Source organism: Myodes glareolus, chromosome 12 (assembly GCF_982192425.1).
Source record: "Myodes glareolus chromosome 12, mMyoGla1.1, whole genome shotgun sequence".
In the NCBI taxonomy this organism is placed as follows: Eukaryota; Metazoa; Chordata; class Mammalia; order Rodentia; family Cricetidae; genus Myodes; species Myodes glareolus.
In genome coordinates this window covers 49,337,251-49,409,339 of record NC_142037.1, presented here as the reverse complement: position 1 = coordinate 49,409,339, position 72,089 = coordinate 49,337,251, and positions in this window count along the sequence as shown.

Here is a 72,089-nt window from a genome sequence, read left to right as displayed (position 1 = left end):
GATGTGAGCATGGCACTCTGAGGCAAGAAGCCCAAGGATATCACCAAGGCATCATGCAGTGGCATGTGTCTACATAGATCTCAGGCTTTATCACAGCCTGGGGCATCAACATGGACACTGATAGCAACATGGCTTCTAGTGGCATCACAGACCACAGTGGGTGGTTGAGGAGGTCCAACCCAGAAAATTAGCCTTCCTTCATCTCTGGTCTTCATCATCACCTAGAGCCATGGGGATAAGCCCTAGGCTGTTGTACACCTATTTGGCAATGACAGAATGTTGATCTCAGTCCTGTCTCTCACCTATCACCACCATCTGGTCTCCAGTTCTGCTTCTCTCCGTAACGCATACTCTATTCCATTTTTTCTATCTTTCCCACCTCTCCATCATGTATCACTGTAGTGGCTTCGGCTTCTACTTGGCTATCCTTCACCCCTCACCTCGAGTCCTCCCACCCATGCTGAGACAATGTTTTATATGTATTTGAAACTTTAGCAATGGCAAAATGATTGTAAATGTTCTATTAAATTAGAACTATTTCAAAATTATTTGTATATAAATGTCTTGTCTAAGATATCATAGCCAATAATTGAAGTGCTGGAATAAGTCAGCAGCCCTCATACCTTAAGCTATATTACCTCTTTTTGGTTATGGAAAACACATTGTTTTATTTCTTTTTTTCAGTCTTTAGAAATCTTATATAATACATATTTTACCATAACCTTTCTACTATCACAACTCCTTTTAGATCTTACCCTCAATTCAACTTCATGTTCTTCTGCTCTCTTTAAAAAACACTAAACCTGATCCCAAGACTCCTAGTAATAGCAAATAGGCAGCCTGAACTGGCCATCTTCTGTAATCAGATTGGTGATTTTTCCCAATTTTCATGAAAGATCCTTCATCCAGTGACCAATGGAAACAAATGCAGAGATTCACTGCTAAGCACTGGGCTGAGCTCAGAGAATCCTGTTGAAGAGAGGGAGGGAGGATTGTGTGAGCCAGGAGGGTCAAGGTTATCACAAGGGAATTCTCAGAAACAAATAACCAGGGCTCATGAGAGCTCACAGACTCTGGACTGACAGCTAAGGAATCTACATGGGATCAACTGAGGTCCTCTACATATGTGTGACAATTGTATATCAGGCTACACAATGGCCACATATATGTAGAGGGCCTCTTAATGGTGAAAGTATGACCTGTTCCTAATGCTTTAGCTGCCTTCCAGGAACCTATTCCTTAAACTAGGTTGCCTTGCCAACCCTTAACACAAAGAATACAAAGGAAGGAGCTTACTCCTACCTCAACTTCATATGCCATGTTTTGTTGACACCCATGGGAGGCCTGCCCCTTTCTGGACAGAAACCAGAGGAGGAGTGGATTGGGAGGAGACTGCATGTTGGTGAAGGAAATGGGAGGAGAAAAGAAAGGAATAACTTTGGTTGGGATATAAAATAAATGAATAAATGTAATTAATAATACAAAAAAACAAAGCCAATCAAACCAAACACACACATGGGCACATCACATACAGCAGAGGCAGAGGAGAGACCCCAAACAAACAAACAAAAACATGAAGTCCAATTTGTGCTGGCTAACTACTCCTAATCATGGGACTTGATCCAGAGTGTAACTGACATACCTGGTATCATTCCATTGAAGAAAACTGATGTTCCTCTTTTCACTCTTACTAGCTCCAAACATCATCATGTCCAGGGTTGGGGCTTTGGCCTACTTTCTCTTATCTCTTCTTTGATGAGCTTCTGCCTGGCTTGAACTTGTATTAGATTCAGCATTTATTATTTAGGATTTGTGTTTATTGATGCAGATAGGGAACTGAAGTCACCCATCAGTGAGTGATGATCAGTTAAGCTGGTCTTTTGAAGTTCTCATGGACTGGGTGTAACATGAACCAAGGGGACTTTCTTTGTTTGCCCAATCTATTTGGTGTTCTGTATGTTTCTTTTACCTTTATAGGTACCACTATTTTTAGATAAAAAACTTTTCTTTTATGACTTTTATTATATTTTCTGTTTTTTTTCTTATTCATCTAGTCCTATCATTTTTAGATTTGATCTTTTCATAGTGTCACAGATTTACTGGACATTTTTTTTTTGCCAGGATTTTCCCCTTGTATTTAACATTTTCTTTTATCCAGTTATCAATTTTTACAATCCTGTCTCAACACCTGAAATTCCATCTTCCATCTCATTTATTCTGTTGGAAAGACTTGCCTCTCAGGTTCCTGTACAAGTTCCAAATTTTCATTTCTAGATTTTTCTCAGTTTGTATTTTCTTTGATTCTGTTTTCACTTTCAGTTCTTGAACTATTTCATTCATTTTCTTTCACTGTTTTTTTATGTTTTCATAGATTTCTTTAAGAGATTTTCACATTCCTTCTTTAAGGACCTCTATCTTAGTCATGAAGACAAAGTGACAGTTGGTCTTTGTTGTATCCTTCAGCAATGTTACAATTCCCAGGTTCCACTGTGATAGATGCTGGTTCCTAATGCAGACATATTGTCCTGGCTATTATTGATTTTGCTTTTATTCTTGCATCTAGGCCTCTGGGTTTGGGAAGATTATAGTTTTACATGCTGCAGTCTGCTCTTATGTTTACTGTTTGTGTGTTTTGTGCCTAAGTTTTTGTTGTCCTCTCTGGTTTTTGAAGGAAATGACAGTCTTTTGATGGCTGTTGTAATGGTCTGCCCTGTCCCTTTAAGAGACAAGCCATGCCCACTCCCTTCCCCTTTCCACTGCTGAGACAGGCAGATCTTCCTTCCTGCCTGCAGCCTGATAACCTTCCTTTCTGTCCCTCTCCCAAAGAGGTAGCTGCTGCCATGGCTCCTCTCTTCCCCCCATCTCTGGTTTTCTTTCTCTCTCTCTCCCTCTTTGCCTCTCTGCTCTTCTCCCTTCTCAACTCTTCCCATCATAACCCACTAAATAAATATCCAACATCACTTTGCATAGCATAGCATGTCTATCCAACTCAGTCTGTTACCTGCCACGAGGCTCCCAGCCTAGGACCCACCATCGTGGCCTACATGCTACTCAGGGAACAGTGCCATTTTGTTTTTCCCATTACACCTGTCATTTCTTTTGTGATCTTGTTAGGTGAGGAGGCCTCTGCACTTCCTAGGAAAACATATTTCTAGGTATTAGGAGGTGATCATGTGGAATGTGAACAGGCTAAGGGAAGGATGCTGATCAAGTCCGCAGGAGAGAAGAGAGCAGAGTGTTTTATCAGGCTGTGCTTAATTCACAGGGATTCAGGCAGATGGTGAGAAGATGCCAAACAGGTGTTCTGTTACAGAGCCAGGTATAGGACTGGAAGGTAGGATATGGAGTAAGGGAGGGAAATTGAAGACCTTCAGCTTTGCTACTTGCAAGGCTGGCTTACTTGCTTCTCTGGCAAGCCTGAGGAGTAGGTTCCCAGCGAATTTCTGCTGGAGACTGGAGAGGAGCCAGGCTGAAATAACTGAATAAGTAAGGAAGAATTTTGGAGGAAATTTCTTGCCCTGAAGATGGAAATAAAGAGCAGAGGAGACCATAGTAGGTGACCTGCTGCAGAATGAACCTGGAGGAAAAGAGGAAGGGAAAAATATCTTCTGCAGTAAGGCCATCTATTTCCTGGCCAGAACAGTTTGCTGGTTTCCATGGAACTCTTTTGGGAATTTGGGCCTGGGATAAAGTGATCAGTAGAAGGATGGGTATTTGGAGGAGAAGATCTGTGTTATCCACTGAAGATGTGGGAATGAGAGAGCAAAGGAGAATGCAGCAGTTGTCTGGTACCAATCTTGGGATGAGAGCAGGAAGATGGATTTGAAAGAGAGGAGGAAAAGGTGAAATTCTGCAGTTCACCTCTGTGCTCCTCAACCTGACTCAGGTTACATATCTTACATTTCTTGAAAGTGGTCATATCAGACTTCTTTTTATTTGATAATTAGTCTTTTTCTTACATACAATGTGCTTTTCTTCTTGTTTGCTTCTTATTATGTTTGAATTATTCAAGAGCTGTTTAAAGTGGTCAGTAGTGATTGTTGCCATTCTTTTGGTGACAATGTGATCCATTTCACCTTAGCATCAAATTTCATATAAAACTTAGTTATCCTGACGCAGGCTTATTCCATATTTGTAACTGTTCGATATAAAAATGTCAGATTAGAAAACAGTAGGCAAATGTTATTACTTTAGTGAAAATTGAAACTTACTTCCTATGTTTATTGATGTTCCCTATAGTTTATTGATATTTCCTATGTTTCTTGATGTTCCCTATGTTTATTGATGTTCCCAATTTGTTTGATAAAATATGCATTCTACTTGTTATTAATTTTTCAGCAAAACAAAGTTCTAGAATAAAGTTCATTTCTAAATCCAAGTCTTATAAACAGTTACTAACATTATGAGAATATATTATTTTTAAAGCATAACTTTATTGATGTGTGAATAAAATGAAATGTTTAATTGTTTTAGTTAAAATAAAGGTGTTTAACCTGCTACCTTCAGGTTGAACATGGCCACTACTGTTTTGAAGCTCAGAAGTTATGAGCAGCCACAGGAACTCTAGAGATATCAGGTCTGTTAACATCCCTGCGTGAAGGGACGCAGAAGGCAAGAGGGTCACAAGATTGAAGACATTCAGAAGGTTCCTGGTGTTCAAAAGACTCACGAATCCTATAGCGTGGCCTTAGCAGTTAAGAGTATACACTCTGCTCTTCAAGTTCAATTCCCAGCTCCCATAAAGCAGCTCACAATCACCTGAAATTTCAGTTACCAAGAATTCAATGCCCTTTGACCTTCTTGGGCACCAGTACAGCACACATTGTATGTACATACATGAAAACAAAAAACTCATACATATAATAAAATACAATAAATTATAAAAAATAATTCATTAGTAGAAGCTCCCAAAGGTTATAAAGGAGGTAAATAATCAACAAAGTGAGAATTCCCAGGTGTAGCTTCATATATGCCATTTATGGTTCTTGAGTTGTTCATGATTCTGAAAGTAACTCCAATAAACTTCCTAGTTGGTTCACCTATGATTGAAAAGTGTAGTTCTAATTTTTGTCTTATACTGCTCTCTCTATCTAAGGTATACAGACATTTCTTTGAGTCTTCCCAGAAAAAGTCAAGCAATACAAATTAAACGATCAGAAGTTATTGTAAATGATTTCTGGAGATTAAAATATATACCACTGTATACTGAGAAAATTCACTCTTAAAATATTTTGAGAATCTCATTCTTGAACATTTATTTTTTGACCAGAAAAATAAAATAATGCTCTTTGTAGAGAAAAAATGACAATTACTTGTAAATCAATAAGAAACTTTAGCAAACTTCATGTAGTCATTGATCAAGTATTGACTGAAGCCTTGATATGTTCCAGGCACTCAACTAGCTGCAGGATGCAGGAGTAAATAAAATATGTGGTGAACATATACTGAGGTCTCTACATTCTAAAAATCCTGAGCAAAACATGTGATACTAATTGAATTTTGTTTTTTTCTTTTGACTTGGGAGCGATATTGTTTTTCACATTTCTACACTGGGACATTCTGCAGGCATGTCTGCAAAGGGTTTGTAAACAGTGTTCACAAACCTGTTAGTATAGACTGCACATTCTAAAGCACATCTTCCTTCCTTCTGGTGACCTTTCCAAAAGAGCTCTATGAGCAGAAATGTGATAATTTATGCTTTTAAACTTCCTTGTCAAAAATAACTCAGTTCTCTTGGGTGAAAAGGAAACCTCACCAGGCACAGCTTGTCTTTTAATCTTCATCAAGGGGGACTCTGAAACAACTTGAGTTTTTTTTAGTGCCAGCCTATCCATGTATTAATACAGTATTTCACACAGTTTCTTCACTAACTATCTTTGGGTCTTCTCATAAGAGCCCTATAACAGTCATAAATACTCCTCTAGAGAGCAAGATGGAATCTGAAAGGCCTGTAATAGCTATCATAAATGAATAATAAAATGTAGAAAAGACAAGCCACCATGAAAATGGCAAATGAATATGATGACGTGTGTACTATACATGAAGTAATTATTTAAGTGACATATTTACTGAAATTCTGCAAAGATTCTTGTGGAGTCTGCAAAATTTAGCAATGCCTGAATACATTGTAAAATTGGGTTCATGGAAAAAAAGTTTGTTCAGCACTATAAATCTTAGAAAGTTTTTCTTTATGTATCTTACAGAATTAGATCACATAAAACCATTTTCTCATTTTGACTCCTAAAGTTTCTTTAATTCCCTTTATTTTTCTCTGAGGATTCTAATTGTTTATATGTTCCATTTATGACTCTGTCTTTTTTCATTTTATGTTACTGTCTTTCTTGTCTGGCTACAGTGCACTTGAATGATGTAATATCAGACATAGAGATCTCTAAACCTTTACAGTCTTCTGGAGGCCTGAGATGGGAATTGAGAGGAGGGAAAATCCTTGCTGTATTGAAACTGAGTCAAGGAGAGTTGTTTCAGGATAAGAGAATCTCTCTTTCTTACACATGTTTTTCTTATAACCAGTAGATTATTAATGTCATTAACACCTAAGAAGTTATATGATCCAGAAGACTCACATCTATACTTTTAGGACAAATTCATCATCATGGCAGCAAATGAGCCTGATAAAGTGGTCACTGAAGGCAATGGAAGGCTCAGCAGCAATGAATGGAGTACCACTGGACGTTCTTCAGGCTGCCAGCCAAATACTAACATGGAGGTATTCCATTAACTATGAAAACTTGTACTTAGCTTACTTAGCATTTTCCCCAACTAGCTCTTACAACTTAAATTAACCCATTTATGTTAATGAACATTTTGCCATGTGGCTTGTTACCTCTCCTCTATATATCCTACTTCCTCCACAACTTACTAGGAAACTTCCCACCACCCATATTCTTCCCCTGAGGTCCTCTCTATACCTGGAAGTCCTGCCTATCTTCTCCAGCCTAGCTGTTGAACTTTCAGCTCTTTATTATACCAATCAGAAGAAGGAACCTTGCCAGAGACAAATCTTCACAGTGCAAAAATCATTACCTCACATTTCACTCATTTTGTCTAAAAAAAAGGGAAAGGCTTTAACTCTAAAATATTAAAATTATATACAATGAGAACACTTATCAGATAAGAATTATATTTACAGTGTCCAATTCATTTGTATTTGGCAAATTCAGAGAAAGTATTCTATTCTCTATTCTAATTTGGTGAGCTCAAAATTTTATACCTAAACCATTTGCTATCATAACTTGTATTAACAGCCTAAAATTATCCTTTTAGACCTTAACACACATTCCTAGACAAAAAAACCTTAAACCTCTCAAACTTTATAAACTTTACATCTTTCTTGTGAGTTTCTTTTTTGAATTTGATAACAAAGAAAACTGTAAAAGTATAACTGTCTAGTCTTCAACCCCATCTGAGACCTGAGAAGGAAAAATATTACTTGAGTAAACAGAAAGTGCAAAGCAAGAAACTTCCAAAACTATAAAGATAACAGAGACAACTGACTGACAGGACAATCATCCAAGGTTCCTCTGCAGTGTTGGAGCATCCATCTTCGGTCTAAAGGCCTAGAATATTTGACAGATTTTATGTGATGCAGAATTTTGAAAGACTGGTCTTCTCTTTCTTGGCAAAGTTCAGCAGTATGTATTAATATATAAAATTTCATACCAATGCAAATATTTGAGACTAGTAACTGTTTTATAGCAGATTATATAATTGACACTTTTGTCCTATCATTTCTAATTTTTTTCATTTATTTATAAAATATTTCCACTTCCTCCCCTCCTCCCAATACCTTCCCGCTCCCCCCACTTCCTGCCCTCCTCCCTCTCCAGTCTCAAGAGCAGTCAGGGCCTCCTGCCCCGCAGGAAGTCCAAGTTCCTCCGCCCTCCCTTCAGGTCCAGGAAGGTGAGCATCCAAACAGACTAGGATCCCAAAAAGCCAGTCCATGCAGACAAAACAAGACCCAGTGCCATTGTCAATGGCTTCTCACTCAGCCCCCATGTCAGCCACATTCAGAGAATCCGGCTTGATCACATGCTCCTTCAGTTTCAGTCCAGCTGGCCCTGGTGAGCTCCTACCAGACCAGTCCCCTTGTATCAGTGGGTGAACGCACCCCTCGCAGTCCTGACTTCCTCTTTCTTGTTCTCCCTACTTCCGCTCCTCATCTGGATCTTGGGGGCTCAGTCCAGTGCTCCAATATGGGTCTCTGTCTCTATCTTCATCCATCCTCTGATGAAGATCCCCTCCGATCCTGCCATCCTTGCCCGCGCTCTCCCTCCATCTGCTTCCCATCCGGACCCAGGGAGTCAAGTCCAGTGTTCCAATGTGTGTTTCTGTCTCTACCTCCATCCATCCAGGATGAAGGTTCTATGGTGGTATGCAAAACATTCATCCATATGGTCATGGGCTAAGACCAGTTCAGGCACCCTCTCCTCTGCTGCCCAGAGTACAATCTGGGGACCTCTCCCTGGACCTAGGAACCCCTCCAGAATGAAGTCTCTTGCAAACCCCCAAATGGCTCCCTTAGTTGAGATGCACACCTCCCTGCTCCCATATCCACCCTTAGTCCCTCCCCCTCATCCCACTCACCCAAGCCATCCCCAATTCACCCCCTTTCTCTTCTCTCCAACCATCTCCCCTTACTTCCACCTCCCCAAGCCCCGTGCACCAAGTTTGCCTGGCAATCTAGTCTAATTCCAGTATCCCGGAGGATAACTGCATGATTTTCCTCAGGTTCACCTTCTTATTTAGCTTCTCTAGGAACACGAATTATAGGCTCAAAGATCTTTAATTAAGGCTAGAATCCACTTATGAGTGAGTACATACCATATTCCTCTTTTTGGGTCTGGGTTACCTCACTCAGTAAAGCGTTATCTATTTCCATCCATTTGCATGCAAAATTCAAGATGTCATTGCTTTTTACCGCTGAGTAAAACTCTAATGTGTATATGTTCCACACCTTCTTTAACCATTCTTCTATTGAGGGGCACCTAGGTTGTTTCCAGGTTCTGGCTATTACAAATAGTGCAGCTATGAACATAGTTGAACAAATGCTTTTGTAGTATGATAGGGCATCTCTTGGGTATATTGCCAAGAGTGGAATTGCTGGGTCCTGAGGGATGTTGACTCCCAGTTTCCTAAGAAACCGCCACACTGATTTCCACAGTGGCTGCACAAGTTTGCATTCCCACCAACAATGGATGAGAGTTCCCCTCACTCCACATCCTCTCCAGCATAGGCTATCATTGGTGTTTTTCAGTTTAGCTATTCTGACAGGTGTAAAACGGTATCTCAAAGTTGTTTTGATTTGCATTTCCCTGATCTCTAAGGAGGTTGAGCATGACTTTAAGTGTCTTCTGGCCATTCGAAGTTCATCTGTTGTGAATTCTCTGTTCAGTTCAGTACCCCATTTTTTAATTGGGTTAATTAGAGTTTTAGCGTCTAGTTTCTTGAGTTGTTTGTATATTTTGGAGATCAGACCTTTGTCTGATGAGGGGTTGGTGAAGATCTTCTCCCAGTCAGAAGGCAGCCTTTTTGTCTTACTGACAGTGTCCTTTGCTTTACAGAAGCTTCCCATGTATTCACTGATTCTCTTATTGTCTGAGATACTGGGGTTCTACATAGGAAGTGGTCTCCTGTGCCTATGTCTTATAGACTACTTCCCACTTTCTCTTCTATCAGGTTCAAAGTGGTCGGATTAAAGTTGATGTCTTTAATCCATTTGGACCTGAGTTTTGTGCATGGTGATAGATATGGATCTACTTTCATTCTTCTACAGGTTGACATCCAGTTATGCCAGCACCATTTGTTAAAGATGCTTTCCTTCTTCCATTGTATACCTTTAGCTCCCTTGTCGAAAATCAGGTGTTCATAGGTTTGTGGGTTAATATCCAGGTCTTCTATTCGATTCCATAGGTCGACTTCTCTGTTCTTATGCTAATACCAAGCTGTTTTCAATACTGTAGCTCTGTAATAGAGTTTGAAGTCAGGGATGGTAATGTCTCCAGAAGTTCCTTTATTGTATAAGATTGTTTTGGCTATCCTGGGCTTTTTGTTTTGCCATATAAACTTGATTATTGTTCTCTCAAGGTCTGTGAAGAAGTTTGATGGGATTTTGATGGGGATTGCATTGAATCTATAGATTGCTTTTGGTAGAATTGCCATTTTTACTATGTTGATCCTCCCAATCAAAGAGCAAGGGAGATCTTTCCATTTTCTGGTATCCTCCTCAATTTCTTTCTTCAAAGACTGAAAGTTCTTGTCAAATAGGTCCTTCACTTCCTTGGTTAGAGTTACTCCAGATATTTTATGCTATTTGTGGCTATCGTGAAAGGTGATGTTTATCTGATTTCCCTCTCTTCTTCTTTATCCTTTGTGTATAGAAGGGCAACCGATTTTTTGGAGTTGATCTTTTATCCTGCCACATTACTAAAGGTGTTTATCAGCTGTAGGAGTTCTTTGGTAGAGTTCTTGGGGTTGCTTTTGTACACTATCATATCATCTGAAAATAACAAAATTTAACTTCCTCCTTTCCAATTTGAATCCCCTTGATACCCCTATGTTGTTTTATTGCTATTGCTAGAACTTCAAGCACTATATTGAATAGGTATGGAGAGAGTGGACAGCCTTGTCATTTTCCTGATTTTAGTGGAATAGCTTTGAGTTTCTCTCCATTCAATATGATGTTAGCTGTCGGCTTGCTGTAAATAGCTTTTATTATATTTAGGTATGATCCTTGTATCCCCAATCGCTCCAACACCTTTATCATAAAGTGGTGTTGAATTTTGTCAAATGCTTTTTCAGCAGCCAATGAAATGATCATATGGTTTTTTTCTTTCAGTTTATTTATATGATGGACTACTTTGATAGATTTGCGTATGTTGAACCAGTCCTGCATCTCTGGGATGAAGCCTACTTGATCATAATGGATAATTTTTCTAATGTGTTCTTGGATTCAGTTTGCCAGTATTTTATTGAGAATTTTCACGTCGATGTTCATGAGTGAGATTGGTCTGTAATTCTCTTTCTTGGTTGTGTCTTTGTGTGGTTTTGGTATCAGAGTAACTGTAGCTTCATATAAGGAGTTTGGAAATGACCCTTCTGTTTCTATGTTATGGAATACATTAAGGAGTATAGATATTAGCTATTCTGGAAGTTCTGGTAGAATTCTGCATTGAAACCATCTGGTCCTGGGCTTTTTTTGGTAGGGAGATTTTTGATAACAGCTTCTAATTCTTTGCAAATAACAGGTCTGTTTAGATTGTTCACCTGTTCTTGGTTCAATGTTGGTATATGGTACTTATCTAAAAAAAATGTCCATTTCTTTTACATTTTCCAATTTTGTGGCATACAGGCTTTTGTAGTAAGATCTAATGATTCTCTGAATTTCCTCTGTGTCTGTGGTTATGTCCCCTTTTTCATTTCTGATCTTATTAATTTGCATGTTCTCTCTCTGCCGTTTGAGTAGTGGATAGGGGTTTGTCAATCTTGTTGATTTTCTCCAAGAACCAGCTTTTTGATTCATTGATTCATTGGATTGTTTTCTGTGTTTCTATTTTGTTGATTTCAACCCTCAGTCTGATTATTTCCAGTCTTCTACTCCTCCTGGGTGAATCTGCTGTTTCTTTTTCTAGAGCTTTCAGGTGTGCTGTTAAGTCTACAATATGTGCTTTCTCTGTTTTCTTTAATTGGGCACTTAGTGCTATGAACTTTCCTCTTAGCACTGCTTTCATAGTGTCCCAGAGGTTTGAGTATGTTATGTCTTTATTTTCATTAAATTCAAGGAAGACTTTAATTTCTTTCTTTATTTCTTCCTTGACCCAGGGATATTTCAGTAGTTGACTGTTCAGCTTCCATGAGTTTGTTGGCTTCCTGGGGGTAGCATTGCTATTGAATTCTAACTTTAATCCATGGTGATCTGACAAGACACAGGTGGTTACTAATATTTTTTTGTATCTGTGGAAGTTTGCTTTGTTACCCAGTATGTGGTCAATTTTTGAGAAGATTCCATGAGCTGCAGAGAAGAAGGTATATTCTTTCCTATTTGGGTGGAATGTTATATAGATGTCTGTTAATTCTATTTGATTCATTACCTCCAATAATTCTCTTATTTCTCTGTTAGGTTTCTGTCTGATTGACCTGTCCATTGGTGAGAGAAGTGTTGAAGTCTCCTACTATTAGTGTGTGTGGTTTGATGACTGCCTTGAGTTCTAGAAGTGTTTCTTTTACATAAGTGGGTGCTTTTATATTAGGGGAATAGATATTCAGGATTGAGACTTCCTCCTGATGAATTGTTCCTGTTATGAGTATGAAATGTCCATCTCCATCCCTTCTGATTGATTTTAGTTTGAAGTCAATGTTGTTAGATATTAGAATGGCCACACCCGCTTGTTTCTTAGGTCCATTTGCTTGGAAAACCTTTTCCCAACCCTTTACTCCGAGTAGGTGTCTGTCTTTGTGGTTGAGGTGTGTTTCTTGTAAACAGCAGAATGTTGGATCCTGTTTTCGTATCCAATCTCTAAGTCTGTGCCTTTTTATAGGTGAATTGAGTCCATTAATATTAAGTGATAATAATGACCAGTGGTTGTTGACTCAGGATATTTTACTTTTTTTTTTTTAGGGTAGTAGAGTGTGTTTTTCCCTTCTTTGAGATGTGCTTGTGAAGGATTGCTAGTTGTCTGAGTTATTGTAGGCAGTATTGGGAATGTTGGATTCCTTGGGTTGTGATTTTCCTTCTAATACTTTCTGTAAGACTGGATTTGTGGCTACGTATTGTTTAAATTTGTTTTTATCCTGGAATATTTTGTTTTCTCCGTCAATAGTGAATGATAGCTTGGCTGGATATAGTAGTCTGGACTTGCATCCATAGTCTCTTATTTTCTGAAGTACCTCTATCCAGGACCTTCTGGCTTTCATGGTTTCCAAAGAGAAGTCTGGTGTAAGTCTGATAGGTTTACCTTTATAAGTTACTTGACCTTTTTCCTTTGCAGCTCTTAATATTCTTTCTTTAATCTGAATGCTTTGTGTTTTGATTATTATATGGCGAGGGGGTGGTTTTTTTTTTTTGATCCAGTCTATTTGGCGTTCTGTATACTTCTTGAACCTTCATAGGGATATCGTTCTTTAGGTTGGGGAAGTTTTCTTCTATAATTTTGTTGAATATATTTTATGGACTTTTGATCTGCAATTCTTCTCCTTCTTCTACCCCTATTATTCTTAGATTTGTTTTTTTTTATTGTGTCCCACATTTCCTGAATGCTTTGTGATGAGAATTTGTTGGACTTGCTGTTTTCTTGGGTCAGAGCGTTTATTTTCTCTATGCTGTCCTCAGAGTCTGAGAGTTGTTCTTCTATCTCTTGTATTCTGCTGGTTATGTTTGTTTCTGAAGTCTCTGTTCGTTTACCTAGATTTTCCATAGCCGGCCAGCCCTCAATTTGTGTTTTCTTCATTTCCTCCATTTAAGTTTTCAAATCTTGAACTGTTTCCTTTACTTGTTTGGTTGTTTTTTCTTGATTTCCCAGAATTTCATTTACGGATTTACTCATTTCTTCAAACTTTTTGTTTTAATTCTCTTCTATTTCTTTACTCATTTCTTCAATCTTTTTGTTATACTTATCTTCCATTTCTTTATAGCAGATTGTCACCTCCTGTTTAATTTCTTCTATTATTTTCATAAAGATCCGCTTAGAGTCGATTTCTTCTGTTTTTTCTGGAGTAGGGTGTTTAATTCTTCTAGTTTCGTGATCCCTGGATTCTGGAGATGTCATGTTGCCTTTCACGTTGTTGGAGGAATTCTTGCATTGGTGCCTGGCCATCTCTTCCTCTCTGGATGGAACTCCTCAGCACTCTCCGGACAGAACTCCTCAACACTCTCTGGATAGACCTCCTCAGCACTAAAACAGAGACAGCTGATACTCCAACGACACAGGAGACCAAAGGATGACAGTGGGGGCAGGGAAGTGTCCCATGGAACATCGAAGACCCTGCCGCAGAAGCTGAAGGGCGGGGGGGATATGCTCTCTTCTGGGACAGACTGCCCAGCACCCACTCACCTCTCTTGGCAGAACTCCTCAGCACTGAAACAGGGACAGCTGGTATTCCAAGGAGACAGGAGACAAAAGGGCAGTAGTGCAGGCAGGGAGGAATCTATTTCTATTTTTATTTTCAGAGGAAGATCCTTGAATCTAACCTCCCTTACATAGTTTCCTTTCTGACCATGCCAACCACAGCTTAGAACTAAATACACTAAATCATGGCAAATTTCTATTAATATACAAAAATCTACACCAATGTGAATATTTGAGACTAGTGGTTGCTTTTTAGCAGATTCAATAATCTACCCTTTTGTACTAACATCCCTTTTTTATTTTCAGACAAAGATCCCTGAATCTAACTTCCCTTGCATAGTTTTCTTCTGGACCACAGCCAATATTAGCTTGTAACTAATCTCCCTATATGATGACAAATATTCATAATCCAGTGGACAACCAAAGCCCACCTCTCAGGAACATGAAAATGCACTCATAAAATTGCTTCTTGGTTTCTGAGGATGACAGCATTTTTGTGGGATATTGAAGACATTAGAATAATGGTCAAGCCCTGGTGTATCTTGCTGTATTATTTGTTAAACAGTCTCTTGGTGATGGGAAAATGAAAGACTTATATAATGTTCTGGCTATGATAGTTTTGTGAGACTGGATAGGGCCATATTAGCTAACCAATTTTTTGTTGTTCTGGATGCAGAGATTTTAAGAAACTACAACCAAGGCATTCTGAGATGTTAGGTCATCTGGGCCACTTGCCTTCAGTGAGGTCTGTTTCTTTTGTTCTGAAAACATGCAAACTTTTAAAAATCGCATACATATCACACAAGTACGAAGTGTGAGGTTTTGCACAAATCAGCTAAACATCATTCTCTGTTCTATGTTTGAGCAGGTAAAAGACATCTGCCAATTTTCTAAGTCTGGTTGGACTGACTAAGCAAACTGTATTATAAATCTTCATCTATGCCATATGAAAGGATGACATGTAAAATAAGTCATGAGGCTTCCCATGGGTGTGGAGAGGGTTTGGGGGAAAGGTGCAAGGAGTGCGAGGAGGGGAGGGAGTAGGAACTGGTGTTGGTATGTAAAATGAGAAAAGATAGTTTTTAAAATAAGCAAACACATGTATTCTCTCATAAAAAAATAAGTCATGAGAATTCTGGAGCCAACAAGATTTATCATGTCTCATCCAGTCTCAGAGCTGTTTTCCCAATTTCTTTTCCCCTCGTATTTCCACCTATCTTCTCCTGCTTACCTATTGGCTGTTCTGTTCTTTATTAAACTTATCAGAGGCACATTTAATAAGTTTTATTAAACTTATGTGGCAGAGACACATCTTCACAGTGCACAAAAAGATTATTTCATTACAAGGGAGAGCGTCTCCTTTAAAATTACAGGAGTATTCGGGATTTTAGTATACTCTAGGATGCCTTTCAGATGGTTCTCTTATGGCTGTTTCAGCACAGTGTCAAAGTGATTAAAGTTCTCCATCATTTTTCTTGTCAGATCTGTAATTGTCATGGGGATGAAGCACACAGAAGACTATACCACTGAGCCTCTCCTTCAAAGCCATAGAAGCAAAAGAGGGAAAATACATGATGTTCTAGATGACCAGTAATCATCACGTTATAATACTCCAGAAAATTTATTCACAGTCTTCTTGGTGACAGTAGTGGCATAGACTATTGGTAAGAGTTCCCTCACAATTTCAATGTTGTCATGAATGATCTTCACAAAAAAAGATAAGTAGATTATTAGATTTTTCTTAAATTTCAGAATCAGCATCATTTCATAGGTACCATCTTGCTCCTTCAGGATGAATAGGGATTGTTTTAATGGTAACACTGACCTTGCAGTGGCTGAAAATAAGGCTAACTACATGAAGGAATGTGGGAATACCCATTTTCACAGCCTTGAGAGCAATATACAGAACAACTACACAAAATAGTCACATTTGTGTATCCAAGCTTCACCACCCAAATTCTGTTTCAAGAGGAGCATATCACTGGAACTCCATGATGTTTTGTTTCTGTTACTAGAACAAGGAGAAGAGACTTCTTAATTTTAAATACTTGTCATTTAACAACCCTACAAATTCAGGGTATACAACATGATGTTTGACTTATGAATACAGTGTTATAATAAAGATAATGGACACAGCCATCATACCATTAATTGTATATTGGTTTCTCTCGGCTTGATTAGAAGTTTCTAATCTTTGATCAGCATCCCCCTCTGAATATCCCCCCAAATTTCCCACATTAACCTCAAAAAGGAATAACATGCCAAACAATGGAATCTTGTGGTATTATAAAAACTAGTAATGAAACTCTTCCAGGAACTCAGCAAAAGAGATAAAAATAAAGATTGTGTGAGTGTGGGTTGGGAGTGTGTACACATTAAGGGGATTATAAACAAGAAAGTGTTCTGCAGACCTGAATTCCAGAGAAATAAGTTGAGAGAAATGAAGCCAACACATTGTGTTGAACTTGTTTAAAAAAAGCCATTTTCAAAACCTTTGTGGAATTTGAGTAAAGCATACATTTTATGCAGCTTATAACATTGTCAACCAAAATGGATTTTTTTTCTGAAATTAGGAAAAAAAAACCCTAAAAGACCTTCAGAAGATTTAAAGAACAAACAATTGTTTTGAACTATTACACTGGTTGGCATCTGCCAATACTCTGATGTGTTCATGTTTTAGCGGTCTGACTTCCAGTCACAAAGTTTTTAATGTAAGGAAGGCTGTGTTCAAATGACCAATCATTTATCATTAAGAATACTAGGGGGGAAACAATCACTTTTGTTTGTTTTGTATTAAGGACAAAAACGTGTTATAGAAAACAGATTTGAAAGCTTGTATGTCTTATGGTGAAGTCCTATAGGCACTTTTCTTAGTCAAAAAGTCTTAGGCCAACAAAGACAGTCTTTGACTTACTTCCAAGGCTTGCCAAATCTGACGTAATCAGAATTTGCTGGTTTCTTTTGACTGCTCAAAAGTGTGCTCTTTTATCTGAATGCTTACAAGAATATTCTCATTTTTGCTCTCTATATAATATAACTTCTGGAGTGAAGAAGAAAAATGATTGAATTTATACCTGAAACTTACCACACACCTCACTGTTCAGTTTACTCATGATGTGTGCAAAGATCTGAGTTTTGTTTTTGCTCTTGTTGTTGTTGTTGTTGTTGTTAAGGATGCAATTAACTTAGCTTCTAAGTAACACTTCATTTATGATGAAACACAAAGCTACACCAATACTCTACTAAAATTATTTGAATGAAGCAGTGAAAAAGAAGATCTCAAATTATTTATCAGGTCTATAGATAATCAGTTTTAAAAGCTCTTATCTGTTTTAGTCCTCTCTAACTTTGCAAACAAGATTAACAATATGCCCTGATTTGCTTTCTTAGAAATCTCTGTATAGATTTTAGAATGTGTATTGCGTTATAATTACCTGAACAAATGAAAGTTGTTCATAATAGATAATGAATTTTCTGAGGTCAGAGAAATTGCTCATATTATTTTTGTTTATTTAAATCTGGACAATTGCTTTCCTATTAAAGGATGTATTAAGAGAAAAAAAGTTTTATTGTTGCTAAAACTGACTGCATCAGAAAGATTTAAATCCTAAGAAAAATTATAAAACCCCAATGTGGGAATTAAAACCATATCAAATTTAAAATTGTTTTCTACAGTGTCTCCTGGTTAATCAAAATAAAGAGGAATATCAGTTTGATCCTTGCTCTCTTTAAAATATTTGTTGCCATGACAATATGAATCATGAAGCCATGGCAGAGGCTAAGTGTGGGTGACAATTCAGTTTAATTTACTGAGACCATTTCCTGTGTCTCTTCATTCCCTTTTGCATAGCCAGAATTGACTATGGTACATTTAAGCAGAGATTAGTTGATGCCCGGGGGTGAATATGCTCAGATATTAGGCTGGCGGTAATAATACACTTGACAGTACTTGGCAAGCCATGGATTTCCAAGTGTCATCATTTCACTCATTGCTCCAACCAGAATTGATTTTGTTGAAAACTGTATTGTAGAGGAAGTCTGCTGTCCATTACCATTCATCACACAGCCCTTGTTGTGCCGGCGATAGTCTTTGTCCTTCAGCCGGGGTCTGCCTCTCTTGCATGAGATCACTTGTTTCTTTATTGTTGCGGTCTGCAGCAAGCAACATCGCCCATAAAATATTTTAAGACGACATGAAAATTAAACATTAGCTTACACTGCCAATTGTAATTGCAAGAGAATCTGAATCTAAATGAATAAACTCTTAATGCCAGGCTTCCAGGCACCTTTCACTGTAATAGCGGTGCCTTAGGGGGGATGAAAGACTCCATAGTGCTCCTGAATTTACAGTGCCTATACAAGAACACAGTCTTCTTACGCACTTAAAAATCCCTGACTAAATAGCAAAACAAACTCACCATATTTTTATAAAAGCTATATGTTTTAATTGCAGGGAGGGCATGTATGGGCTGGAGCTCATATGTTTTGTGTGGGGGTTGTGGATCAGAGCACAACTTTCAGTAACGGGTGGTCTCGTTTCGCAACGATCAAATGCAGGTCAATCAGCACTGGGCAGCAAGTACCTTTGCTTACCATCATCTCTCTAGTTCCTTATAAGGAATTTATTCTCTTATAGTCGTAGTTTTTTTTTGTAACACTACCTCAAAAGGCATGAGTCACTGTATTTTATGAAGAAAGATTTAATCAAGTTCACAGTCTGAGGACAGAAAAAAAAATCAAAATTAGGTAGTTATTATTTGCTGTCAGGCTTAGGCTACACCATAGCAAGGCATTTCATGGTGTGTGTGTGTGTGTGTGTGTGTGTTCCCTGACTTATGAGAGAAGGTTAAAGTACACTTGACAAGTAAGTTCTATACATCCATTATACGGGTTCTTAGGATCAAACTCAGGTTGTTAAAGCTTGTATCAGTTGATTTTAACCTCTGAGCCCTCTCAGCAGGTCCATGTTTGCTTTTGCTAACAAAGTAAAGTACAATGCAAAATATCTGTATCCTGATTTTGATTTAATTTGTTGCAATATTCAGTTATTTTGTCTTTTCTCAAATATGGTCCCTAGACACTTTAAACTTTAATGTGACCCAGTGGCTCCGAGCTCAGTGAGGAAGCTACACTGGCTGTCCAGCATGCCTTGGTATCTGCCTCTGTCATTCCAGTGCTGGGATTGGAATTATGTCCCACCAAACCTGGCTATCCAACTGAGTTCTGAGAATTGAATTCAGATCCTCCTGCTTACAAGGAAAACATGTTATGCTCTGAGCTTTTTCTCCCCAGTGCTAAACAACATTCTTGATTAAATGAAATTTATAAATGGGTATTTGGCACATTCTCTATTTCAATCAGTTTTTGGATGAAAAATTTATTCATCTACAAAACAAAGAACTCTTGCCGAAAAGGGTTTATTGATAAGCATGTGTGTTTAAAATGTGTCATTTTCTTATCATCTCTTCTTACTCACATAGCACATTTGAATGCTAAATAATATCAACTGTGTTAATAATGTGACCAATGTACGAGATCATCTAGATTTTTGGACAAATTTCTAATTAACTGAAAACAGAAAATTGACTATTTTTAGGATCGGTGCTGTATTTCTTCTCTTTTCCCCCACTATACATTTATTTATTCAGCCAGCAGTCACCGAAGGGGGCTAATCCAACCCGACAATATCACCAGGATCCCTTGTTCCCTGGCTTCCAACTTGGCTTGGATGGATACTCAGGACATTGACAGGAGATTAGAGAAAGGAAGGAACAGGATCCTCGTATTTATTTTGTTTATATCAGTGTTGACTGAGGCTTAACCTTGACTGTGTGCTTCTGCCTAAAACGGTAATTGTTGAAAAACAACCCCTCTTTTCTACCTACAGTTCTCCCTGTGGACTCTGGTACAGACTGTGGCTGGCTGACCCTTTCCACGTTGCTGCCTCATCATTTCCTGCTCCCTTAACCTTGGCTACCTACTGAAAAGTATCTCTGCATTAAATTCTCTTCAGTCTCCCATTTGAATACAACATCTGTTTTCTGTCAGAACCTTGATTGACAATGAAAGTGTCCCAAGCCTTCTAGGTCCATTATTTCTGCACTGCATTCTCCTAAGTGTTCAGTGTATGGATGGATTACCCTGAGGGGATTATTCTAAAGTAGAAGAGTTTGAAGTTTGTTCTTAATAATTTTTAAAAGGTATCTCAGAAGTTCTATATTCAATTTTTTTCCAGTTTCCGAAAATAGCCCTTCATCTTCTTTTGAGTATCTTTAAAAGGTATTAGCAAAAGCTTTATCTCTTTTTTAAAGTTTTATTTTCTCAAAGAGGATATGCCTGGCCAAGTTGGCAACATCTCAGGTTTTCTATGTGAGTTTTGGACATCATTATCTTAAACATATATGTTCATAAAATATTTCTAGTCTCATATACTTAAAATAATTTTCAAAAACAACGTACCGTATCATATTTTTGAATGTATATTTAACGTGCATTTGTACATGTTCATGTGTTTGTGTGCGTGTGTGTGTGTGTATGTGAATTCCAGAGATTATGTCAATCGTACTAAATTGCTCCACTTTACATAATGATAAAGGTTATCGCTGCAGTAGTCAGATGCACTGATTAGGTTGAGTATCCATCTTTAACTCCTGTGTCCTGGAATTGCAGGTGGGCCACCATGTTCATCTGACATTCATATGGGCAATGAGGATTTGAACTCTGGACCTCATGATTATATAGCAAGCACTCTACATGCTGAGCCATCTCTTGGTGCATGATCACATAGTTTTAACCTGATGCCTAAAATATTTATCTCATTCTCTAATACATATACCTGCAAAATAATTTATTCTATGCATGGGGACCATGCTTAAAAGTATTATCCTTACATTGTTAGTAGTTCTAGGCCAATAATATGACTATACTAAAGAAACTGGATATCACTTCTTGCAACTTAAAAATGGATGCATTATTCACTTTCTATAATTTCTCTTTTCCTAATATTTATATTCTATCAATATATGCACAGAATTATATTTTAAGATTGCATACTATAAAAGTTTTTCCTTCAAAATCTTCAGTGTCCACACAAAGCTATACATATTAAATGAGACTTCACTTATTTCTCTTGAAAGAAAAATTTTGTTATTTTTTCTCTTGTCTTACATTTCAAATTAACTATAAGAAAACAAAAACACTTTAAAACTTTTAACAGATGATCATTAAACATTATAAAGTGAAAATATTTTTAACTATGGACACTTTTTTTTGGTTTGTCTAGAAGGGTTTCTCTGTAGCTTTGGAGCCTACCCTGGAACTTGCTCTGTAGACCAGGCTGGCCTCAAACTCACAGAGGTCTACCTTTCTCTGCCTCCTGAATTCTGGGATTAAAGGCAAGTGCCACCATTCCCCAGCATGTGACAATTTTTAATGAAATAAGTGTGAATTAGTTGTTTCAGTATTTTTAATCAATTGATGATTATTACCTGGTGGTAGACAACTTTTAGTTCTATGCCATTTTGTCATGAATATTTCTTAGTTCCATTTATTGAATAAATTATTTAAGGGAATAAAAACTTTGTCATAAGTCTGTTGCCCAGTTTTTAAAATTCCTAGTTATTAGTGCCTAATCCAAACTGGAATGAAGGGATCTGAAGTGTCAGCTATAGGGAAATCATCAAAGCAACAAACCCCCAAGAAAAATAGGTAGCCTTTTATCATGACAATGGTACTGAGAGGAGTGTAGACTAGAGAATCAGCCACATTTCTTTTATTGAACAGCACATCCACAGAAGGCCAGAAGATGCATGCAGAAGTGAAGATGGCTCAATCCGAAGACAGCCTGAGAGAATGAGAAACACTTGTGTGGTCTTTAGTATGATTTGGTGCTGGGATAGTGACTTGTCAACAAGGATTGGAAAGAGATCTAACCAGTGGTGATATTTAAGTGCTGTGTCAGAGAGAGCACATCCAGACACATGGCTCACCTCCAAAGAAAAGCACCAAAAGCTACAAACAGCCCGTATTTGTGGGTGATGTGGGATGCCATGCAGGAGCCTATTGATGGCCCTGCAAATCTGCTTTGACCTCATTTCCAGATACATTTCTGAATCTAACAACTTTCATGTGAAATTGACATTCAATATCCAAAGAAAACTTTCTGTTCCTTAATAGGGAAAATTTTAAATGACATTTCCAAATTCAATAAAATAAACTGAGGGCTAAGCTTACAAATATTTTATCTTGAGTTCAAAAATGGAGACTACTCAATATATCAATCAATTATTATACTGAAGATAGGTCCTGGGGTTCTACCATATTCTGAACCAATAGTTTCCCTGATTGCTTTATCTGTATCTCAACTGACCTCAAAACCTTTTTTGTCATGCACTCCCAAGCCAACCAGTTTTCACTAATTCAAACATAGCTAACACTCTGTATATTCCCCCATCTTATCCAATATCTGAAATCCCACGGTCTTAATTCTTACACTTGCTCACAATTAATCAAAACCTCCGTATTTTCTCTTCTGTCTGGCTTAGGTTTTCTTTATTAAATAAATCTTCCCTTGAAACAATATTTAACTTACATGCCACTGCGTTTCTATGTATCTCAGCCAGGGGAATTTCAATATGATAAGGACCCAGCAAAGACTATTGCAGACAAGTGGCTAGACGGAAATGGAAGCCACGTAAGCAGTTATGATCACTCAAGATGAAATCTCAAGTTAAATACCTAATACCAAAACGAAAGGAGATAATTCATCTTGTCAGTTGGAAAACATTTCTGTAGAAAGCTTATGCTTTTATTCTAAAATGGTAAACTCACGAATCACTTCTCCTCACCTGCCACAGCCCTCTGTTACCAATCAATATGCTGAATCCTTTCCAGATGATGAACTTGCTTCCAGCTCTTTGAGAATTCTCTAGGATCCTTAATTTATAACCTTCTTGCACCTGCAACCTTGTCGTTAATTTTCCCTCAAGCTGCTTTCAAATTTTGTACCTCCTTTTTATTACTTAAAAATTGTCATGAATTTCAACTGCTTTAGTGTCAAGATGTCTCACCAATTGTTCAATGACCTTTCTCCCCTAAACTGATATTCTCTTCTCTTAGAAAACTCTTAGAGCACAAAACTTTGCCTTGCTTTTTAATGCTTTGAAACAAAAATTTCTTTAGCCCACAACTCCAACTCCATATTTTTATTCACTTGTGTTAAAATATAATATACATAATGGAGTAAAAAGACCTCATATACTTCTTTCTCACCTTCTATCCACTCTTCACAGCTCTGTGATCAAACTTCTTCGTAGCTAGTTTAAGAAAACGTGGGATTTTTTTTCTGATCATTGTCTCCAGTAAATTTATAGTAGTTGTGTTTCATAACTAGGTTGAGATTTGCTTTTCAACAACTTTTTTTCCCAGAACTAACTGGTCTCTTCCTCTGAAAACCATCACATTTCTCAGTTTCAATAACATCATTCTCTTACTGTGTTTGTAAGCAACTTTCCTAATGACCTTGACAGCTTCATATTGAAGTCTGTAAGTCCTGTTATAAGACTCTTGACCCGTCTTTCTCTGTTTTCTGTCCTTATGGATGCTGATGACCCTTAAGTTTCTTCCTGGAAGACTTACTCTGTTTTTTAAGGCTTTCTTCCTTCATATAAGTCTCAAAACTAACATCTCCAGAGTGGATATAAAAACTCCTTCTTGTGCTCAGAAAAAAAAAAAAGTTTCTTAAACTGGTTAATGATGCATTTCTCACATGGTTTCACACCAAAAGCCCTGGTAAGCTTCTTTCATAATCCATCACGTCTATTTGCCTCTCCTCAACTTATTTTATTTGTTTATTTTTATTTGTTGCTATTACTGTTTTGGGGAAAGTGGAGGTAGAGTTGTTGTTATTTTCCTGACAGAATATTTCTAATTGTCTCCTTGTCTTTATCTTCAGTTCTACTATAATTATTCAGGTCACTTGCCTGAAATAGTGCCATGTCCTCTGACTTGTCTCCTCATTTCAATTCTTGTACACCACCTTCTCAGATGACAGCAATCCATAAAACACAATGTAACTGGGACATCTCTTTCACTAAATCTATAAATTAGACACCGCCAAACCTCGTAAACCTCTCCTGTTGACATTGTATGGCACTTTAAATAAATTCCATATCCTTCACATGGACGATATCATCCACCCCCCTATATGGAGTGGAGAAAGCCCTGCATGAGTGAAGTCCTGAATGAATAGATTTTCACTTGGCCACAACCTTATGAGAATGCCAAAACGAATTGACTCTTGGGAAACTGGCATTACCCATAGGGGCCAAGCTCAAAAGAAATGGCAGAGTTTTTCTATGGAGACCAAGAATGAGTATTTATGGATGATTAATGTATACACATACTAGAAACTTCCATGTCTTCCCTGATGTTTGTACCCTAGTCTGAGATTGCATACCTATAGAGACCTCCTACTAAGATAAACTAGCCTTTTCCACTTGCAATACTTTGGAAACCGAGGAAGTTGTAGCATAATTCCCCTGATTCGAGCTTCCATGTACCAAAACTCTACCAGCAGGTATGAATTCAGAGGTGTCAGAAACTAGTTACTTGGTTTTTACATTAGGTGCTTTAGGTCAGTGAGGGAGGACCCTTGCAGAAATTGTGAGTCCCTTCTTTCACTCTTTGCTTCCTGACCAAGAGGCAGGAAGCTTGTCCTCCCACCACAGGCATGAAGCAATGTGTTCACCCATTCTTGAATTATGCCTACAAAATCTTAAGCTAAAGATCTGGATTGTTTACTGTTGCCTTGTCTTACATCTTACATCATATCTTAAATGGAGTATATTTTATTCCCCATCCATTCATCTGACTCATAGTGTATTCATTACTTTAGCTAAACTTTTCCATTTTTTTAGAACATTCATTTATTATTGGAAGTTATTTGATTACTTTACATGGTTTTGTTCCATTAATAAGCTATACATTCTATGATAACAGAAATCATCCTTTGCAAAGAATTAAGTTCACACTAGAGTTTATTTACAAGAGTGAGTGACATGCTATTTTTATCTATGATAATTCTTCAACAATCAATTTTTTTATGTATCTGAAGTCTGACGTGACATTTTATTCTACACTGGACAGCAAAAGGCTGTTAATTGTGTTCTATACATTGCATCTTGAGCACAATTAATAAAAACTCAGAGAGACAAATTGAGATTCAACCTGAAGATGTGAAAAGAAAAGCAGTCAACCACTGGCTCTTACCTCTACCTCAGTCAAAAATGGCGATACTGCCTTGGGGGAATCTCAGAAAGAGACTGAGAGCTGTCTCCTTCCCATTTTGTAATACTTTCTAGGGCTGGGACTAAAGGCATGTACCACTACCACTTATATTCTATGGCAAACTATTGTATCTACTGGGTTTAAAGGTTTGTGTTATTGCTGCCTGATCTATAAGGCTAGTCAGTGTGGCTGTTTTACTTTTCTGTCCTCATACAAGTATTATTTATGAAACTACAATTGAAAAGCCACTACAATGTGTGTAACTCTGTGTTCTGTTCTAAATCCTCATACAAGCACAGGGTAGACTGCTCCTACTATTCTGTGCCCATCATCAAATTCATCTTATTCAGGGCTCCTTGTCAAGAACTCCTGTCTATGTAGTCTGTACTCATGTTCAATGTCTGGGTTAAAATACACACTAAAGAACTAATAAATATAACACACTGATTAATTTAATTCTCCCTTTGTCATTGCCAATTTGGAAGCAAAATGTAAACTCTAATTTCACAGACTTTTTTTTAAAAAAAGAAATTAGCAATACTCCCTTCAAGTAAGCCAAAGGAAGCCACTTGGCTTCTATTTTTACATTGATATTCCTCATAATTTTAAACCTCCCACAACAATTCAGTCAATCTATGTGCTTTCTCCTTTGGGGAACTTGCAAAATTTGCAATTGAGATAAGCAATCAATTCTCACCTCTGCTAAACTGTACATAAATATTATTTCAAAAGGAAATTCCTTGGAGGAACTCCTTTATAGAATGTAACTTCATTAGTAGGTAATAGATTACTCCATTGTATGTTTTCTCCCAACAAGCCAATTTGGAAACTCTTAATTGTCTTACATTTCTTTTATATAATAAAACAAATGAAACCCCTGTGTGAGAATTGACCTGGTTATAATTATGCCTTCTATGTGTTAATAACATTGACTTCATTGGACTTTTATGTTCACATTAATTTATTTATTGTGCAATATTTACAAAATGGAATTGTAATCAAATTCTGCTTCACCTATAATTTGTTCATTGATATTTAAAGGTGTAACAACAGAGTGAAAATAAAGGCAGTATTTAAAAAAAAAGAGCTAATCACACCATGGACAATACCCAACACCCAAACATACCCTTTTCACTGTTTGTGCTATAGTCCACTATTGAGTTTACCTAATGATAAAGTGTATATCTTTTTATAAATAAGAGAATTACAATATCTACAATTGAAGCTCATATGGAAGTTTATTTTTCTAGCAGTAGAATTATTTCCATAGTGATATTTCATATTGCTTTTGCTTCACCAATAGAGATCAAAACCTAATTTCTCCTCAAATTACATTGAGTTCACGTCATAAAAACATTCCTATAGTGTTTGATATACAAAGATAATGAAACATAGACATTGAAAACTGACCTGCTTATTCTGTATTGACAAATTAAAGCAGAGTGTTAATCCTGAGAAGATTCAAAGAAGATCGACATCTCTTTTAACACATTTGAAAGGTATGTTAGCTAGTTGGCACTGTCATTATTTTGGAAATAATTTCTTGAGAATTTTCTACCCATACTTCTATCATGGAAATGTTCTGTTACTACACCATTATATTTTTATTTCCTCTTCGAGAACAGCTTCAGTTGTCTCTATTCCCGCCCTGATAGGTTATGCAGCTTTCAGTTTTGGTGGGCTTTAAACTTTTTTGTTTGTTTATGCAAGTTGCTTTATGTGCTATACTACTATCTGAAGCCTTTTATAATCTGGAATTTATTTTCTATTTCTTTTTTAAATTTCTCCCAAAGTTTATACTCTTAGTTTCTTGTATATTTTTCTTTGTATTTAATTATCTTTGACTAGGTGATGAGATTTGAAACTGAAATATTGTATGAAGCAGTAATGTAATGCCAAAGTTAAAGTTTATTTCCCTTTGCAAGGTATAGGCACACATTTCTGCAAAGAATCTGTAAGCAATACCAATTTAGGACCAGTTTAAAGCACTTTGACAGGATATATTTTTGCAGATTGTCAAGCAAGTTTTGTGAAATAGATGCGTGACATTTCAGACTTGTTGTGAGGCAACTCTTTGGAGTTTCAACATGCTAGGGGTATGTGTTATTTTATTTTATTATTAATGGTTTGTTTGTCTGTTTGCTTTATTTTGTTTCTCAGCTTCCTCTTAATCCAAGGAATGCTTTCAGTCAGAGCTTATTTAGTAGACTACGTTTCTTAAACCTTTAAATGCCTTCAAAGCAAAAGTAGATTTAAAATTCATTTGATTCTCTGAATTTCCTTTTCTTATGAAATTTTTTGCATTTTCTTGTTCTTTGTATTCTTAAGAGAAAGTTACTAATGCATTTGTTCCTGATGTTAGTACTCTCCTCACGATGAGCTCGATCCCCTATCTTCTAACCTGCTACTACCAGTAATAAAAATTAACAAATGTCTTTATTTATATAGCACATTATGACAAATTCAATTAAGTCTTAAAAGATTGTTGTGCTATTATATTCTTAAATATAAACTGTATAATAGAAATACTTCATTTTTGAAATAATAGTTTTTATCATAATTACATGAACATTTAATTAGTAAGCATCATAGAAATTGATTTACTTATTTATTTCTTCATTAAGTCCTTAAATCACTTATTTTCAAACTGTCAAGAATGTTGGAAAGCATGCATTCTATGAACAAAAACTCTTTAAATTGAAAATATTATTTTATTCAGATTTTAATTACATCAGAAAAGTATATGCAGTAAACAAGATTATTGACAACTGAGGAAGTCTTCCAGGAGAAAGTTCTACTTTTTACAACATCATAATAGCTGATGTGTTCCTTTAAAATTGAGGTTAAATTGCTCTGATGATTAACTATTAGTCATATTCATCCTGTTTTCACACAGGGACTTTGGCCTATTTCATCATTAGGAACTGCAGAATGCACAGCAAGTTATGCACACAAGAATACCATTTTCCTGCAGGTGAAGACCTGTCAAGGAGAAGGCAAGATGCTGTAACTTCTCACATGACACATGATGATTAGACAGAATGCTGTACCCTTGTCACAAGACACACGCCTGTCTTCCTTCCCACAAGATTCCCACAAGCTGTAATTCTCTCTTGCTCCTTCTGATAAAATAGTCAAGGTAGAATTATTAAGTGCAATGTGATGACTTCTATTAAATTCTACATTTAGTGATCAAGTTTATTTTGTGCGTTGAATTTAAAAATATTAAAATGCTCCAATTGTCTCTTTACTTAATCAGTAATTAAATAATTTCTTCAGTCCCAAATGTTTGATGAACTTACCATTCATAGAGGTAGACTAAGTTCAATTAAAAAATGTTCTTTTTGAGGAAAAAATACATATTAAGCCTTATGAATGAAAAATAAAATAAAAACTAAGGCATTTATAAATTTCAAAATTAACTTATTTTACGTCTCAGTGATAGGTATTATAAAGCAATTTTAGGGATATTCATTTTGCTGTCAGGTTTTCTTTTAGGGAACTAATATTTAGTTAGTATCAGCAGGTATAATCTGATACCCCTTATATAAAAAATTTGAATTGATGGTAATAATAGTTCCTTTTGGGTCTGGAAATAACTGTATATTTAATGAGTTATGAGTTCAATATTTGCAAAATTCCAGTAGCAACCAGTTTTGATGTTATCAACAAACTCTGGCCTACAAGGAGTACACAGAAAATAATAGAGAAGGCTGTGCAACAATGAATTTTAGGTTACTTTTATGAAAATTCTTTAATGTTCCAGTAGTGGTGGTAGCACATACCTTTAACTCTTGGGTGGCAGAGGCCAGTAGATCTCTGAGTTCAAAGACAGTCTAGTCAATAGAGTGAGTTCCAGGACAGCTAGTGCTAGACAGAGAAATCCTGTCTTGAAACAAAACAAAACAAACAACAACAACAAAACAAAAAACAACCAACCAAACAAAATGAATGCTAAGAGAAGGTGAACAAGGAGTACTACATTGTTTTCTCAGTCCCCGGACCAAGGAATGGAATTCTACTAATAATAAGTTCAGAAGAGATACATAAACTATAGCTGAACAACAAATTGATTTTAGTCAAATAAAACAATTGTTTAGAAGAACCAGTGAAGTTGTGGCATTAATAAGCCACAGAAATGAGATTCTGAGATATACATATACTCTTTCTCAAAGATTCGGGGATCTTCAAGTGAGAGGTTGTAAGAACACTGTAAGAATCAGAGGTAGCTGATGACTAAAAACAAAACAAAAACTATGTTTTTCAGACACAACAGGCCACTTATATGTATGAATTTGACAGCAGGTACAAAGCCTGCAGAAGATTCAGCCACGTAGAATCCCAGCAAAGGTCTAGGGGAGGCAGGATAGTGCAGGATATCACAGCACTAGCCAATGAATTATTGGCTTTTACTACTGGGAGAGCAATAAAGAAAGAGAAGCAGATTTTTTTTTTAATGGTTTGACCCCTGGTAGTTCAGCCACCATGTTAGGATAGGCCCCATGACATATAGGAGACAAGGGAAAAAAAAAAAAAGAAGGAGGAAAGAAGAGGAGGAGGAGGGGGAGGAAAAGGAGAAAGAGAAATAAGAAGACCTAACAGACAGATTGAGTGAGAAGAAATGGTAGGGTAGAGTGACACAGGTATGTGAGAAGTGGGGGAGGGGTGAATACATTAAATTACATTATATGAAATTCTCAAAGAATTAAACGAATATTAAGTAAAGCAATTTAAAAAATAGTAAGTTACTGATATTTTTAAGAATAGAATTTTGGGACCTTTTAATAGAAGGATGAAAACGATGATATAATTTTATAAATACTGTTGCTCATTGCTCATCAGAGTTAAAAACATTAAAAGGGGTACTTTAGTCTTTGCAAGTTTAGGTTGCAAATGGTATTTTGAGTTGCAACCATGACAATTATTTTTTAAATTAGATAAAACAATTTAAATTAGATTTTAAAAACATTTTCCCAAGAAAAAGTAAAATCTTAAGAAATGGAGTAATATTTAACTTTTTGCTCTTTCCAGAAACTTAGCATATCACCTGGCATATGTTATACAAGCAATGAATGTTGTTTCTTTGCTGTGGAAGTCATCCCAAGCTTATATTTGTTTTAGCGTGTAAAGCTAATTTTCAACTTGACTGTAGTTAGAATCACCTGAGTATTAGAATTGTGAGTTTGTGTGTGTGTGTATAATATATGAGGTATTTTTATTAGGCAATTTTTGTAGATATGCCCACTATAATTGGCACCATTCCCTAGGCATTGCATTTCTTTCTTTTTTTTTTTTTCAGTTTTTGAAAGCTACTAGAAGAAATTGTGGGAAATAGTAGAGGACATGGATAAATTGAGAGGAAAAATGAGCATTATATTTGAGTGACAACAAAACCCTCAATGAGGGATAGCTGCTGCAAATTAATTTTGAAAACAATGAGTAAGAAAATATCAGGGAGACATTTCTTGGAAAAATGTCAAATATGATATTCTGGAGAAATAAAAAAATGAGCACATTTGAACATGGAATAAATATGATAGAAATAGACAGAAAAATGATAGAGCAGAAAACATTGTCAGAAGACATGAGCCCAAACATGTAGAGACTAGTTTGCATGATGAAATTTACAATTTGAATCAGAAGTTTGCAAACAGTCTGGCAAGAAGAAACATAGGGTAAGGTCACCTAGTGTCACTTTTGATCACAGAGGTCCACATGGTGAAAGGAGAAAACCATGCAAAGAAGTACATGTAAAAAGGAAATGGGAATATGTATGTATATATATATATATATATATATATCCGATTTTACTTTCAAAAGATTGTTCTGGTTCTCAACTTTCCTAGTGCTGACCCTTTAATACACTTCCTCATGTTGTAGTGACTCCCAACAGTAAAATTATTTTCATTGCTACCTCATAACTGACTTTGCTACTGCTCTGAATATTTATGTAACTATCTGATAGTTCCAATTGCCTTAGGAAACCCGTGTAACTGGTTCGTTTGACCCCCAAAGAGGTAACAACCACCAGGTTGAGAACTCTAGAAAAAAAACACTCAAGAAAGATAAAAAAAAAATTAAACAGAATTAGGGAGACCAAAAAAAGTGTGTGAGCTTTTGCAGAATCCTTATTTATTTTGTTTTGTTACTAATCTCTGTGACACTAGTCAACAATTGGCGTGGGACGTCCTTCTGTTTATGTGTTACTTTTACTGGTTAATGAATAAAGAAGCTGTCTTGGCCTGTGATAGTGTAGAGTATAGCTAGGTGGGGAAAACTAAATTGAGTGCTGTTGAGAAAGAAGGTGAAGTCATGAAGAGCTATGGAGCCACCAAAGGAGAACGATGCGAGCTGCCAGCTGGGGAACCTGGCCAGTGAGCCACATCCACATGGTCATACACAGATGAATAGAAATTGGTTAACCAAAGATATAAGAGCTAGCTAGCAATATGCTTAAGTGATTGGCCAAGCAGGTATTTAAATAATATAGTTTCTGTGTGATTATTTTGAGTCAGGTCAGGCGGGAAATGAACTAGCTGTCTCTGACAACAAACAGTAAAAGGATTAACAAGGCAAAGATTTAGAGTATTTGTGAGAATGAATTGCAGCACAACGGTGTATTAATCCAGGGAAAATTAAAGAACATTCATAGGACTTAACTGGAGCTTACATTTGTCTGACACTTTTTTAAAAATAAAATAAACAAGAGGAAATAAGTTTTATTTAGAATTTATTTAATAGTAATTTCATATATTTAATAAAAAGGCTCATAAAGGTCTTTCAAGTAGGTAGCACACAATTATGAGACTCATGTTTATATTTAGAAATAATGACTGCAAGATAGTAGGAGACACAAGTAACTTGTTTTAGCCAGGGAAAGCGTGGTTCTAGAAGGAAAATTGCATCCCATTCAATAAGCTGAAGGAAAACTTGCTCATTTTATTCAAATGCCCATACTAATATTTCAGGACTGCAATTGACTATTAAAATGAGAACAATCAAAAACTTACTCTGGAAATTTAAGTAAACAATAACTGATTTAAAACTCTGTGAATTACAGATTAGATATTGTTGAGTAAAGAATTCCTAAGCCAAAAGTGCATCAGAAGTAAATACCCAAAATGCAATGCACAGAGATAAACAGAAAATGGAAGATAGTGTAATTATATAAAATGAAGTGGAATAATTTTTAAAAAATATGAGAAAGATTTACTGGGAGAGATAACTGAAAACAAGATGAGAAGGATGTAAGAAAATTTAACGAAAACCTTCCAAAACTGAAAAAAGGGCAGCACCAGATTCAATAAAGCATATATGTACTCGAATTCCATGTTCTAATAAAATCAAAAACCGAATAAGTCCAAATATCATGGACAACGCAAAAGCTTGAGAACACAAAAGAAAAATGTGATATTCAGCGATGGTCATAGAGTTTGGTTATATCAAATGAGGCAGCTGGCTGGCAACTGTCTTCTCAACAAACAGGAAAAGAAAACCCTAAATCTTATTGAATGTATTAATACAGCAGTAAAATATATAACACAAACTGTAAGGAAGTGCTGGGATTAATACAAGAGTTGACTTAGTAGATAAATTGGGTAGAAAACTGATCTTGGGGAAACCTGAGGCTATGGTATTAAAGATGCAGGAGTGGTCAATATCTTAGTCTAAGTAGGAGTGGTATAAAAAGAAAGAGAAGTTACACACTACAAACAATGGTCAAAGGTGTCATAATTGCTTGCTAATTGTCATAAATTATAAATTTATATAGCTATAAATTGCTATAGTCTCTCCTATTGGATTGTTTTCCAAACATCAAATGATATATTCTTTGTTCATTCATCCACTGAAGCACTACTGAAGGGAGCATACACACACACACACACACACACACACACACACAATACACAAACAAAATGGGGAGGTTTTTAATAGATATTTTACTCAGTCACAATAAATATATAAAATATGAAGCATGGAATAATGTAACATGAGGGCCGGCTTGTTGGGGTTTCTGTCCCTCCTGGTACCCCAACAGCCGGCAAGCAACAAAGAAAATCACACACAGGACTCCATAAGGTTATAAACTGATTGGCCCATTTGGTCAGGCTACTTATTAGTTCTTATGACTTATCTTAACCCATTATTCTGATCTATGTTAGCCACACGGGCTCAGTACCTTTCTCAGTGTGACAGCTTACATGTTGCCTCTTCGGTGGTCTGCACAGGAATGGCTGAGAGAGCTTCTACTTCCAGAATACTCCCAGTCTCTTTGCTCTACCCCTACTTCCTGTCTGGCTTTCCCGCCTATACTGCCTGCCTGGCCAATCAACGTTTAATTAAAATATGATTGACAGAATACAGATAATTCTCCCGCACCAGAATAATTAGATAATTATATTCAGATATTTAATAAGATAGCCATAATACCATCAAAAACAAACATGCTCTAAATACATTTTTGTGCAATAAAGTAATATTAACAATTGTGGCTTTTATAAAAGCAGAATTGTTGGCAAATGGATTTACTATCTTACATGATCTAGGGACAATAACCATTAATAAATGTGACACCATAATTCACATTCTGAAATGTGTTTGTAAGCAATGTTCCTCTACAATTAAAGGCAAATAGTCCAGAGATTATGAGTTTTCTGGAAGAAGGCGCTGAAGCCACAAATGCTTTGCAGATTGACACTATGTGATTTTTAATTACATTGAGAATACTTAAATATTCTTAAAAAATTATGATTTAGCATTTAATTTTTCTTTCATGAAAATAAAAATATTCAAAAGTCATTTAAATAAAATTATTACGGTGATTAAGTTACTGTAAGACAGCAATATACTTCCAAAGTGTGACTTTCATATTGTTAGGATTGAATACTTCGTTCATACCCTTGGTTCCTTTAAGGAGTAATTATTCCCAGTAGCATTTTCATAATTTTGTTTCTTTTTACTCATTTTACTTTCAAAGAAATAAATTTACTGATTCTAAAATTTAGAAGGAGTTGCAAACAGGTCCCAAGGATTACCTAAGCTATAGCTACCCAGGCAGGGCCTTGGCTATGCTGAGAGGCCCACAACCACTAACTCTCGAGATGCCCATAAGAGTAGTTTGCATGGCTTTGAAAGAACATGACTAACTGTCACATGGTGAGATACACGAAATCAACTTAGTCATCTAAGTCCCAGCTGTAATACTTTGCTCAACTTTATCATTATTTTTTCCCTTATATTACCATCAAACAATTAAGCGCAACTTCCATAAGACTGGGTAGGACACATGAACAATGGCTATTTACCATAATTTGCTGCTCATTGAAGAAACACCTAAACATGTTATAATATTGTTTAGTTACTAATCTATATTATTACTATAAACAGGTAAAACACACAAGTACCTTTTTGTCATCCCTGGTGTATATTTCTGTGCTTTGAGCTAAAATCAGCTGATTTTGTTAGCTTATGAGCTTTTATGTATTTCTGTGATGTGGGAAATTAAGATAAAGCTACATCTGCAAGGTTTCATCTTTCTGAACAGTGGGTGTAATTTCAGAATATACGGCTGAAGTGAACGCCTGAACAAAGGTTGAATTTCAAAGTGAATAACAGATCAAAAGCAGGTTTGAAACCAAATAACAGATTAAACACAGGGCTTGTTTTCAAAAACTATCATAAGAATGGCTATAGAGAGTGTGCTGTCAGGTTTGCTCTAAGGTTACAGATGAATAATCTTTGGCTGTTTTTCTTTCCTTTTTCTCCCCTTCTCAGGCATGTAGTTAGCTTATTCAATCTTTTTTTTTGGCCTTGTAATAGCAAAGCAATGTACATAGCTGCATTTGAAAACATTCAAAATCAATCCTTTACTGGAAATACTTTTATCAATTCCTTGAGAATTTTATAGAATGTGTTTTAACCATTTTTACCCCAACACTTCCCCCCTAACTTCTCAGATCAATACTAGCCTCCTTATCTCCTCCAATGTCAAGTTTTATTTTATTTATTTTTCTTATTAATAACCCATGGACTCCAATTTGTAATGGTAATATTCTCTTGGTAGTGTGCGAACCCACTGGTGTATGGTTAACGTCCTGGGAGGTATACCCTTAAAGGAAACTGACTCCTCCATAGCTCATTAGTTAGAGATAGGGACTTACAAAACCCTTCCCATTCCATGTTACATTGTTAACTGGCCTCATCTTGTGCAGGCCTCATGCAGACAATCATCACTTCTGTGAATTCAGGAATTTACTGGTCCTGTAATTCCTAGGAGACACTGTTTGGCTCTTGTTCTTCCTGAATACTGGCTCTTGCAATCTTTCTGTCCAGCTCCCATACTTGTCTCTGAGTCTTGGAGATGAGGTGTGATACAAATGTCCTCTCTGTCACTGTAAACTTCCCTGATATTTGTTCTCTGTGTTTTTGATAAGTTGTGAATTTCTGTGTTGCTATTTTCCACTATTCAAAGAAAATCCTATAATGAAATTTGAGGAAATCACTACTCTACAAATAGAGACATGAATTTTAAAGTATTTAATATTGTCAATTTAGTAAATAATCTTAACAAGTTTTTCTATGGGGCTTTGAATCCCCAGTTGGCCAGAGCTGCAGTACCAAGCATGTGTTCCCTTCTTGTCGAGTAACCCTTAAATTCAATTTCTATGTAGCATGTTACTCGCATAACATTCATGCCAATATTGAACCCATGGACATATGTATATCATTCAGTTTCTTATTGCAAGTTTGCAAAGTTCACACCTGGTTAATATTGTTGATGATTTATTTCCCCTACTAGCTACATAGCAAATCACAGTACTAAGAAATCAGGAAGGAAGTTTCCTAGTTTGTACCAAATTGGTTTTTCCATTTCAGAGGTCAATGTGTGTGGTATCTTTGTCAGTAAAATCTTAGCATCATGTTCTGGTGGGCTACCAAGAGTAATGACAATAGCCTATATGATTTTGATGGTCTTTGGGACAGCTGTAAGTAGCAACAAAAGGAAAGTATCTAATACATGATACTAGGCTTTTTATTTAGAAACCTATACCTACTGGCAATTATACTGAGAGAAGAAAAAAAATGTGTATCAATATGGCTTTGAGTAATTGGGCTCAGTGTAATAAACACACCTTTTGAAAACACTGTGAACAGGTAATAGTAATGGGCTTGGCTTCTTTTTACACCAAGAATGCATACATATTTTATTTGTCAACTAAAGCCATTTTTATTTCTTAAACTTTATCTTTTCATTGACTACAGAAGAGGCAAAATAGAATGTTTGATTACTAGATTCTGAGAAGTTTTTTGACATTCTTTGCAAGACTATGGGTAGCAATAATAGTATCAGATTTTTAATCTTTCTGCAGTACCATTTATCTTTTGATTGTATAAATTCAACAGTACAGTGTTAAATGCAACAAAATAAAACAACCATATGAATAATTCTAAAGTTTAATTCGAAAAATGAAAACTAAACCATGTGTCATATAGTATCTCTGCTTTATCGATACCCATACCCAACAAAATATTCTTTTATGGAAAAAAATAATGAGAATTTAAAATCTATAAACTCAACATGGAGTTAGTTCCTCTTAGTGCCATGTAACCAGATGCAGAATCAGGAAGATATGGCCAATTTCTTTCTTGTACTCATGCCAATCAGAAAAAAAAAAGGGGGACACATTACCAGAACTAACGTGCTGTATGACTTTGTGAATGTCCCTGCAAGCTGCCAGCCGTCTTGCCAGTACTGCAGCAGTAGCATTAACCAACAGGAGTATGGACCAATTTCAAGCCCAGGTGTCGAGCAATTTGGAATGCATGAGTTCCTTGTTGTGAAACAATCATTTCCTCTGAGGCTCGTATTGTCCTCAGCACTTCATGAACTATGCACACGGTGAATACGCATTTACTTGCTTTCCTACATGCAAATTTCCAAGAACACTAAAATATTGCTGTATCCTGCTTTCTCTACAGGTTCCAGCAGTAGGGAATCTATAGGAAAACAGCAGGACAAAGGTACTGATTTGAGCTGCACTTAAGTATTGTGCAATTATCACATTCCTTTAAGCAATATTAGTCCACAAGATGGACTGTGACATTAACATGCACACAATTGAACATTTGATAATAAATATTTATAATTTAAGTAATCTAAGGTCTTCCAAACTATAAACCAAAAGGTAACTGATAAACTGTCTTTCCTTGGATATCTTTCTTTCTGTGCCAGTTGTATTATTGCATCATTTCTTCTTGCATAGTAAAAACAATGGCAGTTATGAACAAAGATTCAATGTACTTCACTCATATTTGTATTGGAAACAAGGCTTGTAAAATAATTCCTCCTTCTCTCAGTAGAAAAATCTACTAGAAGACTCCAAGACTCTCTTTTTTGGATTAGTTAAATGTTATTTACATATATTACTTCCCCAAATGATGAGTTCATTATTATTTCCTATTATTGTGCCAGTATAAAGACATTAGAAGACTTAAATCTTTGAGTTAGTTTTAACATTGTAATAAACAGCAATGACAAATATATTAGAAAGATGAAAACTGACAGTTGATTTGAAACTAATATTGCTCTTTTTAAGATTGAGCAACTTGTATTTGGAAATACAAAAAGCAATCTTTCAAAATTAACAAAATTTGTAATGTGACAAGCTTGCACTATAGAATTTTAAGTTTGGGACTGCCATAGCCCCGGTAATAATCTTACCTCTTCCTAGGCATATAGTATGTGTGTGTGTGTGTGTGTGTGTGTGTGTGTGTGTGTGTGTGTGAGCAAGCATCCTGGGACTGAATCAGGCCCTTGTTCCTAGTAGACAAGCCCTCTACCAGTAAACTACATCACAAGTGTGCTGTATGTTTTTAAATAAGTCCCTTCTTCGATCACTTTTTTTATGTATACATGAACATAACCATGTAGGTGGTGGTGCATGTCTTTAATCCCAGCACCTGGGAAGCAGAGGCAGGCGGATCTCTGTGAGTTCAAGGCCAGCCTGGTCTCCAAGAGCTAGTTCCAGGACAGCTTCCAAAACCACAAAGAAACCGTGCCTCAAAAAACCAAAAAAAGAGAAGGAAATAACAATATATTATAATAAAATACTGCATATTTTATTACTACTATGATAACAAAGCTTGTTAATATTCTTAATCAACACAAATAATGCCTGGAATATTGTAAATGGTCAAAAAATAGGACCATTTTAATTTAAATAAACACAGATAAAATTACTGTATTTAGAGAAAATAGAGGGGAAAATGAATACAATTCTTTTTTAAATATAATTTTTATTAGGGAAACTGAAGTTCCTTCTTTTGAGTTCTTATTTGTGTCAATAAATTAATTTTAAAATAGACTGAGTAAGAAGTTTGATGAAAATTTTATCAACATTTGGAGGTTAAAAAAAGGAACAATTGAATGCAACAATGATTAAAGAAAAAGAAGCCATAAATTTGAGAAAAAGTAAGGGAGGATTATTGACAGAGGTTTCTGTCTTGCCCAGTCCCAAAGCCATTCAGTACCAAAGAAACACACAGAGGCTTACATTAATTATAAACTGGTTGGCCTATTAGCTCAGGCTTCTTATTAACTCTTATATCTTAAAATAGCCCATAATTCTTGTCTTTATTAGCCATGTGACTTGGTACCTATTATCAGTGAGTCATTCTTATCTTGTTTCCTCTGTGTCTGGGTAACAACTACAGACTGAGCCTTTCCTCTTCCCGGAATTTTCCTGTTCTGGTTGTCCAACATACACGTCCTGCATGGCTACTGGCCTATCAACATTTTATTAAACTAATACAAGTGACAAATCCTTACAGGGTACAAGACCATTGTCTCACAGTACTTCCCTCCCCCATTTTTTTTCTTTTCAAAACAAGAACTCTAAATCTGATCTCCATTGTTTACCTTTTTCCTTACAATTATCCATAATAAATTGCAACAAATATTCCAAACAAGGACAAATCCGTTGTTTGGGAAAGTGGGCACAGTTTTCTAGGCTATTTCTTGCTGATTGGGGGCACTGACAATCATATGGGAACCTAAAGAAAGTTTAGAATTATGGTCAAATCCTGATTGAAATATTCTGTGAGTCTTGATCATCTCAGACATCAGTCTTGAGACTGTTCTGGATGTAGAACTCAGAGGAAACTCCAAAAGAGGACCTCTGAAATGCTGCATCATCTGGGCCATCTGCTTCTATCAGAGATTTTTCAGGGAATCTTCCTTAATTAAATCTGATTTTTCTTAACCCAGAATGAATCCACAGCCCCTTATTTCCTGTAGAAAAAAACCAGCAAAACCTCTTCTCCCAAGTAACATACATTTTACTCAAATTCTGAAGTCAAGGCATTTTCAAAATATATATGTTGGATTAATTTAGCACCTGTCTTTTAGCAGCTGTTGTGCCTTCCTCAGTCATCAAGCAATTCAAAGACAACACAATAGCACATAGGATCCAGATCCTCTGTATTTTCCATCTTTACATGGCTTTATTTTAAATTATATTTCTTTTATTTTTACTTTTAATTTTTGGGGTTTTTTTGAGACAAAGTTTCTCTATGTATCTTTTGCTGTCCTGACACTCACTCTGTAGACCAGGCTCCTTGAACTCGGAGATCTACCTGCCTCTGTCTCCCAAGTACTGAGATTAAAGGTGTGCACCACCATATCCAGCTACTCTCTTTGTTCTTTTTTTCCCTTGTTAATTGATTTTATTCAGCTATACATTTTTCTACACTCCCATCCACTATTCTCCCCTCCCCTTCATGCCTCTCCCATGATCCTCATGCTCCTAATTTACTCAGGAGATCTTGTCTTTTTCTACTTCCCTTCTAGAATATATCCATGTATGTCTCTCTTGGGGTCCTCATTGTTGTATTGGTTCTCTGGGATTGGGAATTGTAGGCTGGTTTTCTTTTTTTTTTGTCTAAAAGTCATTTAATAGTGAGTACATATGATATTTGTCAATCTGGGTCTGGGTTATCTCACTCAATATGATGTTTTCTAGATTCATCTACACACCTATGAACACCTGAATTTTTATTAAAAAACAAAAAAATATAAAATGGAAAAAATAAAGTATATTTAACAAGTGATTCTGACATAACTTGATACCAACATATAGAAGAATGAAAACAAATCCATGTCTATTACAATGCACAAAACTCAAGTTCAAATGAATCAATGATTCAACACAAAGCCAACTACACTTGAGTCTCATAGAAGAGAAAGTGGGAAGTACACTTGAATATATTGGCACAGGAGACCACTTCCCAAATATAACCCCAGTAGCACAGACACTGAGAGAAACAATAATGGGACTTCCTGAAACTGAAAAGTTTCTGTAAAGCCAAGGACACAGTCAACAAGACAAAACAGCAACCTACAGAATGGGAAAAGATCTTCATCAACCCCACATCAGACAGAGGTCTGATCTCCAAAATATACAAAGAGTTCAAGAAATTGGTCTTCAAAAGAACAAATAATTCAATTAAAAAAATGGAGTATAGACCTAAATAGAGTATTCTCAACAGAAGAATCTAAAATGAATGGAAGACACTTAAGGAAATGCTCAATATCCTCAGCCATCAGAAAACTGCAAATCAAAACAACTCTGAGATTCAATCTTACACCTGTAAGAGTGGCCAAGATCAAAAACGCTGATGATAACTTATGAGGGAGAGGGTGTAGGGTAAAGGAAACACTACTGCATTGCTGGTGGGAGTGCAAATCAGTACAAACCCATTGGATATCAGTATGGCAATATGTCAGAATATTAGGAAACAACCTTCTTCGAGACCCAGCAATACCACTTTTTGGTATATATCCAAAGGATGCTCAATCATACCTCAAGGCCATGTGCTCAACTATGTTCACAGCATCATTGTTTCTCATACCCAGAACCTGGAAACAACCTAAATGTCCCTTGACCAAAGAATGGATAAGGAAAATGTGATGTATTTAAACAATGGAGTATTACACAGCAGAAGAAAATAATGGCATCTTATTTTTTCTTGAGGAATTTATCCCCACCCCCTAAATCTCTCTCTCTCTCTCTCTCTCTCTCTCTCTCTCTATATATATATATATATATATATATATATATATATATTGCACTTTAAAACACACTATAAACTATCTAGAGGATTTTGTCCATCTGAATTTATCTTTACTGTATATCTCACATTCTAACCACATGAATATTTAATTTTATAAGGAACAAAGCAAAGATTAAAACCATGGCTTTGATGGCTGGATCCTACCCCTTTCATTAGCTTTCTGAGAGTCTAGCTTCATAGTGGAGGTACTGTTCGGAGCCATTTTTATTACCACCACTCCATGGAGTTTCAACGTCCCTGCCACCACCAAGAAAGATGCTGTCAACTATTCATAAACACCATTTTTTTAAGTGTTTGGTGGTAAGGCCTCTTAAAGAGATAGAAGGTTTTTACACCTAATTCTGAATCGGAAAGCCTCTCTTAAATGAGACACGCTTGCCTCTAGCAAACAGAACTCACCAGAGAAAATGCTGCTCCTTAGAAGTCATGCTTAACACTGTTCTTTTGTGTCTAGAATTATTTTCTAAGCTCTCTCAAGTTTTATGTGGATGTAGTTGTCCACATTGGTGCCATTTATTGACAGAGGTTTCTATCCCACCCATTCCCACAACTATTCAGTCTCAAAGCAATACACAGAGGCACACATTAATTATAAACTGGTTGGCCCATTATCTCAGGCTTTTTATTAATTCTTATATCTTGTCTATATTAGCCACATGACTTGATACCTTTTATGAGTGAGGCATTCTTATCTTGTTTTTGCTGTGTCTGGGTGACCACTGCAGGCTGAGCCTTTCCTCTTCCCAGAATACTCCTGTTCTGGTTGTCCCAACTTTACTTCCTGCCTGGGTACTAGAGAATCAGTGTTTTATTAAACCAATACAAGTGACAAATCTTTACAGGGTACAAAACCATTGTTCCACAGTAGAGAATGCATGGGAAATGTTGGAGAGCAGAAAGGGAAGTGGGGGAAAGTTATAATAGTAATTATGAAAATAAAGAATTAATATTTTAAAATATAGTATAGGCAACTTGAAACTATAAGTAGCTGCCAGGAGGAAAAGAAAATGGAGGAAACTTCATGTCTTTTACATTAGGCCTGAAAATCAGGAAAACTGTGAGAAAGTCCAGAACATTGGTGAAAACATGCTTAGGAGTGCCAAGTGGAAGATCGGTTAAGTTTCAGAGGACATCCAAGTGCAGGCTCTTGTATCTCAGGGCAAAGACTACATCAGGGACACATGGCTAGAAATAAAAATAGAGACAGCTTGTTCAGAAGAGAAAAAAACCTCCCTCAAATGAGAGGGGCAACAGAGTTTGAGAAAAAGCCCAGAAAGTATTGTGCCAACTGGTACAAGAGGCCATGACCCCTGATAGGATACTTCCATAACATTTGCCTTTCCCAAGTTTATATATGTTCCTGTTTTTTTCCCCTTGCATGCTCTGCTTTTTATAGAACTCTCAAGTGAGGCATGGCTTGCAATCTTGTCCTAGAAACTGTGTCCTTAAGATATTAATTTTGATGTAAAAAGCAGACCTTATTTTCATGCTGCAATGGGTCTACTGTAAAGTTATCTTTTATTATGCTTCAATAAATTTATTGACAAATTCCAATCATAAAAGTATGAAGGTTTTTACAAATATGAAAATAATATAAAATATTTAAGATGAGCCATGAACCACATGCATTTAAAGTTCTCTGATATTGTTCATTTAAATATTTGACTGAAAAACAACTTGAGAAAAAAAATGCCCTATAACTTCCAGTAAGATGTTTTAAAAAAATATGTTGAACACATTTCTGTATGCATAGGTATATAAATAAAATATGCCCAAAAGCTTTTTTGGATAGCTATATGCTAAAAATGTGGCTATGAGATGAGACTCTGGAGTGAATGGTCTTATGGTTTGGGTATAAGCACTAGACCTTAATTATAGAAGCAGGAATAATGCTGGTCTCCTAAACTTAGGAAACGCTCTTCTTGGAACAGCTGTCACCAGTTTGAAGGAAACGGATATGTGTTAGAAGGAACAGCTTCCTATGGAAGTACGGTGTTACCAGGATTTTCTTTGAAGCTTAAGGTCCTTGTAAAACCAGGAACAGTGAGCAGCATATTTACAAGAATAAAAAGAAGTCTTCAGGCTTGTTCCCAATTTCAGTATCTCCTATTCGAAAGGAGCTTGTGACCTCTGAGCTCCTTATATGAGTTAGAGGCAAAAAGCAAAACCAAAATGAAATAAACAAATCAAATGCTCCCCCCTCCAAAATCCTTCATTTACAGATTCTTAATTGGATATATGAATCTCCCAACTGGAATTTATATAAATATGATAACCTTTAGTAAGAGATTATTCCTATTAAGAGCATCCAGAGTGTTTCTGGATATTGTTTAGACTGAGATTATAGTCTCTACCCCAAGTAACTTTCTCTACTTTTTTTTTGGTTGTTATTTGTTATTGTTGTTTGTTTTTCAGGATAGGTTTCTCTGTGTGTCCCTGAACTGTCCTGAAACTAGTGTATTCCAGAATGGCCTAAAACTCACAGAGATCCACCCACCTCTGTCTCGCAAGTACTACGATTAAAGGCATGCACCACTAGCACCCGGCATCTCTACTCTTTTAAAACGTGCTTTTAATTGAAATAAAATTACATCACTTCCCAGCTACTATCCTTAGAACATAGAACTCCCTTTCATGGCCTTCATAATGTTCAGTTGTTTTCATCTTTTCCTTTTATTACTATTATTATTATTATTATTATTAGAGATAGAGAGATAGATAGATAGATAGAGAGAGAAAGAGAGAGAGAGAGAGAGAGAGAGAGAGAGAGAGAGAGCTGAGTTTGTTTATGTTGTTTGTGTATATATGGCTTTAGTACTCATCCTGGGAGAGGTTAATTCAACAGTTACCAGAATTATAGTGTATGAGTACACTCATGTGGGGTACCCACAAAGCCTAGAAAATAGAATCAAATCCCCTGGAGCCTGAGTGATGGTAAACATCCCCACCCTGACATGGGTATTGGGAATTGAACTGTGGCTCCCTGAAAGAATAGCAAAAACTCTCAATAAGTAAGCTGTCTCTTCAGCCCCTCTATATCTTTTCTAACCAGAAAGTTTATTTTTAGTTATACTTTGCAAATAGCAAAGTCTAATATTTACAAGTAAAAGATTTTGAGGAAGGAGGAAGTTGCTTTGTTAAATGAGAGACATTAGTTTGTACAACAAACCCTAGATTACTGTTTGCCTCTTTATTCTAATTTACAGTCTTTAAAACATCTATTTGTGGACATTTGTGAGTCTCAAATTTTGTAATGATGTATACTGAGACTTAATAGTGACTCATTAGTTCTCGCGTGGGAACCCTCCTACTGATAGCTTATGAAATGTGTGTAATTGGACAGTAAAAGAATAGGCAGTGTTTCCATCGACCCAGACTTTTAAGTCTTGTGCTGAGCTTGGCCCTTCCCTCTTCTTCAAGTTCATTAGCCAATTCTAGGTCCCTCTGTTTATCTCTTTTGAGAGATTGTCTGCCATGGTCTATATCCCCTGGAACCTGAAAGAAGAGGGCGTGGGCATGCTCACAATTCATCACTATAATTGCTGTCACTCTTCCCTCACCTCCTTGTCAATTGACTATTCAACTGGGAATTAACAATCTGTTAAATAAGGATACCCAAAGAAGTACCCTTAATTTAGGATTATCACTATTAAATTCATAACAAATGCTAACAGTAAAACTGCATTTGATATAGCAAGTTCAAAAAAAATATCTGCCTAAACTTTACTTCAAGAATGCCCAGTAGTTTACTTGCAAAGTGCTTCTAGTTTTCTTCTCAGATTACCATCCTAGGGAAACATAACATGACACTAACTAGGAAAGATGACAGAATCACTGGTAAAAATGAAATAGACTACAACAAAATCTCAAACTCTCATTAAAAGATAAAGTTTTATAAGATCTAGACTGAATATGGTAGTGCTCATTTTGGCATAAATATTAAGAAAATCTAAAGGTTGAGTCCAAATTCTCCCACCAAGAAAACCTTACAGGTCTATATACATTTTCACAGTAAGAACATACTTAATATCTTGATGAATAAAGGAATTTTGACTTTATTCTACTTCAGTTAAAAGGTATAAAACATACTGTTTTTGAACTAATGCATGATAAATTATATTTCATAAAGGAAAACACATAATTTTGAAAACTGCATATATATTTAATTCTGCTAACCCATGCACAAACTTTAGTACAATAATAGGTATAAAGTAGTCAAGTTAAGGCTATGAGGCATGAATTTGTCAGATGCTGTAAAGTGTGGCAGATTAATGTGTAAATTTTCTGGAGGTCTTAAGTATGGGAGATTAGAAAGAAAAGGTTGCTTGCTAGAGAGAAAGAATGAGTTAGGTCTCTATTTTTCCTTCTATTAAAATATCCATTAGCTCTTAGGTAACTATAATACTATTAAAAGAAAAGACAGCCACTATTTTTAAATGCATTTGTAGTTAACTTTCCACATGGATAACTTGTGATAAGCAGTAAAAGATAGGGGATGAGGGAATGAGACCATGAGGGAACAAGATGGTTGAGTTGGGGGAGGGACGGAGTGGGAGAACAATCAAAGAGATAACTTGATAGAGAGAGACATTATGGGATTAGGGAGAAACCTGTTGCTACAGAAATTCCCAAGAATCCACAAGGATGGTACCAGCTAAAACCCTAAGCAATAGTGAAGAGAGTGCCTGAACTGGCCTTCCCCTGTAGTCAGATTGGTGATACCCTATTAGTCATCGCAGGGCTTTTATCCAGTAACTACGGAACCAGGTGCAGAGATCCACAAGGAAGCACCAGGCCAAGCTTCAGACCCCAGATGAACACAGGGAAGAGGGAATATATGAACAAGAGAGGTCAAGATCATGAAGGGGAAATCTACCGAGACAGCTAAACCAAGCTCGTGGGAACTCATGAACTCTGGACTAATAGCTGTAGCGCCTCCATGGGATGGAACTATGCCCTCTGCATGTGGGAGACAGTTGTGTAGCTTGGTCTTTCTGAGGGACCCTGGAAGTGGGACCAGGTTCTATCCCTGGTGCATGAACTAGCTTGTTGGAGCCCATTCCAGATGGTGGGATGACATGCTCAGCCTTAATGTGGGGACAGGGTGCGGGGGACAAGGGGTGACTTGGTTCTGCCTCAACTCAATGTGCCAGGCTTTGTTGACTGTCCATGGGAGGCCTTATACTTTGGGAGGAGTGAATAGGTAGGGGATAGGAGGGGAGTGGAGGGGGGAATCTGGAGGAGGTTTGAGAGGGAGAACTGTAAATGGGAAGATGGGAAAAGGTGGAAATTTTTAATAAATAAATAAGTTAAAAAATAAGAAGCCTGAGCCACCAGGTCAGTCAGTTTATAATTAACGTAAAAAAATAAAAAAAATAAAAAATAAATTAAAAATTTAAAATTAAAAAAAACAAACAAACATGTTTTGGACTTCTCAATTCATGAACAGTTGGTTGCTTCCATTTCTTTGGGGCCGTGTCAATGAAACGATCATAGCTAGAAAATGAGAGAGAGCAAATTGTCTTACATAGTGAGCCAGAAAGAAAATTGGGAGAAACAGGAACACATTGAGTTCTCACTAGACCTGTTCGTTCAAGGACAAACTCAAATAAAATAAGGACTGTACAAAGACATGCCTTTTACCACTTGGCAACAGCATCACCATAGCGTCAAGACTTTTAAACATGTAATCTTGGGATTAATATCAAAATCTGAGCTGTATCATTCTACACATGACCTCCAAAATCCCATGCCCAATTCACCATTGAAAATACTTGATCCGACCCCAACGGTTTCTATAGTCAGAATTGTTCCAATATGTTTAAAAAGCCAATTCTGAAGGTCCTACAGCATTTATTTGTGAATTTCTGTAAAACAATTGAAATATATTACAAACACCCAAAATGGTAAGCACAAACAAAAGTCAACCACTGTTGAAGGGATTAACCGACAAAGAAATAGCAATTGAACCAGATAAGAGACCATTCCCCCTGCCCCCTCACTCAGCAAGATAATCATGCCCACTACATGGGGCACATTTTTTTGAGGGGGCGGAGGGAATAGGCTTCCAAGAGTTTAAGCAACCTTACCTTGAAGATTGGTTGTATCCTATATGGCAATGCGTGGAGCTGGCTCCGTGTGGTAGACACAGCATATCCTGACGAGTAGTTTATGTTGCTAACACCACTACATCCTGGATTTCTCCCCTGCAGCCTCTGCTTTACTTCGACAACAGCACATGTTGCCCTTATGGGGACTGGTTGTACGACATCCAAAAGAGAATTTATCTGGTCTCCAAGGCTTCCATTTGAAAACTCAGTGGAAGCCCTCATGGTATCATAATTCTTTATTTTTCCAGACAGCCAAGCCAGCATCACCTGGAACATGCCAGTGTTTGCTACCAGCATGAACTGTACCTGGGCCCATTTGAACCACCGCTGCTGCAGCGTTGAGGATGTGACAGCTGAATGCCAGAAGACAAAACCTAGTGAGAGGTTTTCTGACACAGATCTGGATAAACTAGATACGATGGACCATTTCCTCAAAAGTATGCTTTGCAAATTTTAAACCGTCTTTGCGAATTTACATTTCTGACTAGCCCATGGTGTCTATGGAGGCCTTGCAGGTGTCTGGCCTGTCCTCCAGGCACCTTTATAATTTTCCCAGTGCAAAAAATTAGGCTTCTTACTAGCACAAGCAAGCACATCCTCCTTAAATTTCCTTTGGAACGCTCCTTTTAAACTCAACCTTCATATCTTCCAAATATTTCTCATTATGATGTATGAAATTATTTACTCTTTAAAGGAAAAAAATGACCATTTGGGCTGACAGTTTTGGAGGTTCTGGTCTTTAACTGGTAGATCCTGATGCTTTGAGCCTGTGGGAAGACCTCATGTCATGATAGAAATGTATGATATATCAACACTATTCCCCAGAAGCGGCATTCTATAGATAAAGCCATTAATACCTAAGTTTTGGTGAAGTTCAAGATTAAAATAGAGCAAGAATAAAATTAAAGACCACAACAAAAGTTACACATTTGCTTAAGAAGTGGGGTAAACCTAAATGCAATTCAAATGTAAGAAATACTTTAGCAATTCTGAGTCTATATTTACACCTATAGACTAAGCTAATTCAATATTAAAGTGTTTGTAATTACAAATACTAATAACAGAAATTTAAGAGCTTAGGATAACTTGAATATTCTTCGCCAAGAAACAGTTTGTTAAAAACAACGTAATTTCTTTTTTTTTAATTTTTACTTTATGATGGAGCTGGAGAAATGTCTCTGGTTAAGGGTGGACCCTGGTTCAGTTCACAGAACGCACATGGAGCCGAGCACAAGCACTGTGCCTGTACCCTCAGGAGAAAAGACATTGTCCTGTGGCCTCTGGAAGACTAGGCCGAGATGCATAAGCCCACAGAAATACACCTCTATATATGCCCACATAAGAAAATTAAAAACAAAATCTCCTTTAACCCTTTGTGATGAACACATATACATAAAGGATTGGAAAATATATGCATTTTAAAAATTGGAAATAATATAATTATGTTCTTTCAACAAATCACTTGGGAAACCTGTAATTAGGTTTTATTAGAACCTTTAACATTCTGAAACAAGCAAAAAATGTGAAGACATCAGGTTTTCCCTGAATTCTTTTCTTCTTATGATATATTTGAATATGGGAATCAATAAAAATTTTAGTTGTTGAGAAAGGGTTTTGTTCTTGATGGCCCAAACACTGTAATTTCCTGTGTCTCATTTTCCAGCTAAATCCTTTTCCTATAAACTCACTTCATTGACTTCTTTATCTACTGAGTGAGGGTTCCTGCAGTTTCAAATTGCAGGAACTCTGGAAATTGGCTTACGTAAAGGAAGGAATTTACAGAATCGTGCAATTAACAACAACAAAAAGACCCAACCAGATATCTTTGACGTTATCATCTTTTTCTCCTCGAAGAGGGAAGGAATATGAAACTAATTCTAACAAAGGCGAAACATGCTAGTTTGTGGGAACCTTCTGTTCAAAGTAGCCTGGCTGAAGTCTCACTAATTTTGTCGTCCAGGATGTTTTCAACAGATTAGAAAGAAGTTATTGAATAATTTGCCAAGTATATTTTTTCCAAGTTTACTATTAGCTACATCTTAGTGTCTAGGGTTTGTAAGAATTTTAATTGAGGCGTGAAGGCAATGCATTTGGCTGCTCTCAGTTTCAGATCTAAACCTCAGCACTTAAGTTCAGGCACCAAACGAGGTAAAAACTCCACTGAGACAGTAATTCAAATTCTGTTAGTGTAATGTAGCAGTTGTCTTGCTGTAGAGTTCATTTAGTCTTGTGAATTTAGATTTTCTAGCTAGCTAGCATGCGTAGCTTTGAAACTGTCCTCACAACAATGTTTAACATATACTCATGAACCACTTTTGTTCAGTTCAGGCTGGTGACTTTACAAAGGAAGTCCTGTAACATAATCATCTTGCGTAACTGACAGTTGACACCTTTAATATAGAAGCTCTTTGAGGTCTCTCCTTCAACACTTGGCAACTACCATTCCACCTTTCTGTTTATAAAAGTTTGTTTGTTTCCTCCCTCTGTGTACTATACTTAGGAACATGCTGTTTTCATCACTGTGAAATGCATTTGTCTCACTCAATATAATGTCTTCAAAGCCATTGCTATCTATTGCATATGTGAGGACTTCCTTTGTTTTAAAGAAAGAATATTTCATTGTGTTCATGTATATGAGCTTTTTGTCAATTTATGCATCTGTGTATATATATTTATGTTACATCTACATTCCTTTTATTAGCAATATTGATTCTAATTGAATACTAAAACTAATCTATGGATACCCAGGTCTTGCATGTAACCACATTAACTATTTTTTCGGGGGGGGAGATTACCGATTTCATTGAATATCTGTTTCCTCTTAGTTTCCAATTGAATGTTTTTAGATGTAATGGATTTATAAAGACAATACTCGGTTGGATTGAACATTTGTTTTTAATACAGTCAGCTACACTGTCTTTTGATTGAAAAGCATAAGCTTAAGAATTTTCATCTTTCTTTTAGAGATTGTAAATAAAAAATAACTGCTATATCAATGCATAACTGAGAAAAGGTGTGTATATTACATATTTTAAAATATTTTATGTTCACGTTATTTAGATATTCTATAAATCTAATAGATTGCTGGTCAGGTAACCTCATGTTAATCAAGTAAGTGATTTTTTTTAATCTTAATTTTTTTCCTTTTCTTATTGAGCTATACATTTTCTCTGTTTCCCTCCTTTCCTCTCCCGTCCTCTCCTCTTCCCTCCCTTCCAACCCTCTCCCTTGGTCCTCATGCTACCAATTTACTCAGGAGATCTTGTCTTTTTCTTCTTCCCATGTATATTAGATCCATATATGTCTCTCTTAGAATCCTCATTGTTGTCTAGGTTCTTTGGCATTGTGAATTGTAGGGTTTTTTTTTTTTGCTTTATGTCTAAAGGCCATTTATGAGTGAATGCATATGATATTTGTATTTCTGTGTCTGGGTTACTGCACTCAATATGATCTATCCATTTTCCTGCAAATTTCAAGATGTCACTTTTTCTTCTGCTGTAGAATTCCATTGTGTAAATGTAGCACATTTTCCTTATTCATTTTTTGGTCAAGAGCATTTAGGTTGTTTCCATGTTCTGGTTATGACAAACAATGCTTCTGTGAACATAGCTGGGCACATGTCCTTGTGGTACGATTAAGCATCCTTTGGGTAAATACCCAAAAGTGGTTTTGCTGGGCCTTGAGGATGGTTGTTTCCTATTTTCTGAGAAATCACCATATTGACATCCAAAGGGGTTGTACCAGCTTGCACTCCAACCAGCAATGCAGGAGTTTTCCCTTTACCCCACAACCTCTCCAGCATAAGTTGTCACCAGTGAAAATTTTGATATTGGCCATTCTTAGAGGTACAAAATGGAATTTCAGAGTTGTTTTGATTTGCATTTCTCTTTTAATCTTATTTTTGAAAAAGTGAGAGTTATCTTCATACTATGAACAATGGAAGAATGAGTGAATTAATCATATTTAGATTTTTAATTATCTGATTTTTCAGACTTAAAATCCATAATTGTAAGTAAAATATATTAAATACATAAATACTATTAAAATATTTATGAAAATTTATTTAAATATGTTATAGAAAGAAAATTTGGAGTTTTTTATAAAAGCATAATAGGAAAGTTATGTTGTAGTCTTAATACAAAATAAAACTGGCATATTAACAAATTAGTAAAAGAATTGTAACAGCATATAATCTGTTTTCTACTTAGAAATTTCTCAGTGATAGCAGAAACAATATTCTGACAAGGTCCATAGTTAGCAAAGACATTGTGACAAGTCTATAACTCAAGAGGGCTTGCAGCAAGCTCAGGGAGAAAGCACAGTGGTTTGAAACTCCAGTATGTATGTATGTACGTATGTATGTATGTACGTACAGATAGATGGATGGATGAATGGATAGATGGATACATGTACATCCATCCATCCATAATGTATCCATACACACACACACACACACACACACATATATACATATAAATACACACCCCTTATACACACATACAGCTCAGAGAGAAGGTACGGGAGGAAATTGAGGCAAGAAAGTGGTGTAATTCTGTTTCAATTAAAAACTGATTTAAAAACGTTATTTCCTTTGCTTCATTCATTCCTACTCTATGAATATTGAATTTTTTCATTTTATATAATGACTGTATTTCATCAATGTAAAATGACAGTGACTGAGTACCTTATGGTTATATATCAAAATTCACGATTCACATAAAAATTTACATTTTTAAGGTATAATTTTTTTCTTCTGAAAATTTATTTCATGTAATTTCTTCATACTCTCACAGTTAAGGCAAAAGCATATCTCCTAAGATATACACAACAATATTTTTGTTCTAATTCACATATCATATAGCATATAATTCATAAATATTAAAATCTACATGGGTTTCTTTTATTTTTATTTTTTTATTTTTTTAAATTGATATTTATTGAACTCTACATTTTTCTCTGCTCCCCTCCTGCCTCTCCCCTCCCCCTTCAAACCTCCCCCATGGTCTCCATGCTCTCAATTTACTCAGGAGATCTTGTCTTTTTCTACTTTCTACTTCCGATGTATATTATATCTATGTAAGTGTCAGTGTTGGCATTGTCTAAATTCTCTGGGATTGTGGTTTGTAGGCTGGTTTTCTTTGCTTTATGTTTAAAAACCACCTATGAACAACAACAACAACAAAAAGGCAGTGGTGGTGCACGTCTTTAATCCCAGCACTCAGGAGGCATTGGCAGGCAGCTCTCTGTGAGTTCGAGGCCAACCTGGTCTACAAGAGCTAGTTCCAGGACAGGCTCCAAAACTACAGAGACATCCTGTCTCGAAAAAAAAAAAAAAAGCCAAACAAACAAAAAATACAAAAACCATCTATGAGTGAGTACATGTGATAATTGTCTTTCTGTGTATGGGTTACCTCACTCAAAATAATGTTTTCTAGCTCCATCCATTTTCCTTCAAAATTCAAGGTGTCGTTATTTTCTACATCTTAACTTTCCTTCTTCTGACTAACCTCTGTTTTAAGACACATTTTATTATTGTATCAGGCCTGATCTGTGCAGTGGGAGGCACGAGAGGGGTGTGACCAGCCCACTTGTGGAGCAGGTCAGAGAACAACATTGTCAACTCTGGCCTTTCTGTCCATCATTACCACCATTCAACCTGCATTTCCCTCAAGTTATCAGAATTGACGGAGAGCAGCTTTTATCCACTCAGTCAACTTGCTGAACTTGTATTCAGCCGTCTCTTATTACACACATTTTAGCTCTCTCTCTCATTTTTATAGAAGAGCAGACTTAGCGAGATATGCTTCAACCCTGATATAAGTCTAAGTGTTCCTCTCTTCAGTGATGGTTTGGAGTAGGAAATTAGTTAGAAACACCTTTTCTTCCCTTCGTGGTATGATCGCTATCAGCATTCCGTCCATATGCGCAAGGGAGTCTATCAATATCTTGGGCTTCAGGGAAGGCTCCGTCTGCCAGGAACAACTCTGGACTCAGCAGCTGGCAAAATAGCTTATTGGCTTCACACAAGTGGTAAGGCAACTGGCCCTGCTCGGATGTATTTCTGCGTGCATCATCACCTCAAAATACTTATGAACTATGAGTCTGCTCAGGCAGGGTAATACTGAGAAGCAGACCAGCTAGAACTTCCATATTTTGGTCTCATAGCAAGTTTAGTACTGTAGTTTAGCAATATTCTGTGTGACTATTTCAAAAGATCATCTATATAATAAAATGTTGAAAATAACTTTACTATAATTTTATAAGTACCAAGAATATATACTCACAGTGCTAACATTAAATCTAATCACTTAAATTTGTCATAAGAAAATGTAGTTCCTCAATAGAAAATGACCATTAACTTTATTTTCTTTTCCTTTTACAATCAACAGTTAAGACAAAGGTTGAAATTTGGAAGAAATAAGATGAAGATGGCTAAGAAAGTTGAGCAAGATTAATGGAAGAGAGAAATAGGAAAGAAGATAAGCAATATTCATGGGAATATACAAGAGATAACATTGAGGAGAAAAAATGAAAAGAAATGGTGCTAAAAGCAGAACAGGAAAAGGAGTGATATGGATTTCCCTCCGTATGCTGTGATTACCATTAATGAATAAAGAAACTGGCTTGGCCTGTTGATAGGGCAGAACTTAGTGGGGAAACTAAATGGAATGATGGGAGAAAAAAGGTGGGAAGAGAAGCCATGTAGCCCAACTGGAGACACATGCCAGAACTTTAGCTGATAAACTACAGACACGTGGCGATACACAGATTAGTAGAAATGGGTTAAATTACTTTGTAAATATTAGTCAATAAGAAGCTAGAGCTAATGGGTCAAGCAGTGATTTAATTAATACAGTTTCTGTGTGATTACTTTGAGGCTAAGCAGCGGGGAACTAACTAGCAGCCTCCCCTTCTTACAATGAAGGCGAAATACCAAGAAAAACTGTGCTTCAGTAGAGGGGAGAAATCAATAGATTTTTGGGCTAAACGTATTCCTGCAACTTTATCTTTTCCCCTGGTCATCCTGAGGTTATCTTGAATGAGCTATCATTATTTTTTTTTAAAAAAAAAATTCTCCATAGTAGTTTAACAAGCTAATAATCACAAAAGGTTGGCTATTAAAAGCTTCACTTATAATAAGAACCAATTGTACAACACCATAATGATTAAGAATGCTGTTGTCAGTGAGCTATTTTTTAACAGAGAATCACTTCATGGGCTGCTTAGGCAATAGCCTGGCTTCAGTTAAGTGTCAATTGAATCACGGAGTTCTCAGCTCCACAGTGAAGGAGCATCCATTGTTGTGGCTCTTTTATTTTCTCTGGTATATTGTCAGTCTCCCACTAGCCTCATAGATAGTCCTTTGTAGATGATGTAAAGTCACTCTTTGTGTATGTCAGACAACTAACCTCTTCAGGGACATAATTCATTTTCATCATTAAAAGATATAACCCAGTACTATTATTCTTTAATGTTTTTTCATAATTACCCAAAGAGATGGATAATTATGTGGATTTATTTCAGCAATAAATACAATATTGAGCTATATAATCTATGTTATTTGTGAGATTATGCTTCTTAATTTTTTCTTAATTTCTTCTCAGATGCTATTAGACAGATTCCTAGTGTTATGTACAAGATTTTAAGCACAGAAGAAAAAGTTCTTAAAATTTAAAATGTATTTTCCAGTACATATTAATTTTCTATGAAAACTGATTTTCTTTATCACCTCCATTTTGGTCTTCAAGTCTTGAACTGTTTCCTTCACCTGTTTGATTGCTTTTTCTTGATTTTCTTGGAAATCTTTGACATCGGACTCTGCAGAGCACACATACAAACACACATGCCCATGAGTGCATGTATATGTATTTAACAATAATAACCTAAGTAAAAGAAGTTATCAATTTGAGAGCTGGGGTCATGGGAAGGATTGGAAGAAATGGTACCTAAGAAGGACTGGAGAAAAGAAAGGGAAAGAAGGAAGTGATGCAATTATTTCTCAATCAAAAATGTCAAACAAGTCTGATGAATCCTAAATAAATAAATAGATGAAAAACAAAAAAGTCTGTGAATATAAATGTATTTTAAGCTTCTGAGTTAACATTTCTTTGAAGGTGTTTTTGTTGGAAGTCTAGCATTATTGACTAGATTTTTTTCCCAACCTCTCATAGAGAAGAAAGAGTTCTTAGCAATATTTATATATACAGAAAATACATTAACTACCACTTCTGGATTCTCTAGACTATGGTCATGAAGGAGAAACCATCTTATACTAAATTGTGTTTTTATTTTTTATTTTATTTACTTATTTATTTATTTATTCATTAAAAATTTCCACCTCCTCCCCGCCTCCCTTTTTCTTCCCCCTCCCTACATCCCCCTCCCTCTCCAGTCCTAAGAACAGTCAGGGTTCCCTGCCCCGTGGAAAGTCCAAGGTCCTCCTGCCTCCATCCAGGTCTATAAAGGTGAGCATCCAAACAGACCAGGCTCCCACAAAGTCAGTCCATTCAGTAGAATCAAAACCCAGTGCCATGTCCTTGACTTTTCAGTAGCCCTCATTGACAGCCACATTCAGAGGGTCCAGTTTGATCATATGCTCGATCACTCCCAGTCCAGCTGGCCTTGATGAGCTCCCATTATATGAGACCCACCGTCTCAGTGGGTGTACTCACGCCTCGTGGTCCTGACTTCCTTGCTCATGTTCTCCCTCCTTCTGCTTCTCATTTGGACCTTGGGAGCTCAGTACAGTGCTCCAATGTGGGTCTCTGTCTCTATCTCCATCCATAGCCAGATGAAGGTTCTATGATGATATGCAAGATATTCATCAGTGTGGCTATGGGACAAGGCCAGTTCAGGCACCCTCTTCTCTGCTGCCCAAGGAACAATCTGGGAATCTCTCCTTGGACCTGGGAACCCCTCTAGAGTCAAGTCTCTTGTAAACCCTAAAATGGCTCCCTTAATTAAGATATTTACTTCCCTGCTCCCATAACCACCCTTCCTCCATCCCACCCATCCCATTCCCCCAAGCTTTCCCGAATCTTCCCCTTCTCCCCTCTCTCTACACATCTCCCCTTACATCCACCCCCACTCCCCGTGCACCCAAGTTTTGCCTGGCAATCTTGTCTGCTTCCAATATCCAAGAGAATAACTATACGATTTTCTTTGAGTTCACCTTCTTATTTAGCTTCTCTAGGTTCTCGAATTATAGGCTCAATGTCCTTTAATTATGGCTAGAATCCCCTTATGAGTGAGTACCTTTTATTTATTTAAACCTTATTTTGAATTTTAAGGCCAACACTCCTATCACACAGCTGTTTTTCTTCATTTACACCATAGCCAGCTAGTTCCTAATCACTTAAAAATTATAGAAAGTTAGCTACTTTTGTGTGAGAAAATGTATCATAATATTGGTGTTTCCTGTGAGTACAATTCTATAGCCATACTTTAAACCATAAAGTGGTTTTATGGTTTTATGGTCAGAGTTAACGTTATATTTTACCAGATCAATGACGGTTACACTGTCATGAATTGGGATGGTAAAGATCTTCATAGAAAATAAACTTAAGAAGTTCTAAATTTATCTGTTCTCTCGAAAAAAAATTCTGTCTAAGAATATTTTTCAGTAAACAAATTAAACTGAAGGAAAACTATCTGAAAGCAGAACCTGAGACCAAAATCGCAGAATGTCATTAGTTTATCAAATACTCATTGGAGCAAAGGAATTAGTGAAGAAGATAAAGGTAGGGACATGACCAGCCTTATTTTGTTGTTCACAAAGGAAACATGAGGAATGTCAGATCCCCACTGGAGATCACCACATAAAACTAATGTATCAAATGAATGTTATATTTAATCTTCTTCATAGGTCTCAAGGAAACATGATCCTTTTGCTACTGCCATACATTTGACAAAATCTTCCATCTCTTTACAACATAGGCTCTCTCTTCCCATAAATGACTCTGCAATTCCCTGAAAAGAGTGACCTCTAACTCTCCTTATGGGTTTACAAGTAATTGAATATAGTGGTTCTGTGCCTTATGAAAAATAACAATCACTGGATAAACTTTTTCAGGAAAGATTATTTTCCTTAAAAGAGTTGAGGAAGAGGAAGAAAGTTTCTTCTGCTAGCATTTGGGTTATGGAAGTAGAACTTCAGGCTCCTTCTGTTTCTTCCTCATTTTGGTGCAGAACACTTAGTGAGGTGAGCATTTAATTGGAGTTTCAATTTGCCAAACCATGAAATTGAGACATGTTTTTAATCCTAACAATTCTCTGCTTCACAGCTATATTGAACTTCCACTTAAAAGATTCCTTGAAAGACTGCTGTGTCTTCATATGTAGTTTTTACACACACACACACACACAAAATTGCTCTCTATCTCTCTCTTCCACACACACATGTTCTATGTCGTTTCTCACAGACTTCTTTGAGTGCTTATTATTAGTTGCATACAAAATAATCTGGTAGTTCCTGTGTTTTATAATTTGTCATTTGTTACTTTGTTTTACTTCCATAGTCACTGATATGTTGTGGGATTTCCCTCTGTATGCTGTGATTACCATTAATGAATAAAGAAACTGCTTTATACCTATAGGAGGGCAGAACTTAGCTAGGCAGGAAAATTAAGCTGAATGCTGAGAGGAAGAAGGGCGGAGTCAGAGAGAAGCTATGGAGCCACCAGTGACAGATGCACTGAAACTTTGCTGGTAGGCCAAGACCTCGTGGTGATACACAGATTAATGGAGATGGGTTTATTTAAGATATGAGATAGCCAATAAGAAGTTAGAGCTAATGGGCCAAGCAGTGATTCAAATAATATAGTTTCAGTGTGATTACTTTGGGGCTAAGCGGCCAGGAACCAACAAGTGGCCTGTTGCTTCACTGATATTCTTTCACTGGACTTTCTAGGATTACAAGCAAGTGAAATTTACCTAAATTTAATTTCTTGACTGAGACATCTGGCATAAAAATTAAAATAAAATAGTTTGCCAATTTAAGTAGGAATTCTGGGATTCTCGGTAAATGCCACAGTTGAACTTTTAAGTTACAAATATTCTGAACTCTATCATCTAGCTGTCCAACACCTCATCCTCAGTCTTTGTAATGCTGCTAGTTATCTTCCAAGACAGCATTTATGTCATAATTTCTAGGCTATATAAGATTTGGGTGCTGCAATTTGCTCTGCAGTTACAAAATTGTATGCACACCGCAAAACTGTCATGGTTGTGCCGAATATATCTGTGAGAAGCCCAATACCATGTATTAACCTTAACCGTCTTTCTTGAAGCCTGTCCTGATTTTGTTTAGTTTATTTATCACAGTTTCAACAGGAGCGATGACTCTATTAAAAAAGAGTTCAATGTAAGCTTTTTAAACACAGACCCATGCACAAATCTGCATCCTTGCATGCAGAAATTAAGAACACGGGCCTAATAAGCTCAGAAAAGAGTAAAATTTGGAAACCACTGTATCACCTACAGGGTTTATTTCTTAGAACCAAAGAGCTGAAGCTTCTTCCCCTTCTGTCATACAAGGACTTAGTCACTGCCAGACCAAACAGCTGAAACACATAGAGGCAGTGAGAGAAGTGACTTAATTCTTTCTCTTTTCCTCCGCCTTGTGGATTTAACTTCTGGTAACTGGCAATCACAATCTACAGCTGAGGGGAAGACCAATCAAGTTCTCTGTTCTCAATGGACCGGAACAAATATGGAGTGAATAACTGTGAAGTGGGTGGGCTAGAGAAGATGGAGACTATCTGGAGTGAGTGTACTTGATAATAATTACCTTATTACTAGCCAGACTTTGCCTTTCTCTACCATGTTCATGACAGTGATCAATCTGCCTTTCAAACAAAAATAAAAATAATTCTGTTCGATGAGACATAGTGAGTTTTCTTAACCTAAATATCAAACCTTTCTTTACTTTGGGTGTAAGAAACTAGATTTCAAGATTTTAAGTTTCTATGATATTGCTTAGTTGTTTTTGTATTTTTGAATTATTAATGAGAAAGTAAGTCATACATATGTAACCACAGTTATCACTGAATACTTTAAGAAGAACAATATTTTGCTGAGAGCAAAACAAGTTAAAATGTATCCTTTTGCTCAGAATCAAAATAAAAGGAATAATGAGAAAAATGAGAAGAGCAGCTATGGAACTTAAGGGAAGACTAGATTTTTTTTACATGAAAGAGAATACAAGACTTAAAACTTTGCAAGATATTTTAAACTTTCAAATGTTTATTAAACAGTGAAGTTTGGAATAATTGCTACATACTAGATTTCTTAACTTCATTTTAATTAAATGCAAAACACAGGATGTTGTAGCTCTTATTTATCTAGGAAAACTTAACTTTAGAATTTTGAGCATCTTCATATTCCTACACTTAGTTCCTTCCACAGTATAAAAAAAATAAAAAATTAAAGAGGTTACTGGTAGCTAATGTTATACAATTAATACATTTTAGTCTTATATTTTTGGACTTACACTATTTTCTGTATGTGTATCCTAGGCTCCCCTCACTCAGAAAGGGCTTTAGTAAAACACTCCATTTTGTGGTTCTGAATTTTCAATAATAAATACAAGCAGAGACGGGCTGTACAGTGTAGTTGTGGAAGGACTTTCATCAGCTTTCCTGGCGAGCAAAATTTCCTGGATGGTTACAGTGGTAGACAATCCTAAAGCTTGTTTTATGGAATCCTAGAAGATGTGCACATCCTAGTTATTGACAAAGGCAGCTGTCCTGTATCTTGTAAGATTTATGTCTGCTACATTCTCTTACTTAAAAGCTTTATTCTGTAACACTGTGATGTGTACTGATCATTGTGTCATTGTGAGACATTAAACATCAACAAGAATCAGGCAACTAGCTCTTCATCAAAAGAGTCATATGAATAACTCCTTGCACATAATAGAGACATACTCTACAGGCTTGGATCAGTGCGCTAAAGGCTCCCTTAGTATGCATTGGCACAGCGGACCATAGCAGTTCTGAAAGAGCCATTATAGTCCATCATGTCAATGGTCTGTGCACGAGGACTCCCTTAGTATGCATTGACACGATTCACCATGATGGCTTCAGAGCATATGATTATGATTTCAGTGGCTGAACCATAATGGTTGCATTAAGATTTCAGAGAAATTTCAATGGAAGCATCTCATACACTTCTCATGAGATCATAATGACTCAGATAGCTTTGTTATTGCCTCCATTGAAGCTGAATAGGAGGAGAGGCAAACGCAACCATCAGACTGTGGTCTTTGAAAGTCATGTTTTGATACGGCCTCTATGCAAAGGATTTTAGTTCGTTAAAACAATAAACAATTAGAGATAGACTTATAGACAGGTTTACAAAGAAAATAAAAATAATAACGAAAGTTAACTGTGGTATATAGAATTCACCGATCATTTAGGCTTTTTTGACTGGGTCAGGTTCTGTGCTCCTATCTTCCCTAGTATCATGTCATTTTATGTATCAAACAGCAAACCTGATGCTAACAGTATGATTTTTATTATTCATAAAAGTTGAGACAAAAGAAAATAGACTAAGCCAAGCTTAATAGAACTAGATTTGCAATTTTTCTCAAATTTATGAAAGTCTTCCTTTAAATGAAAATTTAAGCACCTTTTATACAAAAGGAAAGAATGGAGCTGTCCTCCTAGGCAAAAAGAAGGCCACAAATCTAATTTTCATGTCTACTTCTATGGAAAATACTTTAGTAAAAATTCAGACAAAATACTCCAAATAATTTTAATATTTAACAGTCGGTGTCTTTGTTCAGGATATACACTTTATCCGGCATATGCCTTAAAAATATATCTAAATTCTAGAAAAGAAAAATAGCTTGGTCTCAATAGAGTAATAAAGAGCTATATCTTATCTCTAGGAGACAGATGTGTAGTGAACTAAACGAATTGGTGTGAATCTCAGTGTAGAAACAGTCAGTAGCAATACACTTTAGAATGTGCTGAATAGTATGATGTGTTAGTAGCATTTTCCGTCAACACTTCACTTTATTTAGATACAGGAAAGATTTAGCGAACATTTTACAACGAGAAGAATGATTTCTTTTATTTGTCTCATATTGCTACAGCAGAGACCTTGACCCAGCCAATGATCCATGTCATCTGACTGAACATGTCACATTAGAACAGCGGACTAATTCACAACTAACAATAAATACTTGGGGCAGTTGTAAGCAGCCTTCATTCTAACATCCAAGCAATGACACATGACATTATGTATTAATATTGCCAACACCAGCAGTAACCTTTATATATGTGTGTGTGTATATATAGATGTATATACACAAATAAAAAAAGTCATTTTACCCAGAAAACAAATCACGTGGAAATGTCATAACGTTCCAGGAAAAACCAAATCTGTACCTGATTAAAGGTATATATTGAGAATGTGCAAAAGAAAGGAAAATCTGTACATGATTGCAGGTAAATATTGAGAATGTGCAGAAGAAAGGAATACCTGTGCATGATTACAGGTGTCTGTTGAGGATGCGCCAAAGAAAAGGAGGATTGTCATGTATTGTCACAGTTGTTTGAAGTGGAAAAGGGAGGACTTTTGAGAACTAAACTACAAGAAAAAATACAGTGAATGTTACTTTGTGTGTTTGATCTGTCTGAGGCTTAAATCTAAGGAAGCTGAGCATGTCAATGAAAGCCACATTAATTGCAAGTGTATCACTAGAGGGAAAAATTTAGTTTTTACATAATAAATGTTCCTTGTCCAAACACCTCTAGAAAACGCAAAGGACATTAACTGTACAAAAAGAACAATTGCAGCCGCAGGAGTGAGAACACTGTGCCCAAGGTTATGGTTGTTGTTCTAACATCGTGGTGATTTTTGTCAGTAAATTATCTGTTTCAGTAATTCAAGCAAGGGCTTCAGATTTTTATCAAGAAAGAGAATGTCATTTTCTCTTTTTACTATTACAGGGATATTGTGATGTTTCAAGATATGGTGTCTGTTAATTATGTGCTTAAAATGCAAGTGATTTATAAACACTGATCTTCTGGAAAGAAACATAGGCTCTTGACAGTTGCCAGAAAATATGATGGTAGGTCTTTCTATTTTCAAAGTGCTGCCCAATATATCTTTCTTTCCCCAATATATCTTTTACAGTAAAAATTAGAAGCGTGTATTTTTAAAAGGAACATGCATGTAAAGAAGAAAAAGAATGGATTCTGAAATATCATAAGCACTTTACTTCTGTGAGATGTATGTGCTATTATTGAATAATTATTACCCAATTTGTATGCATTTATAATTATATGTTCCTAAATACACATACATGCACATTTAAAAATGCACAAATATATAAAATTTGCAGTAAAAAATCTATGTCTACACACTGGAATATAATACATTAAATATTATTTCTCAACATGAGTACATATAGAGAATAAAAAATATTTTAATGTCATTATTACTTTGACAGTTTTAGAATTTCATATTCTTTGATGGATAGGTCATCTTCCTGTGAATTTATATATCTGACCGAACATGAAAATATTCAATAATATAGAAAATGTTGGGTGTAAAATCCAGGATCCCTCCTCAATAATACCTAAAATTATTCTATCTATAAAATTTCTATAACATTTCTGTGGCTTTACTTTGATTCTTTTTTTTTTAACTCAAGAGCCCTAAAAACCTAAATTTTGGTTTTTTTTTTACTTTGATTTGGCAATTAATATGCTGTCTGGGAAAAAGGTCTTTATCATAGGAAAGCATAAAGGGTTAATATTGCAAGGTAGACAAAATAGCATTTAAGAAAAGTGGTATGTCTTCCGGTCTCCTTTGACCTTTACTCCAATAAACTCTCGTTTCTTAAAATAATACTGCAGTAATTCTTTGAAAATCTCATACAATATTTTTTATCATTTTCAGACCACAATGGCTTCTGGATACTCTGTCATTATTTCATGTCCAAATTCTCAATTTTCTTCTTCTTTTTTAAAAGTCACCAAGTAAGTTTGTATTGGATAGCTACTCTTGGGGGTGGAGTCTTCCTTGGAGTGTGATACATTTACCCAGGGTTAAATTATTGAAGAAAACTGACTCTCTCACAGAGACTATCAATTGTCAATAACTCCAATATGTCCACTTTCCCAGCCCATGCTAGGAATTCGTCTGACTTAATTTTGAACAAATCTTGTGGATGCTGTCACAGCTGTTGTGACTTCATATGTGCAGTTATATTGCTGTTCCCAGAAAACATTGTTTCCTTGAAGCTAACTCCCTCTTCTATGGAGATTTCTTGTGCAGAGGGATGTAGTAAAAATGCCCTATTATGTGATGAGAATGCCAGTCTTTTATTCTTGACACATTGATCAGAGGAAGGCCTCTGTTCTATTTGCCACTACTGCAAAAGAAAACTTGCCCAATGAGTGTTGAGAAGGCACTGAAATGAAGTCCTGGGTCAGACTCTACGTCAGTTTCTATTTTATTTACGGGTCCAGAAGCCACATTTTCTGTATTGCATATTCTATTGATTTAAATATCTTAAGAGGAATCACACAATGTATTGCCCGTCTACATCATACATAAGTCATAAACTCTGAGATTTTAGTTACTGCAGGACACTTGGGAAAATCAAAGCATTGCATCACACTTTCATTTCAACATCAAAATTGTTGGCAATGATAATGTTCCAAACTTTACTTCGATCCTTTCAGTTGTAAGATAAGGCAAGGGAAATTACTTCTAAGAGCCGAAAGGGCAGATGCCCACAAAACTGAGGCAAGAAGAGAAACATGCCTAGAAACAAGGTTTTTTTTTTTTTTTTCAAGAATTAAAGGACAAGTAATATTGAGAAAACCGATTCACTTACATACAAGTTCTCAGAAGTTTAGAACAGTTAATACGAAAAGTCAGTGCTCTGAGCAAACTGAATTGCCTACCTTCCCATTCGTAGTCAGGTCATGGGAGTAAGCTAGGTACCTAAGAATCTGCAATTCCCTTTCTGAGAACACCAGGGTTCCATCTAGCCCATTGCAGCAGCTATTTGCTAAATGGTACCCTAGGGATCAGAAAGAACTAGTGTAGTACCCCATGTGCTAGCTTAGTCCCAGGAAGTCATTAGCACCGTGGAAGAAGTTGATTAGAGGCCATTTATCCCTCAATGTACTAGACATGGCCGAACACATACTGTCACTTAAATGGCTCAAAATCCAAGTCAAATAAACACAGCAGAGAATTTGAAGTTAGAAGCCAGATGCCAGATAGGAAAGTATGGCTTAAGATTGTTTTTTTTTTCAGTAAGCCATGGTATTTTATCCAAGTTATTAGGCATTCAATTGTCTGTGGTTTGGAGCTATGTATTCAAACTTTTCTTATGTTTTAGAAATGTATCCACAAGTTTAACCAATGCCCATAATTAAATGCTTAAGTGAGCAAAGTATATAGCAGTAATCCAAGTTCTTAAAGATCATAACTTCAGCAGATCTTATAATACACAGAAAGAGCCACACACAGCGTAAGGCATGTCAAAAGGATTTTATACAGCAATGATGTTCCAGATCAGACAAGTAACATTTATGAAGTCAGTTCTGCTTTCTTGTTTTCCATGTTTACATTTACTATTTATGATAACATCTTCTGTATAATATGTGAAGTTAGATTGGCAAAGTCTTTTGATTTGACCAATTATTACGAATTTAAACATGCAGAAATCATTTTTTACCATACATGTAGCTCTTGAAAATGTCCTTTATTGTTCCAAAATTTCCATCCCTGGCTTCACATTAAAGGCTCATAAAAACGAGAATGTTGATTTTTTAATAAGAAATTATTAAAACATTAGTTTTTAACAAGCCAGATGAATTAGCTAACATATTCTAATTATCTGTGAGATTGAAAATGATATTAAAATATGAGAGGGGAAAATGCTGTTCTTTGAACAGAAGTCATGAGAGGGTCCAGTTATTCCCGGCAGAGCTTATTGGCAGCCTGCTTATCCCAGAGATACAATGTTACTCTTCTGAGCCCTCTTAAACAGTGGTTCTCAAACTGGGGGTCACCACCCCAATTGAGCATCACATAAGAGATGTCTACATTATGACTAATAATAGAAGCAAAATTACAATTATGCAATAGCAACATAATACTTTTTTTGTTTATGGGGAGATCAGCACAATATGAGGAACTGTATTAAAGGGTCACAGCATTAGGAAGGCGAAGAAGCACTGGTCTAAAACATTAATTCTAGAAAAGAAATTATCATAAACTACTTTGAGGAACAAAGTCAACAGGAAAGAAGTATGGCAAGGGTCCTGTGTCATTTTTCTTTCCTATAATTTGGTAAAGGACAATGACAGTTTTAAATTTCAAGTAAGAAGTAAGGAATTTTGCTATGGGGTGGTTTGGAAACCTCTTGGTTTCTTTCAATTTGTGATATGGTACAGCTTATGTATTTAAATATTGACGTGATCTGTAAAACATAGATTTTTGTAGTGAACTTCGTACATCTTAAATGAGGTAAATATAACAGTAGAAAACAGAAAATCAAGCAAACGATGATACACAGCTGAATCAATGAAATAATCACAAACAAGTCACCACAACTAATTTGTGTGTGTGTGTGTGTGTGTGTGTATGTGTGTGTGTGTTTCCTGATTTGCGTGTCATGATGTATCAACAGGGAGATGGTCATAGCCTGTCTTTGGCAACAAATAGTTGAGTTGTGCAGCACAATTGTCTAAAGGTCTACGCCTGAAATTTAGAATGAGCTAAGAAGAGATTATACCGCCTCAAAGGTATATTTAGAGCTCACAAAAATTATAACTGCCATAATAAGATACATTTTCCTTCCCACTATTAATAAAAACTACAGAACTTACTCAATTTGAGGAATATTCTAGGTTTTAGTAGGCCAATGCAGAAGTTGGCTAGAAACCCCTAAGAAATTGACAGTGTTGCCAAGTTCCAACCACATACATATTTAAAGAATCATTATAAGATAAGACAGAGGTGGCAGCAGATTTAAAGGTAGGAAATAGTTCTCCTACACAGATAGAAGGGAATCTGAGGGTACTGAAGTACAACTAGCTTGGCAAATAGAGCACCTATGGGCTGTGGAGCCAAAGCAATCTATGCATAATCCCAATTCCTTCATTTGTGATGGTCTCTGATGCTGGTGGCAGCCATGACAATGATGATCATATGTGGTGATGAAATAAACTTCTCACGTGAATTCTACTCTGGGAGAACAGAAGCAGAAATAGGTAAAAGGAGAGAAATATTTACATGATGTGTGCAGAAAGACACCTTCATTTTCATTTATTGTCCAGTTGTGTAAGTAGTAAAGTCTCCACCTCGAACAGACTAGCTAGCTAGCTACAGGGAAACCTTGCATACTAGATGTAAATACAGTCAATGAGACTTGGCAGATCACTGCAGCATGGTTTGTTGCTCAGGGGTAAGTAAGTAGCACAGGCATCAGCATAGAAAAGCCCTTTTGCCCGCAAGTCTCACTTGGTATCCTGAGGGATCCTCAAAAAGGCTGTGTGACCAACCCCTTACAGCACTGCCAAGCAAGGCCAGTCGCAGTGCCTGTAATCTGCTATCGTCACTGGCCAGTCTTCCTCTCCTGGGAAGCGAGCGTTTGCACTGCTGGCATACTCTGATCACTTTGACCTAAGTAGTTATTTGCTTGACTAGCTCTTAAAACTGCCTGGTGTCTTGGGATGGTAACTCTTGCCATCTGGCACATTCCACTAGAAAGTTCATGGATGTTCAGGGCCTGTGACGGACAGATCGCCTTTCTCCACATCAGCATTAAAATGATGAGGGTCATTTTTTTTTTCCCGAAGGAAAACGTTGGAACATATAAAACAATATAAAACATCAGGCTTAATGTGTACTTAAATATTATGAGAGGAAAGAGAGGAAAATGAAATAATGAAAAACAGGAAGCAAAAGCAGGTGGCAGTAGATGAATACGAGAGGGTGAATAAAAGGGAAAAGGTCAGAGGTTAGGAGAAGGTCATAATGTAACCGATCATTTGGAACCTGGATACAGGGGTGGGTTGTCCACATAAGCCCTGTGTTGGGCACGTAGGATGCCTCACGCTCATTAGTTGCCAGTAACTTTTCTCTCATATTTATGACAATCTAAATTTTGTTCAGACATTGTGAAACATTCCCAGGGGGCAATGTTGTCCCTGGTTGAGTCTCACTGGATTAGATGAAAAGCAAAATAAAACAAACAAAACAGAAAAGTAGGAGGGACAAAATTAAAAAGAAAATAGGCCAAGAAGGTTTGACAACACAATTGCAAATTGCTCGCTCTCTGCCTGGCGCTGGGATGAACTGATTAAATGCATTATTTTACTTAATGTCTTTTTGAGAGATATGCCATCACTATTATGTTTACTCCAAAAAACTACTCATGTCATTTAAGTAATTTTCAAACCATGATGGGTTTCTCTGATGCAATTTGCTAGCAGTTTAAAATCTGAAGAGCAGGTAACAGTTTGGTCACTGCAGGTAGCAGAATGGGCCACCATGGATATCTTATGTCAGAAACTTGTCCTGCCTCTCTGCAGAGGAGGTCCCGAGTCACAAAGCAGGAGGCAAGTATCTGTATTGCTCTCTCACAATCAGAAGAGATATTCAAAAAATATATTTGTTTTTGACTTTTTTTTACCTTCTTTTAAAATTTACTTATTTATTTATTTATAAAAATTTCCACTTTCTCCCCTCCTCCTGGTTTTTTTTAACTTTAAGAAATATTTCAAAACCATTTCCTCAGTTTTTTTTAAAAGTACATATTATTAAAGATAACACTCTTCAAAGCTAAAGGAATATTTCAATTGGAGCATAGGGCACTACTAGGCACTACCAGGCACTGCTTGAACAGTGGTTCTCAACCTTCCTAATGCTGTGACCATTTAATATCGTTCATGATGTGTGATCATCCTAAATCATAAAACTAGTTTTCATTGCTACTTCATAGTTTTAATTTCACTAGTGTTATGGACTGTAATGTAAATACCTGACATCCATGCTATCTGATGCGACCCCAGCGGAAGGGATATTCAATCCCTGAAGGGATTTCAACCCACATATTGAGAACCTTTGTACTAGAAGAACAGCAACATAGTTACAACCCATCAAAAGGACCTCCATGAATCGTTACTTCAGCAACATCTCTAAAAGGTACATTAGATGCAAACATCTAAAAGGTACATTGGTTCAGAAAAATATTTTAAAGTCTTATTAAATTTTCCCCAAGCACATTTGCTAAAGTATCATAAGTGACCAGACTCTCCTCCAGTATGGTAACCCTACACCAACCTTGCAGACAAAAAGATACTCATTTGTAAGAATCATGCAGTGCACTCTGCATGAAGGTTTTGTGCATAGAGGCCCTCAGACTTGAACTTTGCTGTTCAATAATAAAACCATCTTTAATTTATTTTCAGATAGTATTAGCAGAGCTGATTTAAGTACCTGTTCTCTAAATAGCCAGACTGAGATTCAAGTATAATTATCTTAGGAAAGGTATAATTTAGGCTAATATGCAAGCACACTACCTATATATTAAAACAAGCTGCAAAACATAATATCAGGAAATTAATAGGCTGAGATCAGAGATAGAATTGTTCTTACCCATTATAGTAGCTTGTATTTCTCTACATGATTTATTTCATCAAAATTGCACAGGAAAAAGTTATTGGAAAGAGTAATCATATTTCCAATATCATTAATTGAGGTAGAATTGTATATAATACTCTTTCATGCCCAAAATAATTTGGATGCTCCAAGTTTCATTTATTATGGGAAAAATACAATTGTTTTCACCTTCCACATATATTAGTCTAAAATTTCAGATATTGATTGGTCATTTTCTCACATATATTATTGATTCTTTAAAAAATTTTATTAAGTAGCTGGAAGGGGAAAGAGGCACATTAGCAATGCTTCCATACACAAGTTGTATGTTATTATGGTGATCTGAGGAAGACTCTGTGGAACATGAGACGGAAAGTAATTTTTGTTCAGAGTAGCAGCATATGTGTTGAGCTCATTCCTGTGACATGGGAAGATTTTAGGGGATGGAGGCAGAGGGTCAGTATGTTCAATTGTCTTTGTGTGTCCTTTTGAACCCCTGTCCTAGAGAGTGCAAATGGTTTACACTGAATGAAAAAAAGTAACTTTTAGAAGGATTTGACAAAGAGTATAAAATAAATGGGTTTAATTTAACAAGGATTAGTGATGAATGTGATAGAAATAAACAAAAGTGAAGACCGAGGTCTCAGTGGGTGAGCTGGGACAGCAAAGCATTAACACAGGGGAGAGGATGAGATAAAGCAGAGTGGAGGATATCACATGGAGAAAGGCTCAAGCTCTGTAAGAAATATTATATTGGAACTAAGGTTGGAAGAAAAGTGAAAGAAGCTACAGGTGAGCACCTAGCGTGAAAGCTGACTCATCTGTATATGGATTAAAAAAATCTCTTGAGAAGTTCTTGTTAGTATAATTTAGAGTACTTAGAAAGGTAAATTCTAACAAATGTTCACTAAAAGTGTATAATGTTTTTTTTTCAAAGTTTATTAAATTATGAAAGTTTCCATTTCCGCCCCTCCTCCCAGAGCCTTCCCGCTCCCCCCTCCCCCTCCTCCTCCCTCTGCATCCCTAAGAGCAGTCAGGGCTTCCAGCCCTGTGGGAAGTTCAAGTTCCTCCCCCCTCCCTCCAGGTCCAGGAAAAAAAAAAAACTTCATAGCAAAAAAAAAAAGTGTATAATGTTGAAATTACTGTAGGGCACTACAAAGAGGCTAAGATATTTAAACAGCTAAGCAACTAGGCAAAATGAATGAAGTGCATTATGTTTACCTCAGTAAGTTTTTCAAAGCAAAGTAAATAGGCAATAAGACGAAGAAAAAAAATCTACAGAATAGGAAAAGATACAAGCCATACAACTGATATATTAGTACCAATAATAGAAAGAATAACATAATAAGTAAATAATAATAATAATAAAATAATAGAATAAAAGCACCTCAACAGCACAAAATCATGTGAATTCTAAGAACAAACAAAGAAAACAAGTAGACTCTTTTTTCAAGGAGAACCAACTATGGAATGAATAAGGGATCAATATCAATAATAATGAGGGTTATGTAAGGTAAACCACAGTGTAGCTGGTTGTATTATCGAGAACCTGCAGTCCCAAATGCTTAGAGATAGAGACAGAAAACTCATTTAAATCACTAATTCAAGAAGAATCCCAGTAATGTAGTGGCACTCTGTTTTATAATGCAAGAAAATAACACTAAACCTAGAATTATCAGGTGATTCAGCAATTCCAATTCTGTATATGCACCCTAAGGACTTTCTTGAAAACAACAGTCAAAGAGATAGCTGTAATTCTGTACTTATTGCTGTATCTAGTAGCCAAACTATATAATTAATCCAAGTCTCCTCAGTGAGAACAATGTTTCGAAGTCTTGGTTTATAAACATGGTGGAATACTGTTTGTGAAAAAGTAGGCAATAATGTCACTTACACAACATCAACAAAAATGTCAAGTAAAGGAAAAGAGGAATCACATGTTTTTACTTACCTGCAGACCTTGAAACTTACAGAAGAGAGAAAAAAGTTATTTGGAGACAATGGAAAATTAGTAGTTTAACATGACAAAAAGACAGGTAGGAAGAAGCTGAATAATTATTTGCAATGATAGTATTAATTAATTTGTCTTAATTATTCTTCAATGTACATGTATCTATCTTAACAATATTTGATGTGGGAAGTCCTTCTATATATGTTGCTCTTAATGAATAAAGAAGCTATTTTGTCCTGTGATAGGGAAGAGTAGAGAAATAAACTGAATGCTGGGAGAGAGAAGGCTGGTTCAATAAGAAACCATGTAGCTGCCACAGGAGACAGAAACCTCCACCAGAGCCCTACAAAACTTTGTCAGTGGCCACAACCTTGTGGTGATGCACAGATAAATGGAAATGGGTTAGTTTAGGTTATAAGAACTATCTAGGAATATGCTTAATCTATTGACCAAAAAGAATTGCAAATAATATAGTTTCTGTGTGATTATTTTGGGTCTGAGTTGCCGGGAAAAACCGAACAACCTCCAGCCACAAACATTTTGTTTCTTGAGTAATAAAAGAAAGAACTAAGATGGATACTTATTAATGAAATATCCCTTTTCCTTAGAAGATTAAATTGAGAGGAAAATGAAAATGTCACAGTTAACTGGGAAACAACAAACTGATAGGGATTACATGACAGTCAATGGTTGCTTTGTGAGGTGCTTAACATTATGAATTGATAAGGAAGCATAAATAAAAATCACTGTGATATTATCAATTTATACTCATTAGGATGGTTATTGTCAAAATGTATAAAGAAAAACATCTTCTGGGATACAAAAGAGAGGGAAATTTGTAAGTTGTTAGAGAATGTAGGTTCAAATTAACACTATGGAGAACATAATTGC